Source organism: Saccopteryx bilineata, chromosome 1, assembly GCF_036850765.1.
Source record: "Saccopteryx bilineata isolate mSacBil1 chromosome 1, mSacBil1_pri_phased_curated, whole genome shotgun sequence".
In the NCBI taxonomy this organism is placed as follows: domain Eukaryota; kingdom Metazoa; phylum Chordata; class Mammalia; order Chiroptera; family Emballonuridae; genus Saccopteryx; species Saccopteryx bilineata.
The window spans coordinates 145214533-145265253 of NC_089490.1; the positions used below are offsets into that span (position 1 = coordinate 145214533).

At 48.1% G+C, this 50721-nt stretch overlaps 3 protein-coding genes, 1 non-coding gene and 1 pseudogene across 7 annotated transcripts; 3 read left to right on the top strand and 2 right to left on the bottom strand.

Annotated features, from left to right (window-relative positions):
- Window positions 1–5367: 5367 nt before the first annotated feature.
- RLN3 (relaxin 3) lies at window positions 5368–7847 on the top strand. Its single transcript, XM_066252648.1, is given in 3 exon segments — window positions 5368–5574; window positions 7428–7449; window positions 7702–7847. Coding segments are annotated over 3 exon segments (375 nt in total).
- Window positions 7848–8652: 805 nt separating this feature from the next.
- Window positions 8653–34685, top strand: IL27RA (interleukin 27 receptor subunit alpha). 3 transcript variants are annotated; one of them, XM_066272036.1, is made up of 14 exons: window positions 8653–8889; window positions 9319–9436; window positions 12806–12963; window positions 13045–13202; window positions 15953–16112; window positions 16212–16285; window positions 24425–24608; window positions 24707–24895; window positions 27059–27160; window positions 27233–27391; window positions 33008–33133; window positions 33522–33615; window positions 33789–33882; window positions 34004–34685. In XM_066272036.1, exons 1-14 carry the CDS (start codon window positions 8790–8792, stop codon window positions 34220–34222), a joined length of 1935 nt encoding a protein of 644 aa, XP_066128133.1. In that variant the 5' UTR covers window positions 8653–8789; the 3' UTR covers window positions 34223–34685. The 3 variants fall into 3 exon arrangements, with proteins under 3 accessions (XP_066128133.1, XP_066128134.1, XP_066128135.1); XM_066272037.1 differs by having other exon boundaries at window positions 13090–13202; XM_066272038.1 differs by lacking the exons at window positions 8653–8889; window positions 12806–12963 and having other exon boundaries at window positions 9347–9436.
- LOC136320156 (ATP synthase subunit g, mitochondrial pseudogene) lies at window positions 18570–18879 on the top strand (annotated as a pseudogene).
- On the bottom strand, window positions 24044–24119 carry TRNAG-GCC (transfer RNA glycine (anticodon GCC)). Its single transcript has one exon. It is a non-coding gene; the product is annotated as a tRNA-Gly (tRNA).
- A 174-nt stretch (window positions 34686–34859) lies between the features above and the next one.
- Window positions 34860–45137, bottom strand: PALM3 (paralemmin 3). Of its 2 annotated transcripts, none has more exons than XM_066272039.1 (7): window positions 44928–45137; window positions 41354–41402; window positions 40183–40263; window positions 39488–39627; window positions 39255–39339; window positions 37039–37084; window positions 34860–36933 (listed from the first exon to the last, which is right to left on the bottom strand). In XM_066272039.1, exons 1-7 carry the CDS (start codon window positions 44966–44968, stop codon window positions 35093–35095), a joined length of 2283 nt encoding a protein of 760 aa, XP_066128136.1. In that variant the 5' UTR covers window positions 44969–45137; the 3' UTR covers window positions 34860–35092. The 2 variants fall into 2 exon arrangements, with proteins under 2 accessions (XP_066128136.1, XP_066128137.1); XM_066272040.1 differs by lacking the exon at window positions 44928–45137 and adding an exon at window positions 42016–42135.
- Between the last annotated feature and the right edge of the window lie 5584 nt (window positions 45138–50721).

Here is a 50721-nt window from a genome sequence, read left to right on the forward strand (position 1 = left end):
TTCCATTATATAAATGGACCACGTTTTGTTTATCCATTTATCTGGTGATGGACATTTGGGTTGTTTCTGCTTTTGTACTGTTTTGAATACTGCTCGTACAAATGTGTGTGTGCAGTGATGTACATGTAATGTTTAAAAAGGTTAATTTTATTTTATATGAAAATTAACTCATTTATGTTTTAAAAAGGTAATGCTATCAGCTGAGAGGGTCCAGAAGTAATGACATACCACTCCCATCCCCAGTAGCAATGAGCACACCAAGCACCCAGACTTTGGTTTCCCAATGCCCTTCTCCAATAAAGGGAACCTTGGCTCCTTGGGAAAACAGCTGTTCTAGGACTGGGGTGGGAAAACACAAGATGAGCCTGGGATATCTTGTGGTGCCAGAAAGTAAAAAAAGTGATAAAAGCAAACAAAAAAGTTAAGTCATATCAAAAGAATAGTGCCTGGCTTGACCAGGTGGTGGTGCAGTGGATAGAGCATCATACTGGGACACGGAGGATCCAGGTTTGAAACCCTGAGGTTGCAGGTTTGAGTACGGGCTCATCCTGCTTGAGCGGTTCACAGCTTGAGCAGGGGTCACTGGCTTGAGTGTGGAATTATAGACATGACTCCATGGTCGCTGGCTTGAGCCCAAAGGTTGCTGGCTTGAAGCCCAAGGTCGTTGGCTTGAGCCTAAGGTCTCTGGCTTGAGCAAGGGATCACTCGCTCTGCCATAGGCTCCCCCTCCATCGAGGCACATATGAGAAAGCAGTCACTGAATAACTAAGGAGCTGCAATGAAGAATTGATTCTCTAGCCTGACCAGGCAGTGGCGCAGTGGATAGAGCATCGGACTGGGATGCGGAGGACCCAGGTTCAATACCCTGAGGTCACCAGCTTGAGTGTGGGCTCATCTGGTTTGAGCAAAAGCTCACCAGCTTGGACCCAAGCTTGCTGGCTCGAGCAAGGGATTACTCGGTCTACTGAAGGCCCACGGTCAAGGCACATATGAGAAAGCAATCAATGAACAACTAAGGTGTCGAAACGAAAAACTAATGATTGATGCTTCTCATCTCTCTCTGTTCCTGTCTGTCTGCCCCTATCTATCCCTCTCTCTGACTCTCACTCTCTGTCAAAAAAGAAAAAAGAATAGTACCTGAAGTAAAATCCTTTCAGCAGGGACCAACTGAAAGGGTTCCCAGTGGCCAAAGCTGGAACAATCTGGGCAACAAAATAAATAACAATAGTACTAGATTATAACCCAAATACTAAAATAAGCTGTTCACGAATTCATATGGTTATAAAGAAGCAATTGAATAAACAAATTAATGAAGACAGAACAAACTCTTCTTTACAGAAGAATTCCAAATAATAGTAAATGTAGAAAGAATGAGATAGATGGAAAATTCCTAATAAACAAACGTCACAGTGATAATTTCCACACACACAATCCACCAATGCGTGTAGAAGCAGTGGGTGGACTTTAATGGGAAATAGGACCTTTGCAGAGCCTCAAAATACCTCAGCCAAAGTAGTTACCAACTTTTTGTATTTGTATCTTAGTTTTAACACAGGTCCCTCAATTCTTTCATACCCCTCCTCTCAGACGTTGGAGCTTCATTGCCCTGAACAGGCTGAGTGCATTCTGTTTCTGGACTTGAGCGGTAGTTACAGAAATGTGTTCTGTCTGTGAAAATTCATCCAGGTGTCTACTTATGATCTGTGCACTTTTCTGTGTGTGCCATAAAAAGTTTAATTAGTTTAAAAAAAAAGTTCAATTTGTTCAAGTGCAGCAAGGTAGAAAAGGAAAGGAAAAAGACAGACTCAGCTATCCATTTTGGAGAGGCATATTGTTGGTGTTAAAACTGTAATGAAAAACAAAGAAATGATGATAGCTGAAGTCAGGATGGTGGTTACCTCTGGGGAAGCCCAAGATTGTTGTCAGGAAAGATATGGGATGAGGGGATGGACATCTGTGGTGCTGGTACCATCCTACCTCCAGACCTGAGTGGTGATGGTATAGGCGTCCAGTTTAAAGTGATTATTTAAATTGTAACTGTGGCCCTGGCCAGTTGGTTTAGTGGTAGAGTGTTGGCCTGGCATGTGGAAGTCCTGGGTTTGATTCTGGTTAGGGCATACAGGAGAAGCAACCATCTACTTCTCCACCCCTCCCCCTCTTGCTTCTCTCTCTATCTATCTCTCTCCATCAATCTTTCTCTACCCCTCTCCCTCAGTCATGGCTCATTCGAGTAAGTTGGCCCCAGGTGCTGATGATAGCACCATGGCCTCCCCTCAGGTGCTAAAAATAGGTCGGTTGCCAAGCAACAGAGCAATGGCCTTAGATGGGCAGAACATCACCCTGTAGGGGGCTTGCCGGGTGAATCCCAGGAGCTGTCTGTCTGCCTCCTGGTTATTAATTAATTAATTAATTAAATTATACATGTATGGTTTTTGCCTTTTGGTGGTATCCTGGAGCCAGCTATACTGACTTGTGAGGATGGATTTATCTTTTTAGGAATTTGGGGTCATCACAGTGACATTGCTACTGGAAAGAAGACCTGGCCCTTTGTGTCTGGGTACACCCAGCTGGTAGTGTGTGTTGTGGGTTCTTGACTTTGTGCAGGAAAAATTTCACAATATGAGCTCAGGTAGTTTTGAGAGCAAATTTATTAAAGCTGGGGTCAGTAAAATGAGGATGGGTTTAGGATAGAAGCAGCAACAGGACAGCCTAGGGAGGGCTGCTTTGGCTCAGTGGGGAGTCAGAGAAAAGGGGACCTTGGAGACAGGTTCAAGGGGTTAGCCCAGGACAGCTGCTGCTGCTCACTGCTCCCTGGCTGCAAGTCTCATGGGCTCCCTTAGACTTAGGAGATACAGGCCCTGGCTGGGTAGCTCAGTTAGTTAGAGGGTCATCCTGACATGCCAAGGTTGAGGGTTCAATCCTTTGGTCAGGGCACATACTAGAATCAACCTATGACGTCATGAATAGTATTCCCCAGGTGGGCCTGGTGACTTGGGTTTTCACAAGCCCTCCAGGCGATTTTGAGGCTTCCTCATATTTGAGAACCACTATCCTAGGTCATCAGGAGAATTAAAGTGGAACAACAAGTAGATGTTTTTTCTCTGTCTCCCTCCCTCTCTCTCTCTTTCTTTTTCTCTCTCTAAAAATCAAATTTAAAATAAGTTTAGGAGACACATGCCTGTGGGGGAAGAAAAGGAAGAGAGGAAAGAGAAAGGTATGAGCATGCTCCTGGGAGGGAGAGCGCACTGGGCCCTTTGTTTTGAGGTTTCTTTAAAGACTGGGAGTTGGGAGAATCTCAATAGAATATCCAACAGCTTTTCCAGCTGTGCTCTTTCAGAGTCTTGGTCTCTATTGATGGGTCAGCCCCATGGCAGAGAGTCCTTAGTCATTGTAGCTGGTCCTGGGTCACCCACCTGGTTTTGCTGCTTTTCTGGGCCTAGAGCTAAAATACAACTGAGGCCTCGATGTTATCTCTAAGAAAGTGACCTTCTGTATCTAGATGTAAATTGCTTGGCCAGTTTGTTCAGCTCTCTGTCTCAGTGTCCCCATTCTACTTGCCAAGGAATTTTCCTAGCTTCTCGTTATCCTGCCTCAGCATCACATCTGTAGCTTGAAATTGGCCAGAAACTGATAACCACTACAGGTCAGTTATTTTCTGGACAGCCCATTGTTAAACATTTCCCAACACATCACAGTTCCTCTATGTATATGATATTACTTAAACCTTTTTTTTTTAAATTAAAGTTTTTTAATTACTATTTCTAATTGTGAAAAATTACATATAACATAAATTTTTACCATATTAACCATTTTCATGTGAGTTCAGTGTCATGATGTACATTCACATTATTGTGCAGCCATCATCACCATCCAGCTCCAGAACTATTAATCTTACAAACCTGAAACTTAGTCCCTGTGTGTGTGTGTGTGTGTGTGTATATATATATATTTTTTTATTTATTTTTTTATTCAGTGAGCGGGGGGGAGGCAAAGAGACAGACTTCCACATGTACCCCTCCACCCCTGGGGATCCACCCAGCAAGCCCACTAGGGGGTGAGGCTCTGCTCATCTGGGGCATTGCTCCATTGCTTAGCAAACAAGCTCTTCTTAGCACCTGAGGCTGAGGGCATGGAGCCAGACTCAATGCCTGGGGTCAACTCACTCCAACTGAGCCATGGCTTCAGGAGAGAGAGTGGGGGGAGAGAGAGAAGTGAAAGGGGGAGGGGAAAGGGTGGAGAAGCAGATGGTCACTTCTCCTTGCCTTTACCAGAAATCGAACCTGGGATATCCACATGCTGGGCCAACATTTCTACCAGTGAGCCAACCGGCCAGGGCCCATGTATATTTTTTTAATCCTTAGAAATGTTCCCTGAAGAGCATGGGTTCTAGAATCAGATGGCTCTATTCTACCCCACCCCCACTTACTAGCTGACCTCGAGCACCTTATGTCACCACTCTGTGCCTCAATTTCCTCATCTGTACTGCAGAGAAAATCTTTTTTTAAAAAAACAAATTGTTTTATTATTTTTATTTATTTTTTTACAGAGACAGAGAGAGAGAGTCAGAGAGAGGGATAGATAGGGACAGACAGACAGGAACGGAGAGAGAGATGAGAAGTATCAATCATCAGTTTTTTGTTGCAACACCTTAGTTGCTCATCGATTGCTTTCTCATATGTGCCTTGACCACGGGCCTTCAGCAGACTGAGTAGCCCATTGCTCAAGCTAGCGACCTTGGGTCCAAGCTTTGCTCAAACCAGATGAGCCCATGCTCAAGCTGGCAACCTTGGGGTCTTGAACCTGGGTCCTCCGCATCCCAGTGCGACGTTCTATTCACTGCGCCACCACCTGGTCAGTGAGCGGGGAAAACCTTAGTGCTAATCTCATAATCCAGTCACTCTCAAAAGTGGTTTCTGGACCAGCAGTGCTAGCATGGCAGTGTTGCATGTGCAGATTCTCAGAGGTTCTGCAGGTGGGCCTGGTGACTTGGGTTTTAACTAGCCTCCAGGAGATTTTGAGGCTTCCTCATATTTGCGAACCACTATCCTAGGTCATCAGGAGAATTAAATAGATTATGCAAAGAGAAAGTGTTTAGAGTAGTGCTTAGTCCCAAGCCCGTACAGTGTAAGAGCTCACTATCATTGTTGTTTCTATAGAGGTCCAGAACCCCAGACCTATGTGGGGTGGGGGTCTGGCTGCACCGTCTCTCCTTGTCTGGTGGGGGTCTAGGTTCCCGGTCTCTGCTGAACTGAGGCCTTCTCGCCTCTCTCTGTTGAAGATGACAGTGAGTTGAGCCACATCATGCAACCCCTTGTGAAAGATTATCACTTAGACTAGGAAATAGGAAAGATCGGGGTGGGGGGAGCCATGCCCACCTTTCCTCTGCTGGAAGAGATAAAGGAGGTCACTTGGTTTCTCTACAGCAGGGGGGAAGCCTGGATGTATAAATGGGGTGCAAGGAGGCAGCAGAGACCCTGACAGCTGGGAAACTGCTGTGCTGTGCTCACTCTTATGTCCCAGGCATCCCTGTCCAGCATGTACAAGCACCCACTTCTGCTGCTGCTGGAGGTGTGGGTACTGCCCAGAGTGTTGTAACTGGAAGCTGAGGCCCTGGGAGTACCCAACGCAGTGTATGTTTGTGGCCATGAATTAGTACACACAATCCTCAATATCAGCGGAATCCAGGCATGGAGTAAGCAGGACATTCAGCCCTGTGAAGCAATAGGTGAGGCAGGGAAGGCAATGGGGGTGGGGGTGAGGGGATGTAGGACATGGGATGGGCCCAAGGAGGGAGGGACAAAGATGAGACCAGGTAAATCCCTGCCCAGGACCTGGAGCTGAGGAGACTGGCCCATCCTCAAAGCTGAGCCAGTTGGCAGAGCTGCAAAGCCAGGATGGGGGTTTGCAAGCCATCTCCACTGGCTAAAAGTCAGAGGACAGAGTCTTATTTCTGGGGCACCTGCTACGTGTCCAGCCCTGCACTGAGCAAGGCTGCTACGTACAGGATTCCAGGGGGACACCATTCAGAAGCTGACACTGAAGTGCTTTCCAACCCCTTGGTGAAGGCAGTGTGACGGGTGTGGTGTGTCCAAGGCCAGATTTTGCCAACCATTGGGTGACTCTCCCAGCAAGTTGCTTTCTCTCTCTGATCTTCTTTATCTACAAATGGGAGGCAGAGTCTGTGCATCTCACAAGTTTGTTCAGTGACAAAATTGAGTCAAAAAGGTAAGGACACAGCCCAAGGAGGGCAGGAGGCTCATTCTGGGCTTAAGTAGAGGGCAGGGGATCTAGTTTCCCAAAGGACAGGGGTTTGGCAGAAAAATAGATGTTGGTGATAATGAAATGAATGTGGACTTAGACATGCCACCTGGGTTCAAATAGCAGCCCTACAATTCAATAACTGTGTTCTTGTGCAGTTACTTTACCAAATCAGGCCTTGGCATTCTCTAGAAAATGAGATTATAATAACAGCACCCACTGCATGGGTTATCATTGAAAGGAATATAGGAGTTTATCCATGAAAATCCTTAAAACAATTTCTAGCATGCAGATAGTTCTCAATAAATGCTCAATGCTATTTTAAATGCTTATAATGTGCCAGACACAGTTCTAATTTTTAATTTTTTAAATTAATTAATTTATTTATCAAGTGAGAGGAGAAAAGACAGTGAGACAGACTTCTGCATGTGCCCCAACCAGGATCCACTTGGCAACCCCATCTGGGGCTTGATGCTTGAACCAATTAGCCACTAGCTGCAGGAAGGGAAGAGGGAGAAAAGGGGGAAAGGGAGGGGGAGAGAAGCAGATGGTCGCTTCTCTTGTGTGCCCTGACCAGAATTTAACTCAGGACTTCCACATGCTGGGGCCCATGCTCTATCCACTGAGCAAACCAGCCAAGGAGTTCTAAGTCTTTAAAATGTATATTAATTAACTGATCTACTCTGTATGAAATTCTAGAAGATAGGAGTTATTACTTTCCTCACTTTGCGGACAAGGAGACCGAGACTCAGAGAAGTAATTTCACTTGCTCAGGATTATAAATTGGAGAAACTGGATTGGTGCATAATCAGTCTAGCTCCCAACTCCCAAACACATGTTCTTTATTTATTTTTTGACAGACAAAGAGAGAGTCAGAAAGAGGGACAGATAGGAACAGACAGACAGAAAGAGAGAGAGATGAGAAGCATCAATTCTTTGTTGTGGCACCTCAGTTATTCATTGATTGCTTTCTCATATGTGCCTTGACCGGGGAGCTTCAGCAGACCGAGTGACCCCTTGCTCAAGCCAGAGACTTTGGGCTCAAGCCAGCGACCATGGGGTCATGTCTATGATGCCATGCTCAAGCCAGCAACCCCACGCTCAAGTCAGCGACCCCACGCTCAAGCCAGTGACCTTGGAGTTTTGAACCTGGGTCCTCTACGTCCCAGTCTGACGCAGTGCCACTGCCTGGTCAGGCCCAAACACATGTTCTTAACTATAAGGTCCTCCATAAATAAAAGAAATGACAGGAAAAGAAAGTCAAGCTCAGTGTGGTTGAATATTATGCCCATCAAAGCTGTAACCTAGGCCAGAGTAGAACCAAAACCTTTAACCATAAGAACATGTCACAAGAACAGAAAAGTAGCTGGACCAACCAGAAGCCAAGAGTCTGGGTGTGATAGAAACTGAGCCCCAAGCATTAACTCTTTTCATCTTATGCAGGGGAGGCCATCCCAGATGCAGAACCTGAAGCAGTCAGCAAGCAGGATGAGGCAGTGGCCTTCAGTGAATGGCTGGCTTTCACCAAGTCCCTCCAGGCTTTCTACAGGGACTCACCCAGCTGGCAGGGAACCATAGGGGCTCTGTGAAGCAGATGAGATGTCTCAGGTAGCCTCACTACCAAATGTTGCAAGAAGGGTTGTAGTAAGTGTGAACTCAGAAGGTTCTGCTAGACCAGGGGACTGGACAGCTGGGCATACCAGGGAGAATGCTGAGTACCTATCTCTGGCCCCTCATACATTCATCCATCAGCAAGTCATCGAGGTCAAGCACTATGGACTCCAACACAGTCCACCCAAATAACCCTGACCTTTGACCTGCCTACCCTGACCCTGAGCATGCTGTATCTCAACTTATCTAAATGGCTGCTCCTGATCCTGACCCCTGACCTCTTCCAAGCCCCATATCATGCCTTTGTCTGTACTGTACTGCTCCTTATGCAACGGTGCCCCAAAATGGCATACTGAAGAAACCCTTGCCAAAACTGTGACTCTCTCCTGCCCCAACTATAGCCACTGTCCTGGTCAGCCCAAATGATGCCCTTGCTCCAGCTCAGCCTTAGCCCACTCTCTTCCCCCTGCTTTCCAGCCCCTCTCCCTCCAACCCCACCTGCTGGGATTCTAAGACTGTGGACCCCAGGGTTGGTGTTGAGAACACTAGGTTCCCTTCATATCCTGGAGTGAGAGGCTAGGTAGAGGTACAAATCAGAGCCAGCTCCAACCCCACCCAATAAAAGTTTCAGAGGACTCCGAAGCTTGTGTGTGTTGTTGGTAGAGCTCAGTTTCGGGGGAGCTAAGCCGAGCCCTCAACTCCCTCCCCCAGACGCTTCATTACGCCTTCCCGCACTCCCTCCCCTGGGGACTTTCCGTCGCGGGGAAGGGGTGGGGACCCAATGCAAGGTGCGGAGGCAGCTGGGAGGGGTGGCCTGGCTTCCCGTCGCCTCTCCAGCGCTGGGTCGGGAGAGTAACGCGCGCTGTGCGTCCGCGGGGGCCCAGCAGGGCCCAGGGGGTCTGGGGCGCGCGGGGGGCGCCATGACGGGAGCCGGGGCTGCCTCCTGCCGGCTGCTGCCAAAGCCAAAGCTCGCGCTGCTGCCTCTGCTATTGCTGCTGTTCCACCCGACAAGTCCCCAGGGTGAGTTCTGGAGCGAGCTTGTGTCCGGCGCTCTGCCGCGCGCTCACGCTTAAAGCGCAAGTCCTCCAGGGCGCACCTCAAGTTCGCAGAACGAGTGACAGAGGTCCAGACGCCCCTCTGCTCCTCCCTAGACAGGGACAGGGCAAAGAAAAGAGTGGGGAATGGGAGGTAGGGGGTGGAAGGCACAGCCTAGCGGAGGGTGTGGGGCTCTTGGGGAGGTAACAGGATGTGGCTAACAGAGGGAGGGGAGGAGTTATGCCCGAAGCCTGGGTAGAGGTGCCCAGCGCCCCCCTTTCTGCTCCTTACTTCCGTTAGGGACCCCACCACGCTCCACGATTTTCAGAAGTTAGGCAAAGTTCAGGTTCTGGGCTGTGCAGGCAGCTGGGAGAATTGAGCCCCTTCCCTCCTACGCTCCCACCTCCTTTCCAGGCAAACCCGGGCCCCTGCAGTGCTATGCTGTTGGACCATTAGGCGACCTGAACTGTTCGTGGGAGCCTGTTGGGGACCTAGGAGCCCCCTCCACGCTGCACCTCCAGAGTCAGAAGTAGTGAGTACAGTGGGGTGGCTTGGGGAAACAAGCCACCCTCCAAAGGTCCCCATCTTTTCTGGTTGAGAGGACTCAGGAGTCGTCCCCCCCCCCCCAAGCCCTTTAATAATTCCAAATTCCCTTCTCATTTCCTTGCTTCTTCACGACCCTGGACCAGTCAATTCCCCTCTCTGAGACGCCTTTGCTCCTCTGTCAAATGATGATAATAAATGAAACCTGCTTAATAGGGACGATTCTGAGGATCCAATGAGTGAGACATCTGGCAAAGAGCAAATGCTTAATAATTATAAGCTGTTTTTATTCCTGTGTGGTCCTAGGCAAGTAGCTTAACCACTCTGAGCATATGAAAAGATCATTCCATCTGGTATTGGAGATGCGGTAATGGGAGGGATAAACAGAAAGCCTAGTCCTTCCTGGGGCCCACAGTTGGAGGGGCGACTGCCATTCCTTCCTGATGAATCACACCTGGAAACTCAAAGTCATTTCAAATTTGGCTGAGTAAGGGAAGAGTAAAAGCGGCATTGAAAAGTGGAAGCAGGGGTTGGAGGCTGGCTTTTGAAAAAACAAATTTATTGATTTTAGAGAGAGAGAGAGAAGGGATAATGAGAGAAACATTGATTTGTTATTCCACTTATTTCTGCATTCATTCGTTGATCCTTGTATGTGCCCTGACCAAGATTGAAACTACAACGTTGGCATATCAGGATGATGCTCTAACCAACTGAACTACCCCTCCAGGGCTAAAGCTTTTTTTTTTTTTTGGTGGTGGCAAAATACACATAAAATTTACCATTTTTTTTTCTCAACCATTTTAAAGTGTACAGGTCCGCGTCGTTAGGTACATTCACACTACTGTGCCACCAACATCAGCATTTATCTCCAGAAAGGAGGCCTAGTTTTAATTGGTAGGGGCTGGGGGGAGTCAGAGAAGGTTCTCCCCCCTTTTCTTTTTTCTTACAGAGACAGAGAATCAGAGAGAGGGATAGATAGGGACAGACAGGAACGGAGAGAGATGAGAAGCATCAATCATTAGTTTTTCGTTGTGACACCTTAGCTGTTCATTGATTGCTTTCTCATATGTGCCTTGACTGTGGGCCTTCAGCAGACCGAGTAACCCCTTGCTCAAGCCAGCGACCTTGGGTCCAAACTGGTGAGCCTTGCTCAACCCAGATGAGCCCGCGCTCAAGCTGGCGACCTCGGGGTCTCGAACCTGCATCTTCCACATCCCAGTCCGACACTCTATCCACTGAGCAACCGCCTGGTCAGGCCCCCCTTTTCTTAGTGAAGTGAAACTCACATAACAAAATTCACCATTTTAATGTGAACAATTCAGTGGCTTTAGTATGTTCACAATACTGTGCAACCACCATCTCTCTAGTTCCAAAATTTTTCCAGCACCCCAGAAGGAAGTCCCACCCTCATTAGCAATCACTCCCCATTCTCCTTCCTTCAGCCCCTGGCAACCAGTCTGCTTTTTGTCTCTGTGGATTTGCCTGTTCTGGACATTTCTTATCAATGGAATCATATACAATGTGTCTTTTGCGTCTGTCTTCTTTCTCTGAGGATAATGTTTACAAAGGTAAACAACATTTAGCACATATCAGAACTTCATTCCTCTTTCTTTTTTTTTTTTTTTCATTCCTCTTTCCTAATAGCCGAGTAATATTCCATTGTATGGATGGAGCACATTTTGTTCATCCATCCCTCTTTTGATGGACATTTGCATTGTTTCCACCCTTTGGTGATTGTGACTAGTGCTAGTATGAATATGTGTGTACAAGTTATTGAGCCCCTGGGTTTAATTTTCTTGGTATGTGCCTAGGAGTGGAATTGCTGGGTCATATGGTAATTCTGTATTTAACTTTTCAAGGAACCACCAAATTTTTCAACAGCAGTTGCAACCTTTTACGTTCCCACCAGCAATGTATGAGGGCTCAATTTCTCCACATCTTCACCAACACTTGTGTTTTTGTTGTTTTTATGAAGGCCTTGTTTTGAGCCTTTGAAATCCAATCCTTGGGAACTTCCTCAGCTCCTCGCTCTTTCACCCGCATCTAATCCATCGGTAAACCTTTTTGGCCCCACTTTCAATGTTATCCAGAATCCGGCATTCCCCACTTCTTCAGCACTCACGCTGACTCAGCTCCCATCATTGCTGGCCTACTTGGTGCACTCAGCTCCTCCCTGGGCTCAGATTTCCACCCTCAACTCCACAGTCTCTTCTCTGCCATGACATCCAGAGGGCACCTGTGAACATCTGAGTCAGGGCATGTTCCTCCTCTGGTCATAGCCTTTCAGGGCTCCTACCTCACTCAGGGTAAAAGCCAGTTCTCCCTGTGGCCCACCAGGACCTGTACAATCTGCTTGTCACCTCCCTGCTCTCACCTCGTCCCACTCTCCTACTCTCAACTCCTCTGCAGCCACACAGGCCTCCTCCTTGCTCTTCCTCAAATACACCAGGCAGTTGACCCCCAGGTCTTTGCACTGGCTGTTCTCTTTTCTTAAAATGCTCTTCCCCAGGTACTTCATGGCTCTACCCTCATGTCCTTCAGGCCTTTATTCAAATGTCTCCTCATCTCAGAGATCTTTCCTGACCACCCTCCCTAAATTAGCACTGTTGCTCCTCACCACATCATTATACTGTATCCTCTTCATCCTGCTTGATTGTTCTTTTTTTTTTTTTAATTTTATTTATTCATTTTAGAGAGAGGAGACAGGGACAGATAGAGAAGGGAAGGAGGAGCAGGAAGCACCAACTCCCATATGTGCCTTGACCAGGGAAGCCTGAGGTTTCAAACCAGCTACGTCAGCATTTCAGGTCGACGCTTTTACCCACTGCGCCACCACAGGTCAGGCTTGATTGTTCTTTATATTGCTTATACCACCATCAATTATATATTTATGTTTCTCATCTGCCTCCTTCACTGGAACACCAGCTCCAGAGAGCGGATCCTATCGTGCTTTAGTCATAGTGCTATCTTCAGCTTCTGCAACAGGACCTGGCACAACATATATTTGATGAATGAATAGTTGCATAGACATAAATGTGCACATACATAGTAGGTGCTCAATAAATAAAATGACCAATGTTCATATAACATGTGTTGTGCACCCAATGGTGTTATAAACACATTCCATTTCTTATCACATTGGTTCACTCCTCTATTCATTCCTTTCAGTGGGTACTTTTATTGTCCTCATTTTGTAGATAAGGAAACTGAGGAACAGAGACATTAAGTTGCTTGCTCAAGGTCACATGGCTCTAAAACAGCAAAGCTGGGATTTAAAACCAGGCAGAGCAGTTATTATTATGGCTTGGGTCCAGCCCTATGTACACCTCCCCCCCAATTCCTGTATCTCTCCTCACAGTCATTCCAACAGAACCTGGACTGTGGCAGTCCCCACCGGGCAGAGCTGGGTGACCATCTCACGGGAACAGTTCACCACATCTGATGAACTACTTGTCTGGGGGACCAAGGAAGGCCAGCCTCTCTGGCCCCCAGTCTTCGTGAACCTGGAGACACGAAGTAACAGGCAGGAGGGAGGTGCTATTTGGGGGGGGCGTCCTTGAGGCCCCAGCTCAATGCATCCTGGCCTCTTCTCCTCAGTGAAGCCACAAGCCCCTCAACTGGACCCTGATGTGGACTTTTCAGAGGATGACCCTCAGGAGGCCATTGTCCAGTGGTCCCCACCTACATGGCCACCCCATAAGGTCCTGGTCTGCCAGTTCTACTACCGAAGATGCCAGCAGATGGCCTGGACCCTGGTGAGTGTCAAAGGTGCTTTCACTCCACCCTATTCAGGGCATCATCCCCAAATCAGAGATCAAGTCCAGAGCACATATCTCACCTGCCCCTGGAGTCTGTCTGCATCCCACACAAAAGACCTGTACATGCCTGACCAGGCGGTGGTGAGGTGATAGCATTGGACTGGGACATAGAGGACCCGGGTTCAAAACCCTGAGGTTGCCAGCTTGAGCGTGGGCTCACCAGCTTGAGCATGGGGTCATTGGCTTGAGCATGGGATCTTAGACATGACCACATGGTTGCTGGCTTGAGCCCAAAGGTCATTGGCTTGAAGCCCAAGGTTGCCGGCTTGAGCAAGGGGTCACTCGCTCTGCTGTAGCCCCCCAGTCAAGGCACATATGAGAAAGCAATCAATGAACAACTAAGGTGCTGTAACGAAGAATTGATGCTTTTCATCTCTCTCCCTTCCTGTCTGTCTGTCCCTTTCTCTGTATCTCTCTCTATGTCATGCAAAAAAAGACCTGTATATGTATAGTCTTCAACTAAAAAATCACTCCCCCCCAAATCTCTATATTCCATGCATTCCCAATCCAAATTCCACTTGGAATTTTTAAGAAACAATAAATTTGTTGTAATATTTTTATAAATAAAAAAAGTACTCTAATAGCTTATGTTCCTAAAATAAGAATAACAGTACTTAGCATCATATTACAAATGAGGGGCAGGGCCTGGTTCTCAGCAAACACTCAAAAAGAAGTAATAAAAGCAGCCTGACCTGTGGTGGTGCAGTGAATAAACCATCAACCTGGAACACTGAGGTTGTTGGTTCAAAGCCCTGGGCTTGCCTGGTCAAGGCACTTATGAGAAGCAACTACTACAAGTTGATGCTTCCCGTGCCTCCCCCCTGCCTTTCTCTCTTTCCCTCTATTTGCTCTCTCTAAAATCAGTAAATAAAACTTTTTTTAAAAAAGCAGCTGACATTTCTGACACCTGCCCATCAGGTTCTAGGCTAAGCAATCAGCATGGATTATCTTGATAAGTCCCCCTAGCCTCCCTACATACAGATGATTTTTTTTCCCTTGAGTGAGAAATGGGGAGGCAGATTAACAGACTCCTGCATGCACCCTGATTGGATGCATCTTGCAACCTCCATCTGGGACTGATGCTCTGCCCATCTGGGGCCATGCTAGCAACTCAGCTATTTTTAGCACCTGAGGCAGAGGCTCCATGGAACCATTCTTAGCGCCCAGGGCCAATGTGTTCAAACTAATTGAGCCATGGCTGTGGGAGAGGAAGAAAGAGAGAGAAAAGGGGAGAGAGAGGGATGGAGAAGCAGATGATTACCTTTCCTATATGCCTTGACCAGGAATCGAACCCGGGACATCCACATGCCAGGCTGACACTGTACCACTGAGTCAGCCAGCCAGAGCCATAACAGATGATTTTAAGCTGAACATTAGAGAGATTAAACAACTTTCCCAAGCTCACACAACAAGAAAGTGGAAGACAACCCCAGGGCAGCAGGTACCCCAGAAGGAGTTGGAGGACCTGCCCATTCATTATTGGAGCACGCCCCAGAAGCTTTATTTACTATTTCCGTTCATATTTCATTGGCCAGAACATAGTCACATGGTCTTAGCTCACTGCAAAGGAAGCTGGGAAATGTAGTCTATTGTTCATAGCCATATCCCCAACTGATACTCAGAGGTTATATTTCCAAAGGAAGAAGGGGAGAATGGATATTGGGAGTAATCAACTGTATCAGCCACAGCTTTTGATACAAAACACCATAATGCTGAACAGGGTTGTCATTGTGATTATTCGTGCAATTCAGAGCAATGCTGAGATGCAGACTTTGGAATCTGACTGCCTGGGTATGAATCCTAGCTCCAGTACTCACCTTGTGACCTTCAGCAAGTCATTTCCTCTTTCTGGACCTCAGTTTTCCCTACCTTTAAAATGAGAATAATAATAGAACTTACCGCCTACTGCCATATCTGGCATATAGGGCCCAATTTTAAAACTGAAAATCCAATGTCTTGGGAATCAGAGGTGGATTAAGGTCGGTTGAGGCCCTGGGCGCAGAAGAAAATATTAGGTCCCTTAAAAAAGAGAGACAGGAAAAATAAAAATACATGTTAACCATATTTTTAAATAAATAAAAATATTGTGTACTATTAATGTTAAAATTGCACATATGAGCCTGACCAGGTGGTGGCGCAGTGGATAGAGCGTCGGACTGGGATACGAAAGGACCCAGGTTCGAGACCCCGAGGTCGCCAGCTTGAGCGCGGGCTCATCTGGCTTGAGCAAAGAGCTCACCAGCTTGGACCCACAGTCGCTGGCTCCAGCAGGGGGTTACTCGGTCTGCTGAAGGCCCACGGTCAAGGCACATGTGAGAAAGCAATCAATGAACAACTAATAAGTCGCAACGCACAACGAGAAACTGATGATTGATGCTTCTCATCTCTCTCTGTTCCTGTCTGTCTGTCCCTGTCTATCTCTGCCTCTGTAAAAAAAAAAAAAAAAAAATTGCACATATGAAACCAAACTTGGTGTCATTAGAAAAAAAGTGTCAAGTTGGGGTTTTGCAGGGCCTTTCAGAAGTCGGGGCCCAGGGCGTGCACCCAGTGCGCCCGCCGTTAAATCCACCTCTGTTGGGAACCCTCTTTCCCAGGCAAAGCAGGATAGTTGGCCACCCTGATGACATAAGATCCAAGTACTGTCAACTCAGCTCTCAGCCTCATTGCTCTCTACTGTCTCTCCCCAGCTGGAACCAGAACTGAACTCTATACCCCTGACCCCTGTTGAGATCCAGGACCTAGAGCTAGCCACTGGCTATGAGGTGTCTGGCCGCTGCCGAATGGAGCAAGAAGAGCATCTATGGGGCGAGTGGAGCCCCATTCTGTCCTTCCAGACACTGCCCTCTGGTAAGGATCTTCTGGCTTATCCCTGTACCTCTGTCCCCCTTCCTGGAAGCCTGTCCAGTCATGCTCCTTTCATTTGTGCTCTTTCCTCATCCTTGTCAGCTCCAAAAGATGTATGGATATCAGGGGACGTCTGTGGGACACGAGATGGACAAAAATCCCTGCTTCTGTGGAAAGTGAGTTGTGGGGACCAGTTATATTTCTCTGCACATATCAGGAAACCGCCAAATAACAATGATGTAAACAAAACAGAGGTTACTGTACTGTCCTCTTGAGATTGCTTCAAGACTTAAAGGAAGGGAATGCTCAGAAAGGTCCTGGCACAGGGCTGGGCCCAGAGCACGCCTCTACCATCTGAGAGCACGGAGCTAAGATATAAACATAGATGCATGTGTTCTAGACAGGGGAGTCAGCAGGTACAAAGTTTTGGAAGCAAGACTAGGCCTAGCTCCACAAAAGTGTGCTAAGGGCTTGGACACTAAAATCAAAAGGGCATCATGAGATGACAGACAGCAATCCTCATTGATCTAAATCTGTTGAGTACTTACCTTGTTCTAGGCGTTATTAGGCCCTGGCTTACAGTAAATATGACCAGGAACAAAATAACAGGGCCCATATCTTCTTAAGCTACATGATCTAATACCATTAATTTTAACCATTACATAACACTTACAGAGCTTTTAATATCTACCAGGCCCTAGTCTACACTCTTATTTATATTAACTAACTTAAAGATGAGAAAAATGAGAGACAGAAAGATTGCCCTAAACCACATAACTAGTAAGTGGCAGAGCTGAGATCACTGTCTTTCAAACAGAAATTCACAGCCTCAGTGGCTTGTATAACACTACTTTGTAATGCCCCTTTACTATGCTGAAATAATATCTAGATATAATCATGTATACACATGTTAAAATATATATATATATAATATAGTGTTCTACTTGTAACATTCAGTAGAAAATAAAGGGGAAATAAAGTTCTATGTAATGGCAAAAAATTTAGTTCACCAGGATGACATAAGAATACTAAATCCATATATACTTTATAACTTGACTTTAAAGTACATAAACTAAAAGTTAACAGAACTATTGGAGAAATGTATGAATTCACAACCTTTGTGGAAGATTTTAACACACCACTCCTAGTAATTTCATAACAAACAGATGGAAAATAAGTCAATATCTAGAATATATGAACATGTGATTAACAAACAATCTAATGAACTCACATAAAAACCCCAGAACAGTGGCCCTGGCCGGTTGGCTCAGTGGATACAAGGTCAGCCTGGCGTGTAGATGTAATCATTAGGCACACATGAGAAGCGATCATCTGTTTCTTTTCTCCTCCTCTCCCCCTTCTTGCTCTCTTCCTCTATTGCAGCCAGTGGTTCAGTTGGTTTATGCATTGGCCCCTGGTGCTGAGGATAGCTCGATTGATTTGAGCATCGGCCCCAGGCTAGGGTTGCTGGGTGGATCCTGGTTGGGGCACATGTGGGAGTCTATCTCCCCTCTCTCACTTTAAAACAACAACAGGCCCTGGCTGGTTGGCTCAGCGGTAGAGCGTCGGCCTGGCGTGCGGGGGACCCGGGTTCGATTCCCGGCCAGGGCACATAGGAGAAGCGCCCATTTGCTTCTCCACCCCCCCTCCTTCCTCTCTGTCTCTCTCTTCCCCTCCCACAGCCAAGGCTCCATTGGAGCAAAGATGGCCCGGGCGCTGGGGATGGCTCCTTGGCCTCTGCCCCAGGCGCTAGAGTGGCTCTGGTCGCGGCAGAGCGACGCCCCGGAGGGGCAGAGCATCGCCCCCTGGTGGGCAGAGCTTCGCCCCTGGTGGGTGTGCCGGGTGGATCCCGGTCGGGCGCATGCGAGAGTCTGTCTGACTGTCTCTCCCCGTTTCCACCTTCAGAAAAGAAAAAAAACAAACAACAACAACAATAGCCCTGGCCGGTTGGCTTAGCCATAGAGTGTCAGTATGGTATGTGGAAGTCCTGGATTTGATTCCTGGTCAGGGCACACAGGAGAAGCAACCATCTGCTTTCTCTCTCTCTCTCTCTCTCTCTCTCTCTCTCTCTTCTCCTGAAGTCGTGGTTCAAATGGCTCAAGCAAAGTTGGCTCCAGGTGCTGAGGATGGCTCCATGGTCTCACCTCAGGCACTAAAATAGCTTGGTTGCTGAGCAGTGTAGCAAGTCCCAGATGGGCAGAGCATCGCCTCATAGAAGGCTTGCCAGGTGGATTCCCATTGGGGTGCTAGCGGCAGTCTGTCTTTCTGCCTCCTTGTCTCCCACATAATAAAAACAACAACAACCAAAGCTCAGAACTTGCATTCTTTCTATATATAAACGGGACATTTACCAAAATCAACCACATGTCATGCTATAGAGACAATTTCCAGGGACTAAAAAGGAGTGAGGTGATGCAAGGCACGCTAAACAATTCTCTGATCAACTTCCATCCTAGATCCATGGCCCAATTTGTCCATAATCTCGTGCAGAAGGACCCTGACTGGTGAACACTGCTGTGACTTACTTAAAGCCTGATTGGCCATATTTGAGCACTATTCCAAGGTTGAGCTGATTCTTCCAGCCCCTGCTGAGATACTTATTGTTATTCAGAGCTTGAAAAAAAATAGTCAGTAGTGCTTAAACTGGTAGCTTCAAACAGCTCAAAGTAAAGGAAGCTCTGCTGAATGGTTTGGTCCCATTGAGGTGTGGATGTGGTTTCACACCGATGAGATCATAGGCAAGCCTGGTGTCACTGACTACAATGTTTGAAGACCAGTCTTTCACATCTGTTTCTTTTTGGTTTATTATTTGAATGTTTTTTTTTGTTTTTTCTTTTTAATTTTTTCTGAAGCTGGAAACAGGGAGAGACAGTCAGACAGACTCCCGCATGCGCCCGACCGGGATACACCCGGCACGCCCACCATGGGGCGATGCTCTGCCCATCCTGGGTGTCTCCATGTTGCGACCAGAGCCACTCTAGCGCCTGAGGCAGAGGCCACAGAGCCATCCCCAGCGCCCGGGCCATCTTTGCTCCAATGGAGCCTTGGTTGCAGGAGGGGAAGAGAGAGACAGAGAGGAAAGCGCGGCGGAGGGGTGGAGAAGCAAATGGGCGCTTCTCCTGTGTGCCCTGGCCGGGAATCGAACCTGGGTCCTCTGCACGCTAGGTTGACGCTCTACCGCTGAGCCAACCGGCCAGGGCCTATTTGAATGTTTTTGGAACATGAATTTACAGAATGATATTTGAATTTTAAAAAAAGAAAAAATATGTCTTTTATCCTTGTTACTTAGATGAGTTTCCTGTAGGCAGCATACAGTTGGATTTTCTTTTTTAATCCATTCTGCTACTCTGTGCCTTTTTATTGGTGAGTTTAATCCGTTTACATTTAGTGTAATTATTGATACTTGTGAGTTCCCTCTTGCCATTTTATATCTTGCTTTCTGTTAGTTTTGTGTCTTGTTTGATCCTTCTCTTTCGTTTTTCTATCTTTTGTTTTTATTTGGTTGTATTCCATACATCTTTCCTCTGTTGCTATCTTTTTTATCTCATGTGCTTCTGTGGTGGTTTTTTCAATGGTGGTTACCTTTGAGTAATGAAAAGGGTCCCTACCCTGTTCATTGTAGCGAACTATTTTGTGAGTACTTTTGCACTCCATCGTCCTTTGCTACTGTTAATCTCCATCTTCTCCCCCTCTTTCTTTTTGTTGTTGTCACAGTTTAAATTTGGTTTTATTGTGTTCTTCTTGGAGCTTTTACTTGTGGCTCTGTTTTTTTTTTGTTCTTTGTATCTGATTGGAGAACCCCCTTTAGTAATTCCTGGAGTGGGGGTTTTCTGATGATAAATTCCCTCATCTTTTCTGTATCTGTGAATGTTTTTATTTCTCCTTCGTATTTGAAGGATAGCTTTGATGGGTATAGTATTCATGGCTGAAAGTTCCTCTCTTTCAGGACTTTAAATATTGGGGTCCACTCTCTTCTAGCTTGTAGAGTTTCTGCTGAGAAATCTGATGATAATCTAGTGGACCTTCCTTTATATGTTGTATTCTTCTTTTCCCTGGCTGCCTTGAGAATTTTTTCTTTGCTGTTGGTTTGTGTCAATTTCATTATGATATGCCTTGGAGTAGGTTTGTTGGGGTTAAGAAAACTTGGAGTTCTGTTTGCTTCTTGAACTTGAGGCTTTAGTTCTTTCCACAGGCTTGGGAAGTTCTCATCTATTATTTGTTTGAGTATGTTCTCCATTCCATTTTCTCTCTCTTCTCCCTCTGATATACCTATTATTCTTATGTTATTCTTTTTGATGGAGTCAGATAATTCTTGTAGGACTATCTCATTTTTTAAAATTTTTGAGTCTCTTTCTTCTTCTCTCTGTTGTGCCTCAAGTTGCTTGTCTTCTATTTCACTAATCCTCTCTTCTATCTGACCTGTTCTATTAGCTAAGCTTGTTACTTCGTTTTTCAGCTCGTGAATTGAGTTTTTCATCTCTGTTTGATTTGTTTTTATAGTTTCAATTTCCTTGGACATATATTCTTTGTGTTCATTGAGTTGTTTTCTGAGCTCCCTAAATTGCCTTTCTGTGTTTTCTTGTATATCTCGGAGGATTTTTAGGATTTCTATCTTGAATTCTCTGTCATTTAGCTCCAAGGTTTCCAATATATTAAATTTTTTCTCCATAGATTTTTCCTCATCTAGCTGTGTTACCTCTCTTTCTTTTGTATCCATGATATTCGATTTTCTCTTCCTTAATGGCATCTGAGGGTGGTTTTGTTGATAGTATTAATGAGATTTAATAAAAAATAAAAAGTTAAAAAATAATAAAAATAATAAAAAATCAAATAGAGTTGGTTTTTTAAAAAAAAAATTAATAATGAAATAAAGAAAAATAAAATAAAATAAAAATTTTTTAAAAAAGGAAATTATTCCCCCCCTCCTTTTTTCCTCTCCTCTCCTCTCCCCTCTTTTTTGAGAAAATCTTGTGGTGGACTGTGAATTATAACAAACAATGCCTGTGATGGAGGGCCTGAATTGGGGAAAAGTAATAAAGGGGCAAAAAAAAAAAAAAAGAAAAAAAAAGAGCGTATGGACCCACAAAAAGCAAATACGGAAAAAATTTGGGTCAAGAATAAAATGATTTGCTTTTAGGTGTTGGTTGTCTAATAGTTATGATGAGAGGAATAAGAGGAAAACGGAAAAATGGGGGGACAAATTAAAAAATTACTATTGTATTTAGTGGAACAAGAACTAGATAATATGGAGAGCCAGGGATGGGAGCACTGCTAGTGAGTTAAAAAGGTGAAGTAAAAAACCCCCAAAATGCCACAAACATAAGTTTGAGTCCCAGATAAGATAATTTGTTTGTTATTGAGGTTTGAATGAGAGGAGATGTAAAGGAGAAAGGAAGAAACTAATATAGAGGGAGAAAAGAAAGAGAGAGAGAAAAAAAAAGAGGGAACCACTAAAAGAAGAAAAAAGAAAGGAGAGGAGAGAGAGAGAGTTAAGGGTTTTGGAGTGCAACCCTCATAGAGAGAAAGGAAGAGAAGAGAAAAGATAATGGGAGATGTAACACTTATGGGTAGTGTAGTTCAAGGAGAGGAGAGAGTAAGACCGGTAGAGAGTTAATCGGCCAAATTGGAGGAGGAAAAAAAAGTATCAAGAATGAAGATAAGAGAAACAAATGAACAAATATAATAAAATGGGATAGGTTATAAAGTCTGCAGATTATTCTTGATTTTGAGAGGTTATCTTCTTGCTTTTTCTTTTCTCTCCCTCTTCCTGGTCGGTGACTCTGTACCCCAGGTTCTGCCCCTTTGGCACGCTCAGGTAGAGGTTTGCAGTTGGTAAGTCTCTATGGCAATGTCATGTATTGTGCTTTAGTCTCGTTGGCAGTCGAAGCTCATTAGCATTTATAGGCTCCGACAGTGAGAGAGTCCGTGTTCCTGGAGCCTTTCTCCTAGTCTTTCCTTCCTCAATTAGTAGCCTGATAATCCAGCTATGGGGTTGCTGCTGCCTCTGCCTGGATAGTAAGAGGCTCAAAGAGCTGGCAACTCCCCACTCTATTTCCACTCAGCACAGGGCTCTGGGTAAGGCTCAGTCAGTCAGAGCTGCTAGCATAATCAGGCAGGCTTTCTGCCCACTCAAAGACCTCTGGCTCTGCCACTCTGTCCGGTAACACAAGCGGGCGCCCACTTCCGGGGCGCTTGGAGGAAACTCTCACTCACTGTCTGCGACCAGGATATCCGGCCAGCAGTCTCACGCTCTGAGTGAAACCCCCAACCGCAGGGAAAAGTTGCAGCGTTGGAATTGAGTCTCGCTCCGTCCCCGTGCGCGGCTTTTGCAAGGCGCTGGGGCGGCTCGAGATTCCGCTTTGGCCCACACAAAGGCCCCTGACTCTGCCCCTCTCTGCGATAACACGGGCGCGCACTGCCGAGGCACTCGGAGGAATCGCTCACTCCTTATCTGCGCGCGCAAACCAGGATATGAGGCCGGCCGCGTTTCCCTCTGAGTGAAACACCCTCCAGCACGGAAAATCTCCACCGTTGGAATTAGTTCTCACTCACTCCGTGTGTGGCTTTCCCAGGGCACTGGGGCTGCCCAGAGACTCTGCCCTCGGCCCACAGAAAGGTCTCTGACCCTGCCTCTCCGTGGGCAACACGGGCACCCACTCTCTGGGCCTAGGAAGAAATTCTCGCCCACTAACTGCGCACCGACCAGGAGACCGGGTAAAATGGCCGCTCCGCTTGTCTTTCTTTCTTTGGGTTTGGCGCGAGTGTTAGCTTGTATTGCCCTGGTTGCCACAGGATCAGATTTTCCTCGGCTTGGATCTCCGTGCCACAGCCTGGTTCAGCCGTTTGTGCCGCGGCGGCCTGGATCTATTCACCCCCTTTGCCCGCCTCAGTTTCTATATTCACAGTTACCAGAGAAAGCCGCCCTGTTTAGGTTAGTGAGGAAGGCGGAGCATTTCTTACTCCCTATTTCCTTTGGGGTTTGGTTATATATTTAGCCAATTTTTCACTCAATCATACGTTTGGGTGTATTGCGAAGCATCTGGAAGCTCCAAGTATAGGTTTTTCTGTTTCTGGTTGAAGATCTTGTTGAGTTTTGGGGGAGATTTATCGGTATCGCTTTCTACCCCGCCATTACTCTGACGTCATCTGAAAAAATATGTCAAAAAGAAATTCTCTGATCAAAACATAGATCATGCCGGGAATTGATAATAAAAACCCCATATGTTCTGAATATTTAAAATTTCAGTAAATATTAAAACCAGAACCCTGAATGTTTGGTTCTAGGAACAATTAAAATGATTAGACAGGTTTTTCATCTACAAAAGTTTCCAGTGGAGATGACATTTAAAAGTCATAAGGGACACGGGCAGTTTTTTTGTTTCTAGGACAGTGTGGCATCTCTGACTCTTGCCCATCAAATATCAATCATTGATCATTGAGGCAACCAAGAATTCCCACAGATTTCCCCAAATCCCCCTGGAGGGCACCATCCTCTTTACTATATATAACCACTCCTCTCTACAAGAGCGGGGATTCTGAAATCCTTACAAGCTGCACAGGACACAGAGTAGGATGAGGCGAGTGAAGCAGAGTTTTACTTATGCAGGGTCAGATCCTGTTTTTACTTAAAATCTTGTTATTTTGTTCGTTATGAGTGTGGGGGTTTTTTTGCATTAATTTTTTTTTCTGAAGTTGGAAACGGGGAGGCAGACAGACTCCTGCCCGGCATGCCCACCAGGGGGCGATGCTCTGCCCATCTTGGGGGCGTCGCTCTGCCGCAATCAGAGCCATTCTACCACCTGAGGCAGAGGCCACAGAGCCATCCTCAGCGCCGGGGCCAACTTTGCTCCAATGGAGCCTCAGCTGTGGGAAGGGAAGAGAGAGACAGAGAGGGAGGAGGGGGGGAGGAGAAGCAGATGGGCACCTCTCCTGTGTGCCCTGGCCGGGAATCGAACCCGGGACTCCTGCCCGGCAGGCCGATGCTCTACCACTGAGCCAACCAGCCAGGGCTGCATTAATTTTGATTGATTAAAATATAACTCATCTTGATTACTGGATTTTTTATATCCTCCTCCTTAAATTTTGCACGCAAGGTAGGTGCCTCACTCACCTCACCCTAGCCCTGACTGTGGCACTGTATTCTAACCCCACCTCTGCCATTGAGCCCCTCTGAGATTCAGTTTCCTCATCTGTAAAGTGGAACCAACAAAAATATTAATATTTCACTGACTGGTTTGTCAGGTGACCTCGCTGAGACACATAGTAGGTGTCTGTTAAATGGGAGATATTAACCCCTTTTTTCCCTTATCCCTCAGGCTCCGGGGCACTGTGTGCAGGTGAGCTATAGAGTCTGGTTCCAGGTTAAAGGTCAGGAGCTGATCTCCCGGGAAACTTCCTGCTGCAGCTTCTTCCTCCCAACTCAGACGGAGTGGGTTGCAGTGTCTGCTGTCAACGCCACAAGCTGGGAGCCTCTCACCAACCTTTCTTTAGTCTGCTTGGGTAAGAGGCTGTGAACGTCCTCCACTCAGTGCCCTGGAAGTGCTCAAGAGAGGGCCTTCTGAGTGGGCAGCTGAGATTTCTCTTCCCCCACCCTCTAGGTTCAGGCTCTGCCCCTCATAGTGTGGTGATCAGCAGTATTGCTGGGAGCACAGAGCTACGGGTCACTTGGCAACAGGGGTCCAGGGAGCTGCAGGAGCATGTTGTGGACTGGGTTCAAGATGGGGAGCCCCTGGAGAACCTCAGCTGGGTCCAGCTTCCCCCTGGGAACCTCAGTGCTCTGTTGCCAGGTGAGACCCCCCCCCCATACACCTAGACTCCTATTCCAGCTGTTGGAGAACAGGCTGATGCGTGGGTATGCGGAAAAGTGGTTTTTTTGTGTGTGTTTGTTTGTTTTTTACAGAGACAGAGAGAGAGTCAGAGAGAGGGATAGATAGGGACAGACAGACAGGAATGGAGAGAGATGAGAAGCATCAATCATCAGTTTTTCATTGCAACACCTTAGTTGTTCATTGATTGCTTTCTCATATGTGCCTTGACTGCGGGCCTTCAGCAGACCGAGTAACCCCTTGCTTGAGCCAGCAACCTTGGGTCCAAGCTGGTGAGCTTTGCTCAAATCAGATGAGCCGGCGTTCAAGCTGGTGACCTCAGGGTCTCAAACCTGGGTCCTCCGCATCCCAGTCTGACGCTCTATCCACTGCGCCACTGCCTGGTCAGGCCAGAAAAATGTTATGATGAAAGTATCATTAATTCATTGACCACATACTGTGCCAGGCTCTGTTCTAGACACTGGTACACAGTGATGGCAGCTGATGTCTATTGGCATTTACCAAAGCATTAAATCATTCAAACTTTCTTATAAAATAGGTTTCTGTTGCTGCTATGCTCAACTTACATATGTCAAGAAAGGCCCAGGGTAGTTAAACAACTTGCCGGAGGCCTCACAGCAAATAGGTGTTAGAACCAGAGTTTAAGTGACAGAGTCAGGCTCCTGAAGCCAAACCCTCAGTTGTCACTCCACTCTTCCTCTCAGCGGCATCCCCAGCCTCATGGAGCCAACATTCTTGTGGAGACATCAGCCAATGAAACAAAAACAAATATCTATAATGTAATTAGGGCAAATAAATCCTTGTAAGGGGAAGGAGGAAAAGTTGCTATTTTAGAAAGAAAGGATAGGAAAGGCCTCTCTGGGAAAGTGGCATTTGAGTAAAGGCCTAAAGGAGGTGATAAAGGGAGCTATGAGGTTGTCTGAGGGAAAAGCGAGAGGGAACAGACAGTTCAAAGGCCCAAGGCAGGAATGTATCTGACGTGTTAGAGTCAGTAAGGAAGCCGGTATGGCAGGAGTGGAATGAGTGAGGAGGAGAATGGGAGGATGTGAGGCCAGGGAGATAATGGGGCAGAGTGTGCAGGGCCTTATTGGCACAGGGAGGACTTTGCCTTTTTTTCTGAGTGAGGTGGGAGCCACAGAGGATTTTGAACAGAGCAGGGAGGTACCCTGAGTTAGGTGCACACAGGTGCCTTCTGGCTGCTGGGGGCGAGGGGAGGAACAGACTGGGTTGTGGAGGTGGCAGGGTGGTGTGGTTTGGAAGCTAAGAGAAGGAACTGTACTGGTCCAGGCCGGAGGAGATGAGGGCTGGAACAGGTGGCAACTGAGGAAATGAGAGAAGCAGACAGGTTCTGATTGGGGGGTCATGGAGCAGAATTTTGGGGACCCATTTGATATGTTTGCATCTGAGAGGCTTATCCAAGTGGAATTGTCCAGGCCACTGTCAATGCTCAGGTCTTGAGCTCAGCTATTAATTTTGGGCTAGGGCTTGACCCTGGAGAGTTCTTCTTTGAGGTTAAGAACTTAGGAAAGCATGAGATGGTGTTTAGTGAAAAATGTAGGACGGAGTCCTGAGGGCCATAAGTATACATGGACAAAAGAAGAAGAGCCGCAATTCTGGAAAATTCCCAGTTGGGGAAAGCCATGCGGCAGCAGTTTTAAGGAGAAACATCAGGAACCTACCCGTTATAAATGTCAGGATCCCCATAGTAGCCCGGTGTTTGACCATCTCCCATGCGTATTTCCTGGCCTGAAGCATGTTTCTGGTTCCTGAAGCATTTTGCCTACCTGGGTAGGAGTTAAGCAGCTTCAGGTGCAACCCTGACCCATGACAAAGAAGGGCTAGTGGATAAATACCCCAGCACCCTCGAACGGGAAGGGTCCCAGGCGCGTGCTCTCTGCTGCCTCCCAGAGGTCACCAATAAACTTCTGTTGCCCATGTTGGGCTGCTTTTCCGTCGCTGTTTCACTTACCCACTGGCCTTCTGGGGTTACTTCACAGAAAGTGACTTATACTCATATCTGGATCTCAGCAAGTCCTTCTGGAGACCCAAATGAAGGCTTCCATTACGTAGGAAATGAGTATGGGAGGAGCCAACTCAAACTGGTCTTTGTTTCTCCCCACCCAGGGAATTTCCAACGAGGGGTCCCTTACCGAATCACAGTGACAGCAGTCTCTCCTGGAGGTTTGAGCCCTGCCCCTTCAGTCTGGAAGTTCAGAGAGGAACTAGGTAAGTGATGGGGCTGGAAGATGGAGGGTCCTGGAACCTGGGCAGACCTTGACCCACTGGCTTTCTCCCCAGCACCTTCAGCGGGGCCGGTGCTTTGGCGACTTCAGGATGCCTCCCCAGGGACCCCCACCATAGTGTGGGGAGAGGTCCCAAGGCGCCAACTTCGGGGCTATCTCACCCACTATACGTTGTGTGCACAGAGTGGAACCAAGCCTCCTGTCTGCATGAATGGTGAGCTTTTCTGCCTCCTGCTCCCAGCCCCACAAGACCTGCCCATCAGTCTTCCTTACCCCTTGTCCTCACTCAGATGGGCCTGTTTGGTCCCCCCTCAGCCCCTGGGAGAACACATGCTGTCATCAGTTCCCTAGTGGACAGTAATGCTGGTGGCTCTCAATGTAATGGACTGTCATTTGCCTATCAAGAACGAAGACTCAGCCCTGGCCGGTTGGCTCAGCGGTAGAGCGTCGGCCTAGCGTGCGGAGGACCTGGGTTCAATTCCTGGCCAGGGCACACAGGAGAAGCACCCATTTGCTTCTCCACCCCTCCGCTGTGCTTTCCTCTCTGTCTCTCTCTTCCCCTCCCGCAGCCAAGGCTCCATTGGAGCAAAGATGGCCCGGGCGCTGGGGATGGCTCTGTGGCCTCTGCCCCAGGCGCTAGAGTGGCTCTGGTCGCAACATGGCGACGCCCAGGATGGGCAGAGCATCGCCCCCTGGTGGGCAGAGCGTCGCCCCTGGTGGGCGTGCCGGGTGGATCCCAGTTGGGCGCATGCGGGAGTCTGTCTGACTGTCTCTCCCTGTTTCCAGCTTCAGAAAAATGAAAAAAAAAAAAAAGAACGAAGACTCAGGCAGTGGCGCAGTGGATAGAACGTCGGACTGGGATGCTGAGGACCCAGGTTCGAGACTCCGAGGTTGGCAGCTTGAGTGCGGGCTCATCTGGTTTGAGCAAAGCTCACCAGCTTGGACCCAAGATCGCTGGCTTGAGCAAGGGGTTACTCAGTCTGCTGAAGGCCCGCAGTCAAGGCACATATGAGAAAGCAATCAATGAACAACTAAGGTGTCGCAAGGAAAAACTGATGATTGATGCTTCTCATCTCTCTCCATTCCTGTCTGTCCCTATCTATCCCTCTCTCTGACTCTCTATCAGTTTCTGTAATAAAAAAAAAAAAGAAGACTCCTATCTATTGACATTGAAAGATGCCTGTCATATTTTATTAAGTGAAAAAGATAAAAGGATTCAAAACTCTGTAGGATAGATCCATTTTTGTAAAATAAAACCAGCACTGAGCAAAGCAGAGGTATAAATATGAAAATAAATTTCCCTCAATGTCAACAGGATTGTAGGATAAATTATGATTTTTATTTCTTTTTCATATCTTTGGGTATTGGCTAAACTTTTACTCTGGGCACAAATTCCTTTTTTTTATTTATTTATTAATTTTTAAAAAAATTTTATTTATTTATTACAGAGACAGAGAGTGAGTCAGAGAGAGGGATAGACAGGGACAGACAGACAGGAACGGAGAGAGATGAGAAGCATCAATCATTAGTTTTTCATTGCACGTTGCAACACCTTAGTTGTTCATTGATTGCTTTCTCATATGTGCCTTGACCATGGGCCTCCAGCAGACCGATTAACCCCTTGCTGGAGCCAGCGACCTTGGGTTCAAGCTGGTGAGCTCTTGCTCAAACCAGATGAGCCCGTGCTCAAGCTGGCGACCTCGGGGTCTCGAACCTGGGCCCTCTGCATCCCAATCCGACGCTCTATCCATTGCGCCACCGCCTGGTCAGGCTACAAATTCCTTTTTCAAAATATCTTTATTACCCCTTTTATTTCTAATTACAAAAATTATCTGTGCTAACAAGATTTTGTAACAATAAAAGCTGACACATATCATCAAGAAGATCAGGTGCTGGCCGGTTTGCTCAGTGGTAGAGCGTTGGCCTGGTGTGCAGGAGTCCCGGGTTTGATTCCTGGCCAGGGCACACAGGATAAGCACCCATCTACTTCTCCATCCCTCCCCCTCTCCCTCTCTGTCTCTCTCTTACCCTCCCACAGCCAAGGCTCTATTGGAGCAAAGTTGGCCCAGGCGCTGAGGATGGCTCTGTGGCCTCTGCCTCAGGTGCTAGAATGGCTCTGGTTGCAACAGAGCTATGCCCCAGATGGACAGAGCATCGCCCCTTGGTGGGCATGCCGGGTAGATCCCTGTCAGGTGCATGCGGGAGTCTGTCTGATCTCCCTGTTTCCAACTTCAGAAAGAAAAAAAAAAGAATATAAGCATTTTGCCTTGACTGGGTTGCTCAGTGGATAAAGCATTGACCTGGTGCGCCAGAGGTCATGGATTTGACCCCCACTCCCAGTCAGGGCACGTTGAAAAACACTCAGTGAATACACAACTAAGTGAAACAATGAATTGATGCTTCTCTGTCTGTTTCCCCCTCCCTCTCTTTCTCTCTCTCAAATAAATGGAAAAATTAAATATATAAATAGGGGATATTTAAATATCCCCTAATTTTTGTGAGCAGTATATATATATATATATATTCATTATTTCACTGATACTGATAACACAGCTTCCAGATTTTTCCATGTGTATGTTAATATAGATAGCTGGCTTTTTTGAAGATTTTAAACTTTTTTTTTTTTTTTTTTTTGTATTTTCTCGAAGTTAGAAGCGGGGAGGCAGTCAGACAGACTCCTGCATGCGCCTGACCGAATCCACCCAGCATGCCCACCAGGGGGCGATGCTCTGCCCATCTGGGGCGTTGCTCTGTTGCAACTAGAGCCATTCTAGCGCCTGCAGCAGAGCCCATGGAGCCATCATCAGCACCCAGGCCAACTTTGCTCCAATGGAGCCTTGACTGCGGGAGAGGTAGAGAGAGACAGAGTGAAAGGAGGGGGAAGAGTGGAGAAGCAGATGAGCACTACTCCTGTGTGCCCTGGCCAGGAGTCAAACCTGGGACTTCCACACGCCAGACTGACATTCTACTACTGAGCCAACCTGCCAGGGCCGTAAGCTTTTTATTATAGAAAATTTCAAGCACATACAACAGTAGGGAGAATATAGCCTGACCAGTGGTGGTGCAGTGGATGGAGTGTCAACCTGGGACTCTGAGGTCCCAGGTTTGAAACCCTGAAATCAGCTTAAGCGCAGGTTCACTTTTCTTGAGCACAGGTCACCAGCTTGAGCGCAGGGTCACCAGCTTGAGTGTGGGATCATAGACATGATCACATGGTCACTGGCTTGAGCAAGGGGTCACTGGCTCAGCTGGAGCCCCCGGGTCAAGGCACATATGAGAAACAATCAATGAACAACTAAGGTGCCACACTATGAGTTGATGCTTCTCATCTCTCTCCCTACCTATCTCTTTGTCTCTGTCTCTCTCTTTCTCTCAAAAAAAAAAAAAAAAAAGAAAGAAAAAGAAAAAAAGAAAAGAATAGGGAGAATATAACAAACCCTCTTGTGCCCACCACCCAGCTTCAGCAATTACCTATATTTTGCCAATCTTGTTTCAGTTTTACTCCCTGCCACTTTTTTCCTGGTCTTTGGTGTCAGTATTTCACATTTGTCCCTAATTGATAAAGTCTACTTTTTAACATACTTGCTTTGCCATGATTCTATCTTGCAAACATATATATATATAATGATATATATATATATATATATATATCATTAGGTTAAAAATGGCATTTATTATTATTTTTTATTTAAAAAATTTTTTTTGTATTTTTCTGAAGTTGGAAACGGGGAGGCAGTCAGACAGACTCCCGCATGCACCCGACCGGGATCCACCTGGCACGCCCACCAAGGGGCGATGCTCTGCCCATCTGGGGCATTGCTCTGTTGCAACCAGAGCCATTCTAGTACCTAAGGCAGAGGCCATGGAGCCATGCTCAGCACCCGGGCCAACTTGGCTCCAATGGAGCCTTGGCTGCAGGAGGGGAAGAGAGAGACAGGGAGGAAGGAGAGGGGGAGGGGCAGAGAAGCAGATGGGCGCTTCTCCTGTGTGCCCTGGCCGGGAATCGAACCCAGGACTCCTGCACGCCAGGCCAACGCTCTACCACTCAGCCAACCGGCCAGGGCTATTATTAAATATAGATACATATTGTTAAATATAGATGTATATTGTTATTATTAAAAGAGGACCATGTTATAGGTTATAGTTTGGCCCCTGAACCTTATGACTGTGATATTTTGCAACTTTCTTTTTTTCACCTGATGAGTTAGCTTGGACATCTTTCTTTGGCAATACATCTTGATTCCTGTTCATGTCTCCTATAATCCTATAATAAACCAAAAAGCTACTTCCTTTTTTTTGGTTTAAAAACAAAAAAGATCAGCCCTGGCCGGTTGGTTCAGTGGTAGAGCGTCGGCCTAGCATGCAGGAGTCCTGGGTTCAATTTCCAGCCAGGGCACACAAGAGAAGCGCCCATCTGCTTCTCCACCCCTCCCCTTCTCCTTCCTTTCTGTCTCTCTCTTCACCTCCCACAGCCAAGACTTCATTGGAGCAAAGTTGGTTTGGATGCTGAGGATGGCTCCATGGCCTCTGCCTCAGGCACTAGAATGGCTCCGGGTGCAACAGAGCAATGCCTCAGATGGGTAGAGCATCGCCCCCTGGTGGGTGTGTAGGGTGGATCCCGGTGGGGTGCATGCGGGAGTCTGTCTGCCTCCCCGTTTCCAACTTCAGAAAAATACAAAATGAAAAAGAAAAAAAAAAAGTTCAATTCAGCAAAAAAGTAGACAAAAATAACTCTGGAAGGTCCAAATGTCTACCCTGGGTCTCTAAGGAGTCTCCCTCCACTGGGTTCTGTGCAGATAAGGGATATGATACTCATTTATTCTTTTGTTTATTTAAATCTATATCTTTTTTTTTTTTTTTGACAGAAACAGAGAGAGTCAGAGAGAGGGACAGATAGGGACAGGCAGGAAGGGAGAGAGATAAGAAGCATCAATTCTTCGTAGTGGCACCTTAGTTGTTAATTGATTGCATTCTCATATGTACCTTGACCAGGGGGCTACAGCAGAGCGAATGACCCCTTGGGCTTCAAGCCAGCAACCTTTGGGCTTAAGTGACCATATGGTGTCATGTCTGATCCCACATTCAAGCCAGCGACCCCATGCTCAAGCTGGTGAGCCCACGCTCAAGCTGGCGACCTTGGGGTTTCGAACCTGGGTCCTCCACGTCCCAGTCCCATGCTCTATCCACTGTGCCACTGCCTGGTCAGGCTATATCTTTTTTTTTTTTTAACAGAGACAGAGAGGGATAGATAGGGACAGATAGACAGGAACGGAGAGAGATGAGAAGCATCAATCATTAGTTTTTCGTTGCGACACCTTAGTTGTTCATTGATTGCTTTCTCATATGTGCCTTGACCGTGGGGCTACAGCAGACTGAGTAACCCCTTTCTTGAGCCAGCGACCTTGGGTCCAAGCTAGTGAGCTCTGCTCAAACCAGATGAGCCCGCGCTGAAGCTGACAACCACGGGGTCTTGAACCTGGATCTTCCGCATCCCAGCCCGATGCTCTATCCACTGCGCCACCGCCTGGTCAGGCTATATAATTTTTTAATGCTGAGAATACAGCTTTCTAATGGAGGACACACAGGCATAGACAAAGTAAATAATATCGAAGTAGTGTGCCAGATTGTGATAAATGCTTTATAGAGAATGAAGCAGGGAAGACGGGCTGTGAAGGAGGTGTAGTTTTATATGTCATGGGGTGAGAGAAGACCTTTTGTGCATAGACCCGAAGGAGGGAGCCATGTGGATATTGGGGGAGAGTGCCTCAGACAGAAAGGTCCTGAAATAGGACTTGACTGCCTCCCCAAGCTTTCTGTATTTGTCCTTCAGTGAGTGGCAGCACCCAGAACATCACTCTGCCCAACCTTCCCTGGGGTCCCTGTGAGCTGTGGATGATGGCGTCTACCATTGCAGGACAGGGCCCACCTGGCCCCAGCCTTCGGCTTCATCTACCAGGTAGGGGCTGGGGTGGCACTGCCTTAGTAGGGGGCCTGCCTCATTTGAAGGAGATATGCAGTGATTCTCTGGGTTCCAGTGACTGGGCAACCTTTTGATTTAGGAGGGTGGTTATTGATGATGCATTTTGATTCTGCTAAATACTACTATGGTTTATCAGGCAATGTGTGTCTCTGACCATTTCACCCACCCCTGACCTTGACCTTTCATCAATTACTGCTCTGTTCACAAGCCCCACTCCCATTCCAAGATTTTCCCCACCCATAACCCCTATTTTCATAAGCCCTACCCATTTACTTGCTTCCCTCACCCATGCCTGGCACATCAATGAGCCTTACCTGATCCTTCCCCTCTCCTGGTGTCTAACTGTTCTGCCTCTTTCCCCTAGATAACACCCTGAAGTTGAAAATTCTGCCAGGTGTCCTTCTCCTGTGGGGCTTGCTCTTGACGGGCTGTGGCGTAAGCCTAGCCACCTTTGGAAGGTGAGGCAGTCAGACATGTGGGTCTCTGTCCAATTGGAAGGGCAGCTGGGCAATAGCCGAGTTTCCATTGTGAGGGGACACCCCAGAGGTCCGTGACATTCCTGGACCCTGCAACCTGGGTATGGGTATCTGGCCACTTAGATTCCCTTCCCTGATTCTTACCTGCTTGCCAGGTGCCTTCACCTGCGGCACAAGGTACTGCCCCGTTGGGTCTGGGAGAAGGTCCCTGATCCTGCCAACAGCAGTTCCAGCCAGCGTCACATTGAGGTGAGTGAAAAGACTGGCTTGTTGGAAACCTCGAGGGGGTTGGAGGATACTGGGACAGTGGGGAGTGGATAGGAATGTTGAGGGAGAATGGGGCCATAATCTCAGCCTCCTTTCTTCCCAGGAGGTGCCCCAGGCCCCACCCCCTGGGGACTTGCCCACCCTGGAAGTGGAAGAAATGGAGCCACTACCAGTTATAGAGCCCCCCCAGGCCTCTTCCCGGCTTGATTTTGGGTATGAGAAACACTTCCTGCCCACACCTGAGGAGCTGGGCTTTCTGGGTCCCCAGACCCCAGGTATTGGCCTGAACCGACCCCAAGCCAGGAGAGGGGTGCCGATTTGACAGCTGAAGACACTGTGAGGCTCAGAGAGGCTGAGCCACTTGCCTGAGGAACCCAGCCAGGAAGAGCTGAGGTTGAAAGACCCCTACAGAGAAGGGCCTGGCCCTATAAGGAATGTATGGATGGATGAGGGAACAAGGGAAAACATAAAATCCAGAGTGGCAGCCACCTCCCCAAATCTGTCCTGCTGCTATAACAGAACTGTAGCTGGGTACACTCCTAGCCTCCCTTGCAGCTAGGTGTGGCCATGCATGGAGTTCTCACCAATGGACTGTGAACAGAAGTGACTTGTGCCAAAGTTGGTACTGGGTGGGGTTCCTTCATATTGTCTTCCTTTTCCCATGAGCTGGAAGAACATTGATGTGCCCATAATTTAGCTTCAGCCAGATCTAAGGGGAGGGGAGGGGCAAGAAATTGAAAGGAACCTGAGTCCCCGAGTGACTGCATAGATCAGAGGCACCCAAAGAAATAAATTTGTTTTTATAGTTACTATAGCTTGAGATCTTTTGTTACAGCAGTTACACCAATACATTCAGTTACTCATAATTTCATGATTCTAGCCAAATGAAGCCCTCAGTTTCCCACCAGGAGATGGTAAGGTAGTTCTGTGCCAAAAACATACACATTCAAGCTGTCCCAATTCTTTAATGTTTTATTTTCAAGTATAAAGGCTTTGTCAGAGAAGCGGGCCAGGATCACAGGCAGTGGGCACGGGTTCCAGAAGCCCAGGTGGAGGTGTACATGTGGGCCAGCAGGCTCCCAGATGCCACGGCCAGTCCGATATGCCCTGACTGTTCCTGGGACCCTCTGCTGGATGCCAAGAGGCCGAGGTAGCTGTGAGAGGAGCGAGGTGTGGGGTGCAGGGCACGAGCTCACATCACCACACAACACTGGCACGTCTTTTGCTTAGGGCCACTTGCCTCTTCACCCTCAGGAGGAGCAGATGGCTCAGGTTGCTGGGCAGGTGCATAGGTGGGCACAGGGTGGGTACTAGGGTTGGCCCTCGGCCCCTCCACTAGAAGCAGTGGCTGGCACTCAGTGGGCTGCTCAGGAGCTGGGGTCTCTGCCAGGAGAGGGGTGGCATCCCCTGAGGGGTCCTGGCCCTCAGCAGGAGTTTGGAGCTTTACTGCTTCCTCCTCCAGGGAGCCCTCCTGCTTCTGGGGCTGCTGTGGTCCTCCTTCCTCAGGCCTTAGCCCTTCCTTGGCCTCCACAGGAGTCCATGCCTCACTCACCTCCTCTGCCTGACATTCATTTCCTCTTCCTGACTTTCTTTGCTCTTCTGGACTCACAGCTTTCTTGATCTCTTGGGTCTTCTTTACCTCTAATGGCTCCTCACCTCCCGTTGCCTCTTTCTTCAGTGAGTCCTCATCTTTTTTCTCTGCATCCAGTGGCTTCTTGTCCACCGTTCTCTCCATTGTTAATGATCCCTCCCCCTCCTTTCTCTCTGTCATCAGTGGTTCTTCAGTCGCCTCTAGCTTTTCTTCATCTCCTTTCTTCTCTACAACCAGGGGTTCCTCAGTTTCCTTCTCCACCCCGAGTTTTTCCTCACCTCTTTCCTTCTCTGCCCTTAATGATCCCTCAACTGTCTTGCTCTCTACTCCCAATGGTTCCTCAACTTCCTTCCCTGCCTCCAGCTTTTCCTCACCTCCACTCTGTTCTACTCCCAATGGCTCCTCACCTGTTTCCCTCTCTGCTCTCAAAGGTCCTTCCGTTTCCTGGCTTTCTGCTGACGGTGGTTCCTCCGTGGCCCTCAGCCCCTCAAAGCATTCCCTCTCTGTCTCCACCTTTCCTTCATCTCCTCTCCTCTCTAGCTTCATGGCTTCCTCCGTTCCTTTCCTCTCCGCAACCAGCGCTATCTCCACTCCTTCCCATTCGGTCCCTGCCTTTTCCGCACTCCCCTTCTTCCCTGTGCCCAGCAGTTCCTCTGCCCGCCTCCTCTCCATTGCCCAGGTTTCCTCCCCTCCCCCCCTCTCCAACCCCAGAGGACTCTCATCTCCTCCCTCCATTATTCCAGGTACCCTTGGCCCTTCCAGCCCCTCCACCAGAAGTTCCTCCCATTCCTCACTGAGGGTCACACGCTCCACCCAAATGAAGGATCCCTCCTCCCCCCCAGAACCCCCCTGCCTGAAGCCATCAGGGCTGCTCCTGGGAGCCCCTTCCCCAGAAGCTTCTCCCTCTAGTCCTTCCTGGAGCCTGGGTGAGCTGGTCTGCGCAGTCTGTGGGCTCCTGCCCACCTCCCTAGCAGCCTCTGAATCACTGCCCTCTGTGCCTCCCACCCCTTCCCAGACCACCTCCACGACACCCCTGTCCTCCTTCACCCAGGATGGGAGTTCTGGACGGTTGGCTTCCAGCCTGTCCCCAATGGCCTCCAGCACCATCTCCTCCACCTTAGCCTCCAGCTCTGGGCCCGTGACCCCCCTGGCACAGTCCTCTGTAGCCCTCAGCCCCTCCCACACCACCTTCACCACACCCCCTCCTTTGGCCTCACCCACCGCCCCCTCAGATGCTGTCACTCCCTGATTCTGCTCCTGCTCTAGAGGGGGGCTGGGTCTTGCGCAAGGGCCATTGGCTTCTGAGGCCCCTGCTGCTTCAGGAACCTGCCTTGGGACTAGCAGAACCCCGACAGCCTCATCTCTGGGCTCAGACAGGGACTCCAGGAATGTGTCCACTGGTTCAGCTGGTAAGGAGGCTCTCTTGTTCAGATCAGTCTGGCCTGGGGGAATCAGGAAGATGATGGGAGTGACAGAGTGAGACTCAGTTCACCCAGATTCAGGCCCCTCTTCTTGAATCCCCCAGACCTAGGGTTACTAACACCCACCTGCAGTATCTACTTCCACGGTGGGCTGGGAGGATGGACGGTGACCCTGCAGAAATGGGAGAGACACGGTCATGCCAGCCCATGTCTTCACGTCCAGCCTCCTGCATGCCAGTATCCCTCCCCTGCTTAAACACCCTTAATGGTTACCCATTACCTTCAGGAGCAAACCCTGTACTGCACCTCACTCAGCCTTCCTCACCCATTGTACCACCTTCTGCCCCAGTGCCTCACACAGAGTAGGTGCTTTATACTGTGTCATGCAGCTAATATTCTGTATTGGGGACCTACAGTATTGTCAGCTACTGAGGTTACCATAAGGGACATTTAAGCCTTTTGTTATTAGAACATATATTCCAAACACTCTTGAAGGGCAAAGCACTACACTGGGAGACAGGAGGGCGGGGCTCTCCCTGAACTGCTGCTCACTTGCTCTGTAACCTGGGGAGAGGCACTGTCCTTTCTGGGCCTGTTTTCCTATAGGGAAAATGAGCACTTGAACCCGAGGTGATGGGCACTTTGATGGCTTCTCCTTTGGTTTCCAAGGCATCTGGGGGACCAGTCATCTTCCAGGGTCTTTGGTTGCTGCTGGGGGTTGGCCCCAGGGCTGGTGACGTAGGTATTTCCAGCCACCCACATTGCCCCACCCCGGCATGCCTGATCCTTCAACTGTGTGGCCCAGAGCCATCTGGCTTGCCAGTGATGTCACTGTTGGGGAGAAGGTAACTTCAGATGTGTGGAGGGGGAACCACATACATTCCAATGGGAATAGGCCCAACCATAAATACAAATAAATAAATATATAACATCGGGGAGTGAGAAGGACTATGGTAGGAAAAAGAAAAAGAAAAAAGCAGGCTGAGGGCTCAAGGAGTGCCTAGGCCCTGGCTGGACAGCTCAGGTAGGGTGTCATCTCCACAAGCAAAGGCTGTGGGATTTGATCCCTGGTCAGGACACATACAGAAACAGGGCCATGATTCTCTGGTGAGGGGGTATAAGATTCAGGAGGGCCTTGGTAGGAAGTGCCATTGAACCTGAAGGATAAGAAGAGCCATTCTTGAGTCAAGAGGTGAGAAAGGGTATTCCAGGCAGAAGGGAAGAAGGGACAGGAAATACAATAAGCTAGGCAAGCTGAAGGAACAGAAAAGAGGATCAGTATGGCTGGAGTGCAGTGAAGAAGGAAGCAAGAGGAAGATGGGCTTAGGGAGGACAGCTGGGGACAGCCATGCAGGCTGCCCAGGCCAACTTCCACGGATCTCCTCACAGTTCTCTGATCCTAATCTCTACTTTCTAGCCTCCATGCCTTTATAGAGGCTCTTCTGTCTGGAATTCCCTTTCCCCTCCTGCCTGGTTCCCACTCAGATTCAGTATAGATGTCACGGTCTCCAAGAAGTCTTCCCTGAATCCTCAGCCTCACTAAGGTGCTTCCTCTGAGCTCCTCCATGCCCAGGGTTCACCCCTCACAGACTCTCTGCACCCCATCTCCTCATCTGGACTGTGAGCTCCCTTGGGCCAAGAAGCATGCCTTGTGAATCTCTGGCAAGGAATTTTTGGCTTATACCAAAAACCCAACTAGTGCTTCCCATGCTGAGTAACAGATCTCCTCTCCCTCTCTGTTCGGCGACAGGCACCTGGGAGCTAGGGAAAGACATAGGGAAAAGTGGGGACTGTGGAAAACCCATACCTTACTATGGACAGGTACAAATGTGGCCAGATCTTTGGAGTTCAGAAACAATCCAGATAGCCAAATTTTACTGTAAAGTATGCTAGTTTTCAAAATCCTGTGTGCAGCATGTGGATTCTATCTTAATAAAGGCATTACCAAAACAAAAACAAACAAAAACCCCAAACCTGTTTAGCTGCCTCAAATCCCAAGAGCAGCTCATGGTGTCCTGTTCCCACCTTTGAGGGCAAGTTCCATAAGCACTCCCCCACATTTTCTGTCCTCCTTCATCAATTGGACCATACTAGCAACTACATATCAAAACATTCTGCTGTGCCGGTGCGTGGTGTTAGCTGGTGATCCTGTGGACCCTCTCTCACACCTCTTCCAGGTGTGTGCTGACATTCCGAGGCCAGGGAAACTGAGGCTTGGGTAAGGAAAGTGACTTGCCCAAGACCACAGAGCAAAGAGGACCAAGCATCTAAACTGTACTTGCAGAGGTCCTGCTTGGGGCCCTGGGGCAGTACCCCCTCCCCAACTATGTGTTCCTCCTCACCTGCCTGCGCCAGGTGAACCTGCCAGAAGGCTTGTGCTGGGCACCTGTAGATGCACTTTGCAACAGCTGCAGCTGAGACTGGAGTCTGAAAGAAAGGGGGCTGCTGGGAGAGGAGCTCCCAGGCTCAGTGGACACCCCCTCCCCCAGTCTCTATTTGCCATCTTCTAGGAGTGGGCCCAGGGTCCTGGCCTAGCCAGGCTGGCACCAAGGTGGCAGGCAGGGACCCTGCTCACGTGAACAAGCTGTCTTCCAGGTTCCGGATGCGGGCCTGCGCTTGGCCCTCAGGGGACTGGGAGTCCTGCAAGGTGGTGTCCTCCAGTCCCTCAGGTGCCTCAGCCCCATCCATTAGCCACCGCTCCCGAAGAGACTTTCTCTGGGCACAGAAAGGGGCTCCAGCTGAGTATATGGACTTCCCTGCCCTATGCAGCATCCCCTCCCACCCCAAAGGCCGGGCAGATTTCTTATAGCCCCACAATCACCCAGAAGGGACAGACATTTCTCCCTCAGGCTGGAATACATGCCCTCATTGCCCCCTCAACACTGATAGGTGGAACAGACATCCCATTATCAGCCCATAGCTTCCCCAGGCTGGCAAAAAACCCCATCAGCCTCCCCAACTCTTCCAGAATGGGACATATATCCCCAAAGGTGAAATCAATGTCTCCATTTCTCTCTTGGCCCCTCCTTACCCCAAAGTTGGGCAAACACCCTCTCTGTCTCCATAATCTTCCCAAAGGTGGAATGAATGTTCCCATCACCACCATCACCCACTCTCAAAAACAGGAAAAGACAGACGCCCCCAAAGCTAGAACCAGTGCTCCCCCCAAATTAGAGGCAAGCCAACTATAGTCCCGCAAGCCAACTCTTACAAGCACCCCACACGCACTTCCCGGCCCAGGCTGAGCAGGCGCCTCCACTCGCCACCAACCTTGAGCCTCTCCACGCGGAGCTTCTCCTCCTCCAGCTCCCCGAGCGCCGCACGGATCTCTTCCTGCAGCCGCCGCTTCTCCTGAGCACAGAGAACGGAGCTGCCCGCGGGCCGAGCGGGGCCCCCTCTTTCCCTTCCGCCCTCCCTCCTCGGCGGGACGCGCGGTGGTTCCCGGGGCTGCAGAGCGGCAGAGCGCACATCGCAGCCGAGCGAGGAGGGGGCTGCGGAGGCGCTGACTCAGCAGCGGTGGGGGCGGGGCGGGGCCTGCCGCGCCCGGGATTCTGCGGAGGTCTGGCCCTCCGGGAATGGGGGGTGTGTGTGTGTGTCTGTGAATGGGAGGCGGGGCGAAACTTGAAATAGGGATCTAGAAGGGAGACAGAGCTGTGGGGGTCCGAGACATGGGGTTAAGAGAGATGGGGTTCAGAGATGGGGCTCTAAAGAAAGGGATCAAAGGGAGGGGACTAATGAAATAGGGGTCCGGAATGGAGGAGCAGTCATGGGGGTTCGGAGAAATTGCGCTGTGGAGATGGTGTCCAGAGAAATGGTGCAGAAATTGGGGACAGATGGGGTCCAGAGGTGGGGGACAGAGATGGGGGTTAGTAAGGTGGGGCTCAGAAACATGGGGTACTAATGTGGAGGTTGAGATCAAAGAGATGAAGATTTAGATATGAAGGTTCAGAAAGATGAGGATCCAGAGATGAGGGAGCAGGAAGATGGAGGTTAGTGAGATGGGAATCTGAGAGATGAGGTACGGACATGGGGTCAGAATGATGGGGGCTCAGAGAGATGGGATAGAGACAGATAATTTAAATATGGGGGTCAGGTGAGAACCCAGAGACGAGGGATCAGAAAGATGGGGGTTTGAGAAGTGGGGTTCAGACATGGGACGTTTGGGAGATCTGGGTTCAAGAATGGAGCAACAGAGGGTGCGAAAGTGGGAGGCCGTAGCCTCACCAATTTGGGGATGGCGGTGACTAGATAGAGGAACTATGGAGCGGAGGGGCCTAAGGATTTAGTTGGGGCACCCCAGGCAGGGCTGGAGCTGAGGGTGCTGCTCTCCCTCTTCACAGTACTAAGCCCCCTTGATGGGAGGGAGACGAGGAAGAGGCTTGGGGCAGAGTAGGGGTTGCCCAGGGCGCTGGGCGGGGCGCACCGAGAAGGCATCACTTACCGCGATGACCTCTAATCGCTGACGGTAGAGGGAGCTCTCTGCCATTGGTCTGTAGGAAGAGGGAAGGGGCTTCGGAAGGCGTCTCCCAGGGCCTCAACTTAAACAAGCTGACCTTTTGAATGCCCCTCTCTGAGCCAAGATTCCTGAGCTGGAAAGCAACTAGAGCCTAGCATTTCCTTTATTTCCCCTATGCGCCTGGAAGGAGTTGTGGCAAAGGGTAGGAGTCCTATGAGGAGGCAGGAGCTGAGAGCAACAGGTTGAGCTAAAGCCCTTCCTAGGTCTAACATCACCTCTCTGAGCTTGTTTCCTCACCTGTATAATAGGCCTAGATAGCTTGACCCTGAACTTGCAGAGAGATGCCCTATCAAGGAAGTATCCATGCAGTAGAAAACTTAAGACATAGTACTCCAAAAACAGTAGCATAGTTTATTATTCATAATACATTTAATATTCCCATGATTAATAATGCTTATGATTAGTTATAATAACCATTATTAATTTGTCCTACAGAAACTCAAATCCCGCCAGACCTCCAACATGCTGTGTCTCTTTCCCAATTCCACACCTTCTCTGGACTTTGGCTTTTACCCATAATTCCTTAAGCTCAGGGGTTCAGAAAGTCTGGAAAGAGAAGTGTCCATCCTACCACTGTGGACACTCACCATTGCCGTGGTAACTCCATAGCTGCCTTCTCCACCTGCCAACCGCCCACCCCTGCCAGGGTGTAAGGGTCACCAAGTCATGTGCCTAGCCCTGGACTCTGAGCTGAAAGGAGGGGAGGAGGATTGTTTAAGGTTTAACTTAAGATACTCCCATCATTGTCCTCCTTGCCACATCCCAGGATCCTGCTTTACAGCCTCCAGGGCTGCCTCAACCCCATCTGGGCTTCCTCTGCAAAGTGGAAGCTGGCTGTGGTACTGCAGGGTGCTTAGAAGATGGTCATCACTGTATCAACCTATCATGGACCATGCATTGAACGCTAACTATGTGTAAGTGCTTTAGAGGCCAGTCTCTAAAAGGATATATCTATCTGCCTGCTGTTCTGGACACTTAGCCCAGGCTGTGCACAAGGCAAGCCCTCTAACATGTATTAATTTAAGCACTAACACTACTGGGTGAGTATAAGCCTTATTGCCCAAATTCACCCAGGACCTCCCAGATATTTTCTGGCCACACCATGCAGCTATAGTATCAACACATATTTAGCACTTACTATGTATAGCACTCTAAGTGCTCTGTAGGGCTTCCAATAGGTTACCATAACCACCTCCCTTTCCCTCTCTCTTCCCTGATCTTGAGACACTGTAGTTGACTCATTGCTGAGTTCACATTCCAACTGAGAATAAAATCATCCAACCATTAGCCAGTGCATACCATTTGCCAGGTGCTGTGAAATGCTTTACCTATATAACTCACTGAATCCTCCCAAAGATCCTAGGACAGGGGTCGGGAACCTATGGCTCGTGAGCCAGATGTGGCTCTTTTGATAGCTGCATCTGGCTCGCAGACAAATCTTTAGCAAAAAAAAAACATTAAAAATATAAAACATTCTCATGTATTACAATCCATTCATTTCCTACCACTCATGTTCATGGTTGCTGGTGGCTGGAGCCAATCACAGCTGTCCTCTGGGACAACACCAAATCTTTATTGGATAATGCATAACGTACATGGGTCGTTGTATGGCTCTCATGGAATTACATTTTAAAATATGTGGCGTTCATGGCTCTCTCAGCCAAAAAAGTTCTCGACCCCTGTCTAGGAGGTAAGTAGTATTCTTGTCCCCATTTTATGGATGGGGAAACTGAGGGTCTAAGAAATGGCATTTTTGCCTGTGGTGGTGAAGTGGATAAAGTGTCGACCTGAAACGCTGAGGTCGCTGGTTTGAAACCCTAGGCTTGCCTGGTCAAGGCATGTATGGGAGTTGATGCTTCCTGCTCCTCCCCCCTTTCTCTCTCTTAAATAAAATCTTTAAAAAAAAAAAATTAGGTCCTGGCCGGTTGGCTCAGCGGTAGAGCGTCGGCCTGGCGTGCGGGGGACCCGGGTTCGATTCCCGGCCAGGGCACATAGGAGAAGCGCCCATTTGCTTCTCCACCCCCTCCCCCTCCTTCCTCTCTGTCTCTCTCTTCCCCTCCCGCAGCCAAGGCTCCATTGGAGCAAAGATGGCCCGGGCGCTGGGGATGGCTCCTTGGCCTCTGCCCCAGGCGCTAGAGTGGCTCTGGTCGAGGCAGAGCGACGCCCCCGGAGGGGCAGAGCATCGCCCCCTGCTGGGCAGAGTGTTGCCCCTGGTGGGCGTGCCGGGTGGATCCCGGTCGGGCGCATGCGGGAGTCTGTCTGACTGTCTCTCCCCATTTCCAGCTTCAGAAAAATAAAAAAAATAAAAAAAATAAAAAATTAGAAACCCTGAGCTTGCCAAGTCAAGGCACATAAGGGAAGCAACTATTATGAGTTGATGCTTCCTGCTCTACCGCCCTTCTCTCTCACTCCTCTCTCTACAACCAATAAATAAAATCATTAAAAAAAAAAAAAAAAGACTTGTCCAAGGTCACTGAGTTAGGATTGGATTGGAACTGGAAGCTCTCAGGCCCCAAACACTGGAAACTCTGGGGGAGATAAGAGGTTCCAGGTATCCTGCCTTGGCAGGCAGGAGGCCAGAAATCAGCCTGGGGGTCTGTGATTTCAGTTGGGGCAGGGGCTCAAGCCATGCTTTGCAGGAAGGCCAGACCCTGTGCTAAATATTTATAGTTTTGCCCCTGGAGGAAGGCTGAAGTCCCCCCTCTGCTGTCCAACCCCCTAGATGTAATCTCCTAGCCTCTTCCTTGCTGGGGTGTGTGGGGGGGGATATCAGGTTCCCATTGCTAGGCAACTAGGTTTGTAGTTGGTGAATAATGCAATGGGAGACCCAAAAGAGTGAGGAAACCAAATTGGGGTCCCTGAGAGGAGCCCATTTTCCAGAATTTTTTACAAATCTCTGGAGGCCCTCTACCCTCCTTCTTGAACAGGCCCTCAGGCTTCAAATATTTAAATAAAATGCTCTATACACACATTTGATATTGTTTATCTCTTACTCTACAAGAACAGTGTTCATAACTGTGGCCTGTTGTCACAAGGAACAGTTGGTGGCCATTTCATTAAGCAGGTGATCATTTCAATTTTGCTATCATCTTTCTCAGTTTAGGAGCCATAAGCTTTTTCTGTTCCATTACAAGCATTTATTTCCTCCCACCCTAGATGCTGAGGAGTGTTCCTACAGACAAAACGCTGGAGTAAGAGGCCCTGTCATTCCCTGCCCTCCCCCCTCCCCAGTCATAGCCCCACCTCCAGGCTGGACTTTGGGCTGAAAGCCAAGCGGTGGAAATTCCAAAAAAAAAGACAGGGGTGAGGGTTCACTTCTCCCACCGGACTCTCTGGGGGAGGCATCAAGAGCCTTTGAGGTTGGTTGCTGGTGTCCCCCACTCCCCCTGGTCCCCTTAGGAGAGGCCATCTGGGGCTCTCATCAGGGTGGAAAAGCCAGTGTCCCCTATGAACCCCTCCCAGGCCCTGCCCACCTGCCCCCCTAACCCTGTACACTTACATGGGTGTGGCCGGAGACCACACCTGGCTCTGCAGGGCCATCTCTGCCCAGAAGCCCACGTCTGGTCTTTGGTTTCCGAGATCAGGACCCACCACCACCCGCTTGCCCGCCCGAAGGTGCCCTGGAGGCTGTGACTTGGCTGGCAGGGTGGGGGGGGCTGCGGTCAGGCACCAGGAGAGCTGGTCCAGCTGGTTTGGGCTGGGAGGCAGGAGGTGCATGGGGCGAGGGGGGCTGGTGGCTGGCCGTGCAGTTCTGAGGAGGTACTATCAGCTGTCCTGATAAATTATTTACCACCTACTGGCCTCTTTGCTGCACTCAGCTGCCTCCCGGCAAATACACTCTTACATGCAAGGTGGGGCATGTGGACCAGGGTGGGGAGTTGTGGACCCCCTCAGAGAATGGTGCCTTCACGTGACATGCCAGACACCTTAAGTGCAGCCTCCCCACCAAGGGTCCCCCACATGAGAGCATCATTGCCCATCAAACATGCTGGCTACTCTTACACTCTCCCTTTATTTACTGCCCTCACTTCTCGGACCCTGGCTCTGGGCTGGGGAGTTGAAGGACTGATCCAGATAGAGAATTCTGACCATTGTGGGAACCAGGAGGCTTGGGTTCTTGGCAACTCTAGGCAGCTTGCCCCAGTTTCTTGGCCTCAGTTTCCTCTTTTGTGAAGTAGGAGAATTAGATTAAGTGGCCTCCAGGACCCTGGACCCTTAGATGCTATAACAGTTAAGGGTGGAGTCATGATGAATAAGGTTTAGAGAACTCCTCACCAAAATCTTGAAGGTCTCTGTTTTGTGCCCCCATGCTATTCTTAAAGTTCCAGCAGCCCCTTTCTCAGCTGACTTTATGTTTCATTTAATCACCCCTTGGGGAAATCACCTACTCTCCAGGCTGGACTTCCTTAATCTCCAATGCCTCCCCCATCACAGGTCACACTGCAATTCCAAGACTTAAACCTCAAGGAGAAAGGTCCTGCCCTGTGCTCTCTGCTTTAGACAGCACACTCCAGCTGAGATCCTCCCACGGGGAAAAGGGAAGGTGCTCACCTACATCCTGCACCTCCCTCTTCTAGCCTATTCAGGGTATTTGGGACCCCAGAATTCCCTGCCTCAGTGGTCTCACTGAGAAGGCCTTCAGTTTCCCAAGGGCAGACCATGGAGCCAGAGTGTGTCTCACCCTGCCATTTCACCCTATCCCGACACCAGAAGTGGCCAAGGACAGCTGTGGGAAGAGGGGTGAGGAGGGAGCTTGGCTATGTAGGACAGGGTTTCCAGGTGCACGCACAAGGCTCCTTTGCTATGCAGGACAGAGTTGAAGGTAGGAAGCAAAGGGGTGGGTCCAGACTGAGGACTGATGTTTCCCTGTATCTCACATTCTACAACAAAACTCCTAGGGATTCAAAAGGTCAATTAAACCTGGCCTTCTAGGTCATTCTGAAAGTATGAAAGTATATTTGCCATGATAGGAAGAGAGAATATATATATATATATATATATATATATATATATATATATATATTTTTTTTTTTTTTTTTTTTTTTTTTTTTAACAGAGACAGAGAGAAGGATAGACAGGGACAGACAGACAGGAATGGAGAGATGAGAAGCATCAATCATTAGTTTTTCGTTGCGCGTTGCCACACCTTAGTTGTTCATTGATTGCTTTCTCATATGTGCCTTGACCGCGGGCCTTCAGCAGACCGAGTAACCCCTTGCTCGAGCCAGCGACCTTAGGTCTAAGCAGGTGAGCTTCTTGCTCAAACCAGATGAGCCTGCACTCAAGCTGGCAACTTCGGGGTCTCGAACCTGGGTCCTCTGCATCCCAGTCCAATGCTCTATCCATTGCGCCAGCGCCTGGTCAGGCAGAACATATTTTTTTAGTTGGTTTTTATTTATTTTTTATTTTTTTATTTTTATTTTTGTTTTGTTTTTTTAAGATTTTATTTATTCATTTTAGAGAAGGGGGGAGAAAGAGAGAGAGAGAGAGAGAGAGAGAGAGAAGGGGGAGAGGAGGGGGAGGAGCAGGAAGCATCAACTCCCAATGTGCCTTGACCAGGCAAGCCCAGGGTTTCGAACCGGTGACCTCAGCATTCCAGGTCGATGCTTTATCCACTGCGCCACCACAGGTCAGGCTAAGTTAGTTTTTAATTGTGGTAAAATACACATAAAATTTATTCTTTTTTTTTAGATTTTTAAAATTCATTTTTAGAGAGAGAGAGAGAGAGAGAGAGAGAGAGAGAGAAGGGGGGAGGAGCAGGAAACAAAAATTTATCATTAGAGGCATTTAGTACATTCACAATGTTGTCCAACTTTTTTTTTTTTTTTTTTTTTTTTTACAGAGACAGAGAGTCAGAGAGAGGGATAGATAGGGACAGACAGACAGGAACGGAGAGAGATGAGAAGCATCAATCATCAGTTTTTCTTTGCAATGCCTTAGTTGTTCATTGATCGCTTTCTCATATATGCCTTGACCTCAGGCCTTCAGCAGACCGAGGAACTCCTTGCTCGAACCAGCAACCTTGGGTCCAAGCTGGTGAGCTTTTTGCTCAAGCCAGATGAGCCCCCGCTCAAGCTGGTGAGCTCGGGTCTTGAACCTGGGTCCTCGGCATCGCAGTCCGATGTTCTATCCACTGCGCCACCGCCTAGTCAGGCTGTTGTCCAACTTTTGCCACTATCTAGTTCCAGAACTTACTTATTCATCACCCCGAAGGAAACCCTGTCTCCATGAGCAGTCTCTCCCCTTCCCCTTGCCCCCAGCCCCTGGCAACTACCAATCTGCTTTCTGTTTCTATAAATTTGCCTGTTCTGGAAATTTAATATCACACATGTGAAATTATACAACACATGGCTTTTTATGTCAGCTCCTTTCACTCAACACAATGTTGTAGCATGAATATGTGTTTTATTCTTTTTTATGGATGAATAATATTCCACTAGTGGATGGACCACATTTTGTTTATCCATTTATCTGTTAATGGACATATGGGTTGTTCCTACCTTTTGAAGGCAATTATATACTTTATTTAATTGATTTAATTATAGTTTGATTTTGTAAGTATAATAACAATAACAACCATAATAATATAAACAAAGACACTTTAGAATGGAGCCAGAGTTGCCACCCTAGAGGAACTAACTGCCTTGCATGTGATTTTCCCTCAAACCTTTGAAATATTAAAACAGCAAAATAATCTTTGGACTTGGCTTAAAGCAACATTGTGCTCCAAAGAATTGTTTGCAAAGATAACAAGAAAGGAAATATATGGCTATTTGACTAATAACTACTGGACTGAAATTTAAAACATTGTTTAGAATTAGCATCACTATCTTAGCTCATCTGTGCCAATAGAAATGCCTTCCTGGTTCTGACCTGTGGTAGCACAGAGGATAAAGTGTCAATCTGGAATGCTGAGGTCACTGGTTAGAAACCCTGGGCTTGCCTGGTCAAGCACATATGGGAGTTAGTTCTTCCTGCTCCTCCCCCCTTTCTCTTTCTTTCTCCTTCTCTCTCCTCACTAAAATGAAAAAAGAAAAGAAAAGAAAAGAAAAAGAAATGGCTTTCTTCTATTGCTATAATTGTTCCCCTTCCCTTTCTCATAAATATCCCTTCCCTTTGTCTCCAAATTGGAGCACTGGTTGAGTTTCTGTCTGAATTAAGTGCTTCCCAAATAGCTATTCTTTTAGATCTCAAATAAATGATTGCTGCCTCTCATTTGGTCTTTATTTTTAGGTTAACAATTTTTATAACTGTTAACAATTTAGATGTATAGTATATATAGGCTTCCCTTTGTACACTTGTCCTGGATTCTATATTGAAGCAAGACTGCTCTGTTTATAATTGTGTCTGTCTCTCAAACTCAACTGTGACCTCCAAGTCTGATTTATTTTATTTTATTTTTGTTCCTAAAATATCTTTGTAGGAAGAGATTTTGAAAGTCATTACATATTTTTTTCCTGTTAATTTTAATTGAATTTATTGGGGTGATATTGGTTCAAAATATTATACAGGTTTCAGGTGTACAATTCTATAACACATCATCTGTATATTGCATTGTGTGTTCAGCATGCCAAGCCACGTCTCCCTTCATCATCGTCTATCCCCCTCTACTCTCCTTCATCTACCCCAACCCCCTTCCCTCCTGCAATCCCCACACTGTTGTCTATGTCTGTAAGTGTTTTTTGGTTTTTGGTTGTTTTTTTTTTTTCTAGAGAGAGAGCAGAGAGTCAGAGAGAGGGACAGGTAGAGACAGACAGACAGGAAGGGAGAAAGATGAGAAGCATCAATTCTTTGTTGCAGCTCCTTAGTTGTTCAGTGATTGCTTTCTCATATGTGCCTTGACCAGGGGCTACAGCAGACCGAGTGACCCTTTCCTTAAGCCAGCAACCGTGGGCTCAAGCCAGTGACCTTTGGGCTCAAGCCAGCAACCATGGGGTCATGTCTATGATCACACACTCAAGCCAGCGGCCCCACACTCAAGCCGGATGAGCCTGCACTCAAGCCAGTGACATTGGGGTTTCGAGCCTGGGTCCTCCACATCCCAGTCCAACATTCTATCCACTGTGCCACCGCCTGGTCAGGCTGTATCAATAAGGTTTTTTTCTTTTCTTATCCCTTCACCTTTTTCATACAGCTCCCCCAACCTCTACCCCCTCTGACAGCTGTCAGTCTGTTTTGTTAGTTAATTTTGTTCATTAGATTCCACATATAAGTGAAATCATATGTTATTTATCTTTTTATGACTGGCTTACTTCACTTAGCATAATAATCTGCTGGTCTATCCATGCTGTTACAAAGGTAAGATTTCATTATTTTTTACAGCTGAGTGGTATTCCATCATGTAATGACTTCTTTCTTTTTTTTTTTTTTTTAATTTTTTCTGAAGCTAGAAACGGGGAGAGACAATCAAACAGACTCCCGCATGCGCCCGACCGGGATCCACCTGGCACACCCACCAGGGGGCGACGCTCTGCCCACCAGGGGGCGATGCTCTGCCCCTCCCGGGCGTCACTCTGTTGCGACCAGAGCCACTCTAGCACCTGGGGCAGAGGCCAAGGAGCCATCCCCAGCGCCCCGGCCATCTTTGCTCCAGTGGAGCCTTGGCTGCGGGAGGGGAAGAGAGAGACAGAGAGGAAGGAGGGGGGGGGGAGGGGGGTGGAGAAGCAGATGGGCATTTCTCCTGTGTGCCCTGGCCGGGAATCGAACCCAGGACTTCTGCACGCCAGGCCGACGCTCTACCACTGAGCCAACCGGCCAGGGCCTGACTTATTTCTTTATTCCCAACATTGATATAGGCCTAGTATCATACAATAATAATTCCTTTTTTTTTTTATTTTTTTACAGGGACAGAGAGAGAGTCAGATAGAGGGATAGATAGGTACAGACAGACAGGAACGGAGAGAGATGAGAAGCATTAATCATCAGTTTTTCATTGCGACACCGTAGTTGTTCATTGATTGCTTTCTCATATGTCATGACTGCAGGCCTTCAGCAGACTGAGTAACCCCCTGCTTGAGCCAGTGACCTTGGGTCCATGCTAGTGAGCTTTTTGCTCAAGCCAGATGAGCCCGCACTCAAGCTGGCAACCCTGGGGTCTCGAACTTGAGTCCTTCCTCATCCCAGTCCGACACTCTATCCACTGTGCCACCGCCTGGTCAGGCTCATACAATAATAATTCTTAAGCAATTGCTGTGTGTCAGGCACCGTTCTAGGCATGGGGGAATTTGGTATAGAGGTGAGCAAGACAAACGAAAATGCTGTAATGCAACTTACTTTTTGTGGGTGGAGATAGA

What these genes read in the sequence shown, in the direction of transcription:
- PALM3 (XM_066272039.1), bottom strand. Translation starts at nt 44,968, where the DNA reads ATGGCCCTGCAGAGCCAGGTGTGGTCTCCGGCCACACCCAT. An exon ending in TGGTCTCCGGCCACACCCAT is followed by an intron (nt 41,403 to 44,927) that starts GTAAGTGTACAG and finishes CTCTTCCTACAG; the next exon opens with ACCAATGGCAGAGAGCTCCC. An exon ending in CGTGGAAGTAGATACTGCAG is followed by an intron (nt 36,934 to 37,038) that starts GTGGGTGTTAGT and finishes TGATTCCCCCAG; the next exon opens with GCCAGACTGATCTGAACAAG.
- IL27RA (XM_066272036.1), top strand. Translation starts at nt 8,790, where the DNA reads ATGACGGGAGCCGGGGCTGCCTCCTGCCGGCTGCTGCCAAAGCCAAAG. An exon ending in CGTGAACCTGGAGACACGAA is followed by an intron (nt 12,964 to 13,044) that starts GTAACAGGCAGG and finishes TCTTCTCCTCAG; the next exon opens with TGAAGCCACAAGCCCCTCAA. An exon ending in CCAGCCAGCGTCACATTGAG is followed by an intron (nt 33,883 to 34,003) that starts GTGAGTGAAAAG and finishes CTTTCTTCCCAG; the next exon opens with GAGGTGCCCCAGGCCCCACC.